Raw genomic sequence first — 72,089 nt, 5'->3', positions numbered from 1 at the left:
GTCAGTGTAGCTTGTTTCCAGGAATTTGTCCATTTCATCTAAGTTGTCTAGTTTGTTGGAATATAGCTGTTCATAGTATTCTCTTATGATTTCTTTTATTTCTTCAGGGTCTGTGGTAACATTCCCCTTCTCATTTCTGATTTTGTTTATTTGCATCTTCTCTCTTTTTTTCTTTGTCAGTCTTGCTAGTGGCCTATCAGTTTTATTGCTTTTCTCAAAGAACGAACTTTTGGTTTTATTGATTTTTTCTATTGTTCTTTTGTTCTCTCATTAACTCTGTCTTAATCTTTGTTATTTCTCTTCTATTTGCTTTGGGGTTAGTTTGCTGTTCTTTCTCAAGTTCCTCCAGGTGAGCAGGTAAGGCCTCGATTTTTGCTCTTTCTTGTTTATTAATGTAGGCATTTAGGGCAATACTTTTCCCTTCCAGCATATCCTTTCCCCCATCCCATAAATTCTGATATGTTGTATTCTCATTTTCATTTGTCTCCAGATAGCTACTGGTTTCTCTAGCAATTTCTTCTTTGACCCACTGGTTATTTAAGAGTATGTTATTTCATCTCCATATATTTGTGAATGTTCTTGTTCTTTGGTGGTTATTGAGATCCAGCTTCATCCATTGTGACCAGAGAAAGTGCTTTAAATAATTTCAGTATTTTAAAATTTATAAAGACCTGTTTTATGCTCTAACATATGATCTATCCTGGAGAATGTTTCATGAGCACTAGAGAAGAATGTATATCTTTGTGTTTTGGGGTGCAGTGACCTATGTATGGCTATTAGGTCTAATTCATATATCAAGTTGGTAAACTTCTCTATTTCCTTGTTAATCCTCTGTCTGGTTGTTCTATCTATAGAGGAAAGTGGTGTATAGAAGTCCCCTGCTATTACTGTTGAAACATACATTGCTCCTTTCAGTTTTTCCAATGGCTAACTCGTACTTTGGAGCTTCTTGGTTGGGAGCATAACAATTTATGATTGCTATTTCTTCTTGGTGAACTATCCCTTTAATTAATATATAGTGTCCTTCTTTGTCTCTTATGATGTCTTTACATTTAATGACTATTTTTTCTGATATTAGTATAGCTACTCCTGCTTTCTTTTGGTTACAAGTTGCATAGAACATCATTTTCCATCCTTTCACTTTCAATCTATTTGTATCCTTGTATCTAAATGAGTCTCTTGTAAGCAGCATATAGCTGGACTATATTTCTTAACCCATTCTGCCAATCTGTATGTTTTAATTGGCAAATTTAGTCCAATAACATTTGTGGTAGTTAGATTCACTTGTCAACTTGGCCAGGTGAAGGCACCTAGTTCTCTTGCTGTGGACTTGAGCCAATGGTATGTGAACCTCATCTGTTGCTAATTACATCTGCAGTCGGCTAGGAGGCGGGCCTGCTGCAATGAATGACATTTGACTTAATTGGCTGGTGCTTAAATGAGAGAGCACAACATAGCACAGCCTAAGCAGCCTGGCATTCCTCATCTCAGCACTCGCAGCTCAGCCCAGGCCTTTGGAGATGCAGAAAGAAGTCATCCTGGGGAAAGTTATTGGAACCCAGGGGCCCGTAGAGAAGGCCAGCAGAGACCACTCTGTGCCTTCCCACATAAGAAAGAGCCTCAGTGGAAAGTTAGCTGCCTTTCCTCTGAAGAACTAACAAAATAAATCCCCTTTTATTAAAAGCCAATCCATCTCTGGTGTGTTGCATTCTGGCAGCTAGCAAACTAGAACAACATTCAAAGTTATTACTGAAAAGGGATTTTTCTTGAATCTACCATCTTAACTTTTTGATGTCATTTCTCAGATTTATATATTCTTTTCATTCTTTAAGTTACACTTACTGGTACTCTTCAACTGTGGGCCCTCTTCCAGACCTCACTCTCCTGCCTTTTTCTTTTTTTTCAACTGACAGAACTTCCATTAGTGTTTCTTGTAGGGCCAGTCTCTTGTTGACATGTTCTTTCAGGATTTGTCTGAAAATTTTAATCTCTCCCTCAGTTTTGAAGGACAGTTTGGCTGGGTAGAGAATTCTTGGCTTAAAGTCTTTCTCTTTCAGGATCTTAAATATACCACTGCCTTCTTGCCTCCATGGTGCCAGTTTAGTAGCCTGAATTCAGTCTCATGTGGTTTCCCGTGTATGTAGTAGACTGTTTTATTCTTGCACTTTCAGAATTTTGTGCTTCTCTTCAACATTTGACAGACTGATTAGTGTATGTCTTGGGGAAGGCCTATTTGGATTTATTCTGTTTGGAGTTTGTTGAGCTTCTTTGACTTATATATTTTTATTTTTCCATGTCAGTATACCATTATTGCAGCACCACTTGATGAATTTTTATTTGGTTGAGTTTTTTAAGTTTTGTTTGTTTTTTTTTTGGGGGGGGGGGGATGCATGGGCCAGGAATCAAACCTGGGTTTCACACATGGCAGGTGAGAATTCTACCACTGAACTACTCTTGCACCCCCTTGACTTGTATATTTATGTCCTTTATAAGGGTTGGAAAGTTTTCCCCCATTATATCCTCAACTACCCTTCCTAGCCCCTTACTTGTCTCTTCTCTTTCTGGGACACCAATGATTCTTATATTTGTGTGCTTTGTTTTGTCCATCATTTCCCTGAAATCCAATTCAAATTTTTTCATCTTTTTTTGCCATTTACTGTTTTGATATCTTGTCCTCTAGGTCACTTATTCTTTCTTCTGCCTCTTCAAATCTGCTGTTGTGTGTCTCTAGTATGTTTTTTATCTGGCCAATAGAATCTTTAATCTCTGTAATATCTACTTTTCTATTTATTTTTTCAAATTCCTCTTTATGCTCTTCTATTATCTTCTCAATCTCCTTTATATCATTAGCCATCCCATTTCTTTAGTAGAGTTATATGAACATCTTTGATTAGTTTTCCAACATCTGTGTGTCTTCTGGTGTTTTAATGTGGCCATCAGGCTGGGCTACATCTGTCTGCATTGTGATATGCTCAGTGATCTTTTGTTTTCGACACATGTAAATATCTTGATTTACTTTGAAAGTTGATTTCCTTCAGTGGTCTAAAGGCTTGTCTTTGCAGAATGGATGTGTATGCAGGGAACGAGGTGGGATGCAACAGTGTGGTGATGTGTTGCAGCACTGATATAGGCACAGGCTGGAGATGCTGCACTGGCGCCTGTGAATGTGAACACCCAGTGGCCAGGGAGGATGTAACTGTGTGGATACACACATCTGGGGGGCATAACCCTTGTGTGCACTGGTCTAGGGTGTGGGGCCCTTTGTGCACATTCATAGAACTATGGCAGCAGGTCAGTGTTATGCCTGCATGGGCTGGGGACGGATGTGAAACAGCTGTGCAGGTCAGCACTTTCCCAGAGCTGGGGGGTGTGGCTGGGAGCTGTGTGCATGTGCAGATCTGGGAGTACTGTAAACTGATATACCCATGCACAGAGCTCAGTGAAGGAGTGGGGGGAGGGGCTGTGTGACTGTATGGGTTAAGGGTGGGTGTAGCCTGGGTATGGAGGTAAGTGCCTGAAGCCTTTATGCACTGGCAACTGCTTGCAGGGGGCAGAAACTGGGAGGTAGGGCTTGCTTGTGCAGGAGATGTGGGCTCGGCTGAGGCAGGTGTGCATGTACTTGGGGAGGGTTTGTGAGGCAGGTAGGTGTGCAAGGGTTTGGAGCGGTGGGGGTGCTTGAAACATGGGGAGTGGGGGCAGGTGATAGGGTTCAGGTGTGTGGGGTATGGGGTGAGTCACTGATCACAGGGCTGCACTGGTGAGGATAGTGCATTTAAGGAATGTGGCTTGGTTTACTTTCTAGTCCCTGTCTCCCCATCCATGCACTCCTGAGGCCTCCAGACTTCCACATTAGGCTGTTTGCACCAGCTGGATGGTCTCTGCTCTCTGCTTCTCAGCTACTCAGCTTTTGCAACCAAGGCCAACCTATGTGGTGCAGAAGACTCTCCCAGGTCACTTATACACTGGAACCGCCATCTCAGTTGCCCTCCTGTCTCTTCTCTAGCTGTTCCTTGGACCCAAGTTGAAGTTGATCTATTCTAGTCCTTCATCTTCCCAGAACCTATAACGTCAATTATTATCCTAGATGTTAAAGGTCTTTTAAAATAATCATTGTAAATTATTTTATATTATTGTTATTTTAATTTTCTTTCACAATCCATTCCTGCCTATACAATGATGCTACTATTGATTCCACCATTTGTATAATACATAATCATTTTAATTATTTAAGATGACTTTTAGTCCAAAATGTCATCTGGCTAGCAAATCCTGAGGTGCCTCTGAAATCCCCATTAACTGGTTTGAAAATAAAAAATAAATTAAAACTGAAAACTCTTAAGGGAAGTCTGAAAACCAACATAATGCCTGAATCTGAGTAACATTTTCAATAACTTCAGGAAGATAGTACTTCATTCAGAATTGCACTTGGTAATGAACACATATGTTGTCACCTTAAAATAACAAGACTTCTTTCCTGAAGGAAGAAAAGATGCTTCTGCATCTTTCTGCCTCTATTTGATATCTGGTTCAGACACTTGGAATCTGTATCAAAGAGATAACTGGGCAGTCAGCCATCAACTTCACATGTATTGATTCCTGTGGTCGCTAGAGATTTGACCTCTCACTAACAAGTAATTCTCTTTCTATATCATTTTACTGATTGCATTCTTAGGAAATAACTGCCCAGGATGGAAAAGAAAGGACCAAAAGGGGAAAGTGGACCGAAGTGGTTCATACACACTGATATGTGTAGTTGTAAAAAGTATCTTTGGTTGGTTCAAAATTAGGAACAGGTCATCTTACCCACTTGATTATTAAAACCTTCCTCTGCTGAAGTCACCCTCTGGAGAGCATTCACATGGGACACAATTATCTTCATATTTTTTGACCACTTAGAAAGGTCTATCCACATACCTCTTCCCCAGAACCCTTTGTCACCAATTTTTCAACTCTTCCAAGTCCCTGACCATCCAACCAAACCATTAGCAACAATCTATGAGTTATTATACAAATGTACTTCTGGCTGGTTCTCCTTCCAAGCAAAATGAACAATCAGGTGCACAGCTCAAAGTTCCACCCACCAGGAGGATATTCCCTCACCACTGTTCTTTAAGAACATTCCAGAAAGGGGCTCTAGTGCTGCATAAGTCCACTTTTGGGTGCTCCCTGCATATCGCCCTGCATATCATGCAGAACCATCTGTATACCAGGCCCAAGTTTTCTTTTCTTCAGTCAATTGACTATAAGGAACTCTCCAAGAGGCCACAGCTCATAGGAAGGTTTTCCTATAGCTCTGGGAAAGAGAAGGTATTGTGGTAGGAGTGGGGGCCATGGGCATTTGGGCCACTTCCTCATGTAGCTTACTTGTGACTTCAGGCCCTGCTCAAGCCTTATCTCTTATCTACCATTTTCATTTTATGATTGAATGTTGCTATGTATGGCCAATTTTATGGCTTGGTGGGTCAAACAACACCCAGCTCATGGTAGGCAGCTCTAGTCTCATGGTAATCTGGTGGCCAATGGTTAAGTGTTCAGTCACTACAAAGGCCCAGTAAGCAGGCTAAAAACTGCTTCTCAAAAGGAGAGTAGTTATCTGCAGAGGATGGTAAGGCTTTGCTCCAAAATCCTAATGGCGTGCCTTGTGATTCTTCTATAGGGACCTGCCAAAGGTTCCAGAAAGCATATCTCTATTGAATCAGGGTGGATCTTAATCCCTATTACTGGAGGCCTTATAAAGAAAGGAAATTCAGATGCATTTGTCAAGACCAGAAACTAGGAGAAGCCAGCCAGAAGATATGGAAATCAAAAATCAAAAAAAGCCACATGAGTAGAGAATGAAGTAGACAGCCATATGTTGAAGGACTGTTATCACCAGAATGCCACTGACTCCAGCAGAAACACAGCCTTGCTAAGATCTTGATTTGGGGATTTCTGGCCTCTAAAGCCATGAGCTAATAAATTCTTCTTGCTATAGCCAATATATATTTATGTAATATCACCACTATACATTATTGCTACCAACCTTCCTCCTCTCAATTGATTGCAACCTAGTATACATTAGAAAATTGTTCAGTTATGGAACAGTATGTTCTTATTTATGTCTCCAGTCCTCATAAATACAACAGAATATTATGAAGTATTCCCCAAAAGAAAAAAAAATTCTACCAATTTCTGAAATTGATATAATATCTATTTGAGTATTTTTTTGGTAGGTTAAGAAATATAAAATAATTAAGATAAGAATAGTGAGTATAACTCCATCTATATCTTAAATCCAAAACAGTAAATTCAGGAATTTAGAGATTATACACATTTTGAATCATTTTGAATATACTTATTTAAAAGTAAATTCTAAGAAACAAGAGGTCAGATGACTTTTCTGCTACAATTGCCTCTTCCTTAATGCCTCTGCCTTTTTCTTTGTATCACTTGCTTGCATTAAGTTGCTAAATTATAATTCTGACTAAACTGTATTTGACATTTTAAAATTTTTACTTCATTTAAAATAATAATTTAAAAGCTATAATCTAACATTGCTTAATTGTTTTCAAAGAGCATTGATGAGAAATATCTAATTCGATCCTTATGATGAAATATGTAGGACATGATTTTATTGATGGGGAAATAGTGTTCTGCGTTTGGAAGTGATATTTCAGGTCATACAGTTTTTGTTCTTGCTTTTCCATAAAAAGGCAGAGAGAGATTTCTGTGACTCAGAACCATTGTCTACCTACAAGTTTGCCTAGCTTCCCCAGGTTCCTGAGAGAAACAAGCAGAAGAGAGACTCAGGAAACAGGATGAATTATTTCTAATAGTCTTTCTGCAACTCATAACCTGGATAAACTGGGCTGAACCATGCAGGACAATAATTGATCCTAAGATTTAAGATTTATCTTGGGAAAAAAAAAGTCTAAACCACAGGTCTTTTTCTATAGCATAGAGTGTAAGGGTAAGTGTTCTGAAGTCAGATGACCTGCAATTAAGATCTAACCTCAGGCATCTCCTCATTTCCTAATTCTATACTCTTGGGACTGTTACTTCTCTAAATATCTATTTTCTGCACTGGAGGGTTTGATGTGAGGGTTAAAGGAAATAGGACTCGGGAAGTGTCTTCCATAGTGTATGGCACAGAATAAGCACTGAATAATAGTAATTATTATAGCCATTTTCATTTTTATGAGCTCTTGAGATTTTAGTATATGGGTGGTGGAAAAAGGTACAGAAAGAAGTCAGAGAAAGAACACCAAGGTCATAATATTCAAGCACAGATGAAAGAACACAGCAGCCTCTAGCAATTTCTAGGACAGGTCAACTGTTAAACAGGAAAGAGCCCCCAGTAGTCCTGCCATACAGTAGTATTTGGTGGAGTTGAGGGACCAGGACAGGAGAAACTTTGACCTCACATACTAGAGAAGACTTGTTCAAATATGGTCCCTGAGCCTATCTCAGAATCACCTGTGATGCTTGTTAAAACATACAGAAAGCATAATATTCTCAAGCTTATAAATTCAAGAATATATATATCTATAATATTCTGATTCCAATTTTAGGAAAACTGGTGATACACATACACACATACATTGTCAATGCCACTTCCATTTAATCCTTTAAATTGATACATAATGGCTGTCAGCCTTTTAAGTTGCAAGTCTAAATTACACCCTGCACCCAGCTCCACTTCTTTTCAGATTGATTCCATGCTCCAATAATAAAGTGCCTTGGGAAAGACCTGCCTGTCATAGTCCTTAGTCCTGCTCATATTTTTTTTCCACCATTCATTTCCCTATCTGTTCTTTTGCATGTAGGATTTCAAATATCCATCTTCTTGTTCAGTAATCCTTTATTTTGCCACCTCAAATCTGCTCTTTTATTTCTCCATTTTGTTTTTCAACTCCTCTATTTTTCCTTTCATTCCCATAAATTCTGGCATTTGTTTTTTCAAACTTTAAAGTTCTTCTGTATCAACACCTTGTGTCTTCTTTATATACCTCATCTCCTTTGCAACATTTAACTTTACCTCATTAATTTGATTTAGAAAATGTGTTTGAACAACTTTAATAAGTTGTTTCTGCCCCTGTTATCAATTGAAGTGTTAGTTTGTTCCTGTGACAGGGCTGTATCTTCATACTTCCTATTATGAGTTGTGATTCTGTGATGATGTCTAGTCATCGGATTTCCTTGCTTATTTATTCTGGAAGTCACTTTCATTCTTTTGCTGGAGGTGTCTTGTTGGTTAGATTTGCTCTCTGTGCTCAGTCTTTTGCCAACCACTTGTCAGATTGGTTCTGGCTTCCAAGGCTCTCCTGAAAACCAGGCACCCATGGTGGCCTGCCAAAGGGATGGGAGGTAGACCCTGGGCATAACATTCATGTTTCTTTACATGGGTAAAACAGGCCAGCTGGTTCCAAGTTGTGTTGTCTTTTTCATGGGACAGCAAGACCTGGGTTTGTTTTAGCACACTGTTTAACAGTTCTGCTGTCTGTATTTCTCGGCCAAAATAGGAGTAGGTTCCCATGTAGTGTATCTAGATGAACTCACTGTCCCTCTGACAGGGCCGTGAGAGTCTCTGAAAAGGGTTTCAGTTCCCTTACACTTTCCAGTCTGCCCTGGCAATACTGCTATTCAGAATCTGTCCTCAAAAGTTGTCTGCCTCAGATGCTCAACTGCATCTGAATAGGCAGGGCTGAAACTACAGGGTACCTGTGCCCTCACTTTGACAGCCAATACGTAGCTCAATGTGTGGCTGTTTCCCACTTTATCTGTGGCAGAGACCTCCTTCAGCTGTCCCTGTTTTCACCATCACTGAGGCAAGAATCAGGCTGCCCACTGCTGTTTTTCTGAGGGAAGGGCTACCAGACCCAGGGTTGGAAATAGAGTCTCTGTCCATTTGCCATTATCAGCTCAAACTTGGAGCTCTTAGAATCTATTCCCCCAAGAGTCTCCCTCAAAGACCTGTGACATGCAGCTCCATGGAGGTGTTTTGACTCCTCCTTCACTACATGTAACCCATTCTCCTGATTTCCCAGCTTGGGGAGACATGGGATCTGAGTCCTCCTCAGAAATGGTGACTTATCTCTGCTTCTTTCTTGCTCACCCTTCACACCTGTGCTATCCCAAGGTCCCAGAGCTGTCTACAGTGGCTCAGAGAGGGGATTATACAGAGAAAGAATGTATGAGAAAGCCATGGGTGTAGACACAATGTCTAGTAGAAAGTCAGGGATACAAGATATGTGTTGGGACTCGGTGGGCCAGAAGCCCCAACCCTGGCCAGGCTTGCCTGGGCTTATTGACCCCTCTTCCTCTTCTGAAGCTTCTATTTTCTGTCTCCTGTAGCCCCCTATGTAAGCACCCTGGACCGGCCAGAGACCATGGAGACACCTGTCATCCCTGGGTCTTTCCACCTACCAGTGATGAAAAACTGCTTAAGGGTTACTTCATGGAGGCTATTCCATCTGCAACCCCCTTCAGCAGCTCAGTTTCTGGCCTCCAGGTTATCTCCACATCCTCAGCTATTAACATCAAGGCTGTAAGCTCTCTCCATGTCTCTGCAGGCTCACTATTTCCTCCAGTGACTGAACCACCTGCCCCTCTCAGGGAGGCCCCTGGAACAAGGCCTCATGCCATTACCTGTTTCTAGGTGGTGCCTGGGGAAGCCCATCATCCCCTACTTGGCACCATCTTGGTTACTTCCTGTCCTCCCTTATTCCCTCCCTTTCTCTCCTTCCCCTCTTACTCTTTTCTACCAGTCCTTGCACCTTCACCTCTGACCTTATCACTGACTCCATGGGAGACCCCACCTTGGCTCCCAATCTCCCATCCCCAAATTCCCTACAAGCCCTGAGAGCCTCCTCACCTCTGCCTCCTGGCTTCCCCCCTTGCCCTGCACCTCTTTTCCCATTTTCCTGTCATTCCAGTTCCCCCTGCCACCAGCTGGCTGTTCCATCACTGTTGCAGGTGGCTTCCGGCTCATTCCCCCTGCTTCCCTCCATTTCCCCCTTTCTCAATCCTCATCCCTGGCATGCTCATTACCACCTGAGCACATGTTGGCCCTGCCCCTGCCCCTGCCCACCCCCTCACTTTCCTTGCCTTCACCCTCCCCTCTGCCCGCCTTTCTGCCCTCAGAACACTCAAGAGGGGTTCTTCCACCCCAACTACTGGCCCTTTCCTCCCTTCCCTCAGAGTTCCCTCCAGTCCTGGTACCCCTCCCGCTGCATGACCTTCTCAAAACTACCTCCTGGCCTGACCCCATCATCGGGCAGACCAAAACCACCCCACCCAGCAGGGATGAAAAGGATACCTGCAGGGGTGTACAGGGCCATCACCCTCTACCTCCACCCACCCCTGCACTGCCAGTGGCACTCTACCCCACTGAGGGGGACTACCATCCACCCCTCCAGGCTGGCAGTGACCCACCTTATGATGGGTCATCCAAGGGTCCATGAGGACCTAAGAGTCCCAGCTCCTGGCCTGCCCAGGTAAAGTATGCCTGGAGTCAGGTAGGTGGCTTCTGGGGCCTTTCATTGCCATGTCCACAGGGATACCCATGGGGACCTGGCAGCTGCTCAGCCAGTGGGAATCTAGGGAGGACAGAAGCAGCAGCCTCGGGCAGCAGGAGCTCCCTAAGTTCCTCCTTGTAAGGAAGCACCACAGTAAGACCACATTGCCTACACTTCTGAAAGAGGAGGGCACTCCTAATTCCACCTTAGAACATGTCCACAGGAGAAGGGCTGAGGGACTCCCCAGACAGACCTAGGGAAGTGGACCTCTGTACTTGCCAGAGATTTTCCTGACACCCTTTGTTCCTCCATCCCCCAGGCATTGAAAGAAGAGAAACTCCAGTGAAGCGGGACCTCTGACCATGGAGGCACAAAAATCCCAGCATGGGGCACAAAGGCTCCCTGATACCAGCACAAGGGAGCCCAGACCCTGAAGGAAATGAATCACCATGCCCTGGGCTCCCTGGTTTGTGTCTCCTCCATGTGATGTTTATTCAGCATCACAGGGTGGGCCCAGTGGAGACATGGGTTTCGAGAAAGTGCAAAAACCAACCTGGAGACGGGTGTTTTTCTGGAAATACACAATGTGTATGTTATTTGCCTGTGGCACTCCACCCCACCCCACCCCACCCCCCGCAGTGAGCTGTATTCAAGAGCCTCACCCTCACTTAACTTTTCAAAGCTCTGCTGCTGAGGTGCCAGTTCTGACTAAAAGGTCCTTCCCTCCAATGGGAGGATAATTTGTTATTTATCAAACTAATACACCAAATACCAAACAATGAAACAAAAAAAAAGAACCAACACCCATTCTTCACATTTTTATGTCACCCAAGAATTACCCACAATTTATAATTCTTAAATGTTACTTTGTGCGTGATAATGAGTCAAGCCTCAGGCATTCCTTGACATCTTGTCCAATGTATTCCATACTTAGCACCAATTTCTCAAAATATTGACATGTTACTAATATTTTTATATCATTATCTATTAATCCTTTGTCTTTGTGCTCAGTTTCTTTTTCAAGTAGATTCTTCAAGTGTTCAATTTTATGATCCTCACCATAGCTACTGCTTAGCTGACTACTGAATGCTTTATAAATGAGCACAAAGTATCCTGAATTTTCCTGCTACTTGGCTCAATGGTAATGATGAGAAATTTCCCCCCATTCAAATCTTTGATTTCATAAATGTCTGTGTCTCTCTCTCTCACTCTCTCTCTGGTGGATTTTAATAATTTTGGCCTTAGTAAATTAAAATAAATCAGTCCACAATCATAAATATATTCATGGAAATCAAATTCATTGAAGTCCTTTTTACATCTTAGAGGTCCACAGTACACTTACCATTATCTAATTAACTGTATGGCTTACTATAGCTGAAACCAATGCTTTATGGCAAAAACAATGGCATTTTCTGCTTTCATTGAATAATAGGGAGAAAACATTAATAGAGTAAATGAATGTGGAACTCTGAAGAAATTTTGGTGGGAAAGGTGAGAAGATATACGGCCATTACCCTCAGGACTGTGAATATTGAGATATCACATGCATTATTACATTTGTTAATTTGAAAAGGGAAATTTTGCAGATAACCTACCAATGGTCATGTGACACTCAGAAGGTTAGATTATGTTAGGGGAATCTAATTAGGGAACCATTAAAAAGCAAAGAATCAGCTCCAACTAGTGGCAGAAGAGCATGTCAGATTGTAAGGGTGAGGATTCCATATGACATTGCCAGTCTGATACAGGGATCTGGGTGAGGAAGAATACAGGCCAGCTCTGGAATCTAGGAGGTGGGACCACCTGTGGAGCCAAGTTCTGGATTCTACAGTAGGTATTTGGAGGTAGACTGAAAATCTTCAAAATCTCAAGATGTTCATTATATACTTAGACTTCTCTAATAGTCCTGCTATTAGAAATTCTCTGAAGATGACCACTTTTAATCATGAGCAGAGATCTTTACCACTCCTCAATACATTTATTTATTCAAGTAGTCATATGCAGTCTTCTGCCCATGCCCTGTTTGGAGGTATATGTTCAGGATATCAAGGACTTGGGGCATAGGGGACAGATGGGGTCATCCTTAGCTCTTACGGCCTGCCTGCTTTGATTTCTCAAGGTAATAAGGAAATGGAAGAAGGGCGATGGTGTCGTGGCTTCCCCAGCCTCTTCTGGGTTTCTGCATCACACATGATCAGATTTAGTGAAGTAGTTTTATTCATAGCTTATATTTAAAAGACATATGACCAAAAACTTAAGACATTCAGAGGCTTCTTACAGTAAGAAAGGTTCAGTGTAAAGCAGACATTACCTGCTCCTTCTCATCCTTTAACTTTATGAAAGTCTGTGTAAGGGGAACAGAAAGAAGCGAGGGTATTGGGATTACAGAAGAAAAACACCCACTCAGCTTCCAGAATGGGTTGAGATTCAAGCAGCTTCATATTTCACAAAGTTTTGAAAAGCAATTTGGGGGTGATGGGACATGCATTCAAAGTCATTGATAAAACTGATTCCATTAAAGAGGAATAGTTGCTAGCTGCCCCAAGAGCCCCTTCCTATCCTGTGGGAGGTTGGGAGACCTGCACTGCTGCCCATCTCACAGCAAAGTCTCAGTGGAATTCTACAGTCCTGTAGCAGGCTCTTTCCTCCTTCTCACAGGCTTGAGAATCACAGGAAACAAAAGACTTTCATCTATGTCCCGTGTAGGCACAGAGCAGGCAAGGAGTTTCCTCTTCTCCTTCCTACCTTCAAAGAGATTTGACTCTTGTTCAATGCCTGTGTTATGTTCCTGAACTGCTTTCTCTTGTCCATCCTCGGAGAGTCCAGAGAGCTTGGTGCGAGTGATACAGGTATATGACTAGGTATAGTTAACTTGGTTATCTGGCTGTTGAACTCTGATAAGGCTGGATTTGTGATGTGTGTGGAGTGGGAGAGTATTGAGTAAAGCAGTATTCCCAAATCCTCTTCCTCTTCCTAACTACAGCCCAAAGAAAAGGAACAGTAGAAAAAAGGTATTGGCTAAATGCAAACGGAAGGTGCACATGATATTCTAGTTTCAAAAAAGGTATCTCAACCTATCCACAAGAGTTCAGTCTACTTTCCAGATCCAAAGGGGAACCTACTTCCAAATGTGGGACATACTATCAGACGTCTGAATGGGGCCATATCTCCCTGCCTGTCCCCATTCAGGAGTGTTCAAGAAAAGTCATAAGTTTCCAGTGCCACTGGGACATAGGGCTGGGTGAATATTGCACGAGTGTGTCCTTGGAAGGTTTGGATGGTTTGGGTGTAGAAATAGAATAGGTGCTACATATGTGTCTACAATGTCTGCAGTTTAACTCTGAGTCTATCAATGAGGTCTCCCCACTGAGTGGTACCTGAGGAAGGAAGTCACCGCTCCATCTCAAGTCTTCAGAGTGGCTGGGGTGATGATCTTACCGGTGGTCAGGAAGTTCAGACAGCCATCACTGGGGACATATTTCCTGTGGGACCAGAAAGAACACCTTATAAGAAAAGAAGCAGAAAATTAAGACAACGTTTAGTGTACACTACATAGTGATCAATGAGAAGGAAATCAGTACTCTAATAAAGACTGATCTCTCTCTGTCTTCAGGAAAAACATTTAAAGAGATCATGTTAAAATACTTCCCAAATAAGATGAAAGACACTGCCTTACAGATATAAACAAGATATAAAGAAATGACAGGCTGTTGGTTTACAAAGAATACAGACTCATTACACACCTAGCGATATGAATAATTGGCTGCATTATCAACAAAACCGATGGAAGATAAAAGACAACAGAATGTCTTTAAAAAGCTGAATTTAAATAAAAAGAATGAATTAAATAAAACTGTTATAAAAATTATTTACTGAGCTAGTCTTCTCAGCTTGCCCATTAGCCGACACCTTGACACCTTTCCCACCTTCCCAGTTCCCTCCGTTTCCTTTTCTCCTTCCTTCCCTTCCCCATCGGTGAATGGCAGTGGCGGCTCCTGGGCCCGAACTCTGAAGAGGCCTTGGCTGATGATAAGGGTGATGGCAATGCCTTGGAGCTCGCAGGGCGAGGCGACGGTCCGGGCGGTGGAGACGGAGAACTCCCAGTTGTGCCTGGCAGCCCGCGTGGTGGTGGGGAACCCGCAGACCCGGCGCTCCCGAGGAGGCCCAGCCGCGGACCGCTGGGTTCGGAGGGTTCGGCGCGGCCCGGCGCCCACGCCAAGGGTAAGAAGTTCTTTGTTGGGGGCCTTAAGGGAGACGTGGCCGAGAGAGACCTGATGGAGCCCTGGAAAAGGCTGAGATCACTGCCGACATGCCGGCAGTCTGGCAAGAAACATGGCTTCTGCTTCCCGGATCTTCAGAATTGTGACGCCGCCGCCAAGGCCGCGGTGCTTAAGTTCCACCCGGTCCAGGGCCATCGCGTGGAGGTAAAGAAGGCCGTCCCCAAGGAGGATGTCCACTCCGGTGGGGACGGAGGCGGCTCCAGATCCTTCCAGGGCGGCCGGGGTCGAGGCCGGGGTCCAGATCAGACGGTCTAAGGGCGACCGCGGCGGTTACGACGGTTACTGGGGTTACGGCGGCGGTTACAACAGTGATGGGGGTTACGGCGGCGGCGGTTACGACGGTTACTGGGGTTACGGCGACGGTTACAACAGTGACGGGGGTTAAGGCGGCGGTTACAACCGTTTCGGAGGTTACCGCGGTGATTACAACAGCAACGGGGGTTACGACGGCAGCGAAAGCGGTTTGTCCTACTGTGGAAATGAGTACAGCAAAACTGTGGAAAAGGTGAATATGGCTTTTTAAAATCTTAACTTTTAAATGTCTGTTCATCCATCTCTTATACTAAGCACTTTGCTTATCACCTTGACATGGTTGCTTCCTCCTTTCTATGAGAATTTACTTCAAAGTATGTGCTATGTAGTTCTAAAGAGTTTGTGTTAAGCATGTATTTTCATTCATATAAACTGTTTAAAATTTTTCAAATGGCCTACTTTCAGCCCTCTTATTGGTTTGTCTGTAATGAAAAATTTGTTAAATTTTTTTGTATGTTTAGGACAATTGCAGTAGATTTGGATGTTTTACTATTGAAATTTGTGCGGACTTGGAAGTTACACATTTACTTGTAGTTGAGGTAGGCTTCACAGACGTATATCACAATTGTCCTTTCTGCATGAGACTTGGGTATTTAAACTGCTATGCATAGCTTGGGCAGTAGTTCTAAATTGCTGTGATAACTAATGGGCCAGCTACGTGTACTGGTATCTTACATGCAAGTTGTAAAGCAAAATATCTGTATTCTGCTTGGTTAACAAATGTATATTTGTAGCCCTTTAATGCAATAGAGTTGACGTGGTTTATAAAAACAAAACAAAACAAAACGATAATAGGAGAAAATACAGAATAGCAACGTTTATGGATATTTCAAATAAAGAATTAAATTCTTTAAAAATATTTACTGAGCAAAATAATTCTTTAAAATAAAGATGAAATAAAGGCACTTTCAGACAGGAGGTGTCAAGACTATTCATCAGCAGCAAACTTGTATTAATGCTAAAGGATGTTCTTCAAGATGGAGGAAGATGACAACAGAAACTTGGTTCTTCACATATGATAATGGCAGATATGTGGGTGATAGCAAATGCATTTTCAAAACTTTACTCTTAATTCCTTTAATGAACAGCTGATTGCTTAAAATACCGAGTAAAAACAAGAAATTTGTAAAATGGGGTTTACATCATAGAAGGTAAAAATTTTTTAAAAAGAGTAATAACAATGGGGATACATAGAAGTATGATATTGAAAGTATTTTACATTCAAGAAGTGGAAATTTTGTACCACTTCTAACATAGAATTTGCAGGTTAATGATGCATTTTGTTAACCAAAGTGCAATCACTAACAAAAAAATAAAATGTAGAGCTATAAAATCAATAGAGGAAATAAAAAGAAATAACTAAAAGCTATTCTACAAATAACATCCACAGTCAGGAAAATAGTAGCAAAGGAATGAACAGAAGGAAAAATATAAAATAGTGAAATATAGATTTAAGCATAGCTATATACATAATATTATATAATGATATATAATAAATGCATTATATAAAAATACATTATATAAAAAATGTAGTCAGAGGATATAAAAGCAAGATGATCTTAGGATACAATAAGTTATTATATATAAAGACATACATGATATGAAAGTAAAGTGATAAAAATTGTTTCATGCAAAACATAACTATAAGATAGTCGGAAATGATATATAAAACAGATGGATGGATTTCTGATTCTCCCTTGATGTGAAAGTTGCTCTTTCTGCTGTTGCCAGTATATTTCTTTATTATTCAAGTTCAATAATAAAGTCACTTCTTACTAAAAGGCAAATATACCATGACAATTTCCCATATACTGAACCATTTTTCCTGTAGGTTTGGCTTTCATCCCAATCGTAAATAAATCATATGTTTTTAATGGTTTATTGATTTGATTGTGAGATCTGCTGCCTTGATACAATCTCATATTCTCATGTTGGATAATTTCTACCTCTCCTAAGGCTATCTTCCTTCATATCCAGTTTGTCACATTTCACCATAATTAGGTCAGTGCCTGCTACCGTCAGCAACCACTTTGATTTCTGGTGAACCTGTGGACTCTTTTTGCTTCTCTTGTTCTTGGGTCCATCTGAGACCCTGTGGTTTCCTTCTTTTTCTTTTCCCATGGACATTGGGATTATTGGTAATATTTCCTATTTCTTGCATTTTATAAATACTTCATAAGACCTTATCTGTTTTGCTGGAAAATGTGGTATATTTTTAGCTTTTTTTTTTCCTTAGTTGATTCCCTTTATGAGAGAATTCTTTATGAGAGAATTCTTAAACTCTGCCACTAGTGCAGCCAGTTTCTTGAAATTCATCCTTCATCTTTGAAAAATAGTTGTGCATTAAAACTGAAAAATTATTTATTATTCATTTTTTTGAAGAAATCACACAGTCTTTGGTTTTAATTCTTGTAGCTGTTTGTCTTCTCTTTTCCCTTCTGGTCCTTTGATTCCACTATCAATGTGAAAATACATTTTTTCCACTATGTAAATGTGACAATATAATGTGATATTCCATTATGTAATGTGACAAGAAAAACATTTTTTTAATTTGCTGTGCTTCTTAAAGTGAAGGATTTTTAAAAACACTTTAAGCAAGTGTTCTAGTTTGCTAGCTGCTGCAATGCAACACACCAGAGACAGATTGGCTTTTAATAAAAGGGGATTTATTTTGTTGGTTCTTCAGAGGAAAGGCAGCTAACTTTCCACTGAGGTTCTTTCTTACATGGAAGGCACAGGATGGTCTCTGCTGGTCTTCTCTCCAGGCCCCTGGGTTCCAACAACTTTCCCTGGGGTGACTTCTTTCTGCATCTCCAAGGGCCTGGGCTGAGCTGCGAGTGCTGAGATGAGAAATGCTGAGCTGCTTAGCAGTGCTATGTTGCAATCTCTCATTTAAGCACCAGCCAATTAAGTCAACCATCACTCATTGCAGCAGACACGCCTCCTAGCTGACTGCAGATGTAATTGGCAACAGATGAGGTTCACATACCGTTGGCTTATGTCCGCAGCAACAAGACTAGGTATGCTCACCTGGCCAAGTTGACAACTGAATCTAACTAACACAGCAAGCTTATTTTGGGGGCTGCTGCTCATACATTTAGTATCTCCACTCTGTACATATCTTCTGCTGCTTGCTAAAGATTCTTTTTGCCCTTGCTCATGGTAAATGGTTTTCCCATCTTTTTTTCTAAGTAAAAACATAAGCTACATATCTGAATTTTAACTTTAATTTAACCTAGATTATCATTCTGAGAGTAGGAAAGAATTCAGATGCCTGAACTACACATGAGAGAAAGGTTACAGATACAAATTATTAGGGAAACATTTGATATTATTCATTAAGTTCCTACCAGGTTCTAACACAAGCGACTTTAGTTTTTAAAGGTTTTTTAATGTTATTTTATAGATATTTATTCTGACACTATACATCTATCCAAAGTATACAATTAGTGGTTCAGATCATTTTTAGAGCATTTGCTATCCAGACAATGAATGAAAAGGAAAAAGAAACCCCCAATTGTCTCACACACCTTTCCACACCCCCTTATTGACCCCTAGTAATGCATTCCACCCACTGTAAAGACTTACAATAGAGGTAGGTCAACTAAGATAGTGTAGTAGTACCAAAATATATAGACCAGTAGAACAGACAGAACCTCCAGAAGTAGACCAATACAAACACGGTCAATTTTCTTCTTTGCTATTTTGTTATATGTTAATTATCAAAAATCATGGATATTGGATTACAGTTCAACAACTTCATGAACTTCCCTCTGGCTATTCTAAAACACTAGACACTAAAAGAAATATCTATATAATGAATCGGTAGTCATGGTTATTTGTTAAATCCTAACTTCTTAATTATATAATTCCTCTCATTTGATGTTTCAGTCTTTACAGATATCTGGGCAATGACCATTTTAACTTTCTTGTGCTGGGAAAGGGGTGTTGACTCCCCATGATGAGCCTGTCCCAGGCATTGGGGGATCAACAATGCCTTCTTGACCAAAACCAGGAAGTTGAAATGAAACAAAATATAATAGCAGTGGCTAAGAGATTTCAAATGGCATCAAGAGGTAATTTTGGAGGTTACTCCAATTAGGAGGTATACAGATGTTGGCTGGTTGTTGTTAGATACATTGTATACATTAATGAGTGAAAGGGATGGGCTTAAGGCTTCAAATGAGAAGCACATGCACAGTCTGATAGATATGTTTCTATGAGTGTCCTGACGGAAAATCTTATTTCCTGTAGCCATAGACTTGAGATCTCCAAAAATCAGACTCAGAAACTTACTGTTAGAGTAGCAACTTTACAACATAAACTGAAATCTCGATCTTGCATGGGGTCCACCATTAAAGTGAGGGCATTGATTGGAAAGGAATGGAACCCTAAAAAATGGGATGGTGACATGTGGATTGATAATGATGTTGGTGGCAAGTTTGTAACCTTAGGTCATGCTGAGTCTTCTCTAGATAACCCTGTAATAGTCTGCCCTGAGGACATAGCTGCCCCACCTCCATCATGCCCTGAGGAGTTGGTCACCCAACCTCCACCTGAAGAGATTAGCCCTAGAGTGATTAATCTTGTTTCACCAGATGAAACTGCAAATGAATGTCCTGAAGCAAATGGCTTGGAAGATACTTCTAATTCCTTTCATGATCCACCCCCACCACCCCTCAGTTCTTCCAGACATATAACTAAAGTCCCAACAGGCCCCAAAAGGTGAGGTACAACATCACCCATGAGGAAGTATGTTATACTCCAAAAGAACTGTGTGAGTTTTCCAATTTATATAGTCAGAAATCAGGGGAATATGTGTGGCAATGAGGGTGTGGGATAATGGTGGGAGGAATATAAAGTTGGATCAGGCTGAATTTATTGATATATGGGCCCACTAGGCAGAGATTCTGCATTCAGTGTTATAGCTCGAGGGGTTAGAGAAGGCATTGACAGTTTGTTTGGATGGTTGGTTGAAACATGGATCAAAAGGTGGGCAACATTATCTGAGTTTGAAATGCCAGACTTCCCTGGTATAATGTAGATCAGGGGATCCAGAGGCTTAGAGATTGGAATGTTAGAGTGGATTTATCATGCAAAGCCTTCTCTCACACCCCAGGAATGTCCGGGGTGGATTGATAGAATGGTAGGGTGGCCTTTTGAAAACTAAATTATGATGCCAACTAGGTGGCAATACCTTGAAAGGCTGGGGTAGTGTTCTCCAGGAAGCTGTGTATGCTTTAAATCAACATCCACTGTATGGTGCTGTTTCTCCCATTGCCAAGATCCATGGGTCCAGGAACCAAGGGGTGGTAATGGGAGTGGCGCCACTCACTTTTACCCCTAGTGATCCACTAGGAAAATTTTTGCTTCCTGTCTCAGTGAGCTTGAGCTCTGCTGGTTTACAAGTTTTAGTTCCAAAAGGGAGAGTACTTCCACCAGGAGAAACAACAATGATTCCATTGAATTGGAATCTAAGACTGCCACCTGATCACTTTGGGCTACTCATGCCCCTGGATCAACAAGCCAAGAAGGGGATTACATTACTGGCTGGGGCGACTGATCCTGACTATCAGGGGGAAATAGGACTGCAGCTACACAATGGAGGTAAAGAAGAGTTTTCCTGGAATATAAGAGATCCCCTAGGATGTCTTTTATTACTACCATGCCCTGTGATTAAAACCAGTGGAAAACTGCAACAGCCCAATCCAGGTGGGACTACAAATGGCTCTGAAACTTCAGGAATGAAGGTTTGGGTCACCCCACCAGGCAAAGAACCATGGCCAGCTGAAGTGCTTGCTGAGAGAAAAGGGAACATGGAATGGGTGGTGGAAGAAGGTAGTGATCAATGCAAATTATGGCCACATGATCAGTTACAAAAATGAGGACTGTAATGCTGCTTTGTTCATGTTACAGTATCTAAGTTGTAAGATATCAAGTTTAAGAATGAAATATTACCCAAGGGCTTGTACCTTATTCTGGGGTAATTTACTGTGTTTCTGGTTATATGCAGGACAATTGAGTACTGTTAGGTGAGGAAAAAAAAGTGTTTTATTATTTTCTATTTAGAAATTAAGTATGATTTAAGGTGATGTGTATAACTACCAAGTTGGCAAGGGGTGGACTGTCATGGTCAGGTTCATGTGTCGACATGGCCAAGTGGTGGTAGCTGTTTGTCTGGTTGGGCAAGTGCTGGCCTGTCTGTTGCTATGAGGACATTTCATAGAATTAAATCATGATCACATCAGCTGCATCCGCAGCTGATTCCAATTGTAATCAGCCAAGGAGAGTGTCTTTTGCAATGACTGATGCTTATTCTAATCACTGGAAGCCTTTTAAGGAGGATTCAGAAGAGACAGGTTCTCTTCCTACTGCGGCCCATGAGCTGCTGCTATGGAGTTCATCCAGATGCTCCATTGGAGTTGTCAGCTTCACCGCCTGCCCTATGGATATTGGACTCTACGTTACCACAGTTACGTGAGACACTTTTATAAATTTTATATCTACAGATATTTCCTGCTCATCCTGTTTCTTTAGAGAACCCTAGCTAACACAGTAAGCTTCAGCCAGATTTTGCAAATTGCCGTAGTAGGCCATACTTCAACTAATAGTAATCACGTAAAGATTACTTAAGAGATTTCTAAAGAATACCCTGGGCTCTAGCTATGACTTCATAAAGTTGTACTTATTAATTTTATTTTTTTCAGAAATTAAGCCTCCATATGGCTCCTGTGCCAGATAAGCCCCAAAACCCAGAGGCACCAGTCTCTCCAAGAACATCAACCAGTTTCATTCTTCTACCTCATAATGTCAACACCCCTTTTAAACATGGAGAATATAGTATGGTCATTGCCTAGACATCCGTGAAGGTTGAGAGAATGATTAAATGATAGGGAGGAGCTGTAACTGAGAAGTTAGGATTTAACAAATAATTTTGGCTAATAACTCATCATATAGGTATTTCATAGCCAAAAGGAAGTAATGAAATTGCTCAACTATAACCTGGGAGCCTTGATCTTTGATAATGATTGTATAACTAAATAGTCTTCATCTTGCGACAGTATGATTATAAAAATCTTGTGACTGGCATCTTTATCCAGTGTATGCGTAGAAGACTAGTAAAGACATACATAAAAAATATTTAAACAGGAAATATGGAGAAAATCACCTTTATGAACTATGTTCAATAGTTAATATTACTATTATAATAAAATTTCATCAATTGTGACAAATGTAATTACTGTTAAAAATAGAATTTTAAAATAAAGAGCTATTATCAACCCAACAAATTTTCCTTTGCCTGTGATAGTGGTGCAAAGGTATATGGGAACTCTGAATTTATGAATAGTTCTGTAAACCCAAAACTTGTCTCATAAAATTTTAAAATATAACCTACCCACCAAGCACACGTGCACACAGACTAGGTTTTGTTATTAAAGATTTTGAAGCTGTGGCACTCTCTGTCCCTAGAATAGTGTGACTTTCAAGTATTAAGGATGAATGAGCAGTTTTTTTTCCTTTCTTTGGGAGGTTTTTACTTTTCCTTTTGGATAAAGTATATTTGTGTTTATTCATTTAATTAACTGAAACATAAAAATAAATAATATATTCTTCATATTTTCTTCCATCATTTTAATGCTTCTCTGGTAGAGATAAAATAAATGGTCTCTGGAATCAGCTGTAGGGATTTATGTAAATTACTTAAAATTTATGAGCCCTTTTTCTTATTTTTTTTTTTTTTTTTTTAAAGGAAAGACAGAGAGAAGGAAGGAAGGATAGAAGGAAGGAAGGAAGGAAGAAAGGGAAACATTTTTAAACATTTTCTTGTTTTATTGTATTCTGTTTCTCCGTTTTTCTTATTTTTAATCAGAGAATTATTTGTTTACCCAATGATGTTGCCATGATGATTGCCTAAATAAGACTGGGAATATAGAGTATGCATGTTTCAGGCAAAGTACTTCACAGTGTAACCACCTAAGGGAAATACATGATGATAAAGATATATGATAGATGATAGGTGAGATATGATAGGTAGTTAAGATAGGTAAAAAAAAAAAATCATTAAAATAGGACATCTTCCAAATTTCCAATAATGCCATTTATATAGTAGCAGTGAATAGGGTTTCATGAGACTCTGTTGAAACTATAGGGCTTCACTAAATATGGGCTTTTAGTTTTGTACCTTAGAAGAAAAGGACTGTTGGGCATGGGATGAGGGATAAATAAGGACAGGCATAAAACAACCTACACAAACCAATTTTACAGAGTTCACTCAGTGTTATAATTAGGATTGTGACTCTCAAATTCAAGTCCTACCACCCAGTACCTGAAAATGTGACTTTATTTGCATGTATAATCATTGTTGATGTAATACGTTAAGATAAGGTCATATTGGAATAAGCTGAATCCTTAATCCAATATGACTAGTGTATTATAAGATAGACAGAAGACAAACAGGGATGGAGACACACAGAGGGAAGATGGGCATGTGAAGACAAGCAGAGACTGGACTTATGCAGTCATCAGCCAAGGAATACAAGGATACCAGTAACCACCCAGAAGCCTGGAAGAGGCAAGGAAGGATCTTCTCTCAAAGCCCTAAAAGAGACTATGGTGCTGCCACCACCTTAATTTCTTACTTATAACCCCCAAAACTGTGAGATAATAAACATCTGTTGCTTTAATTCACTAGTGCATGGTAATTTGTGAGAGCGGCCCTAGGAAAAGCATAAGTTAAGAAACATGCTTTCAGTTTCTGCATTGTAACAAAGCTTTAAGAAACTACAACTTTGCAAGTTTTTGGTATACTATCATAAACAATAATTATAATTATCTTCATATACATCAGTAAAATCCTAATATTCAAACAGATTGGATATACTAGTAGACAATCTCTCTGCAACCTCTTACCCAGGCATTCAAAAAAATTGCAAAACCTCATTTTTTATTGTAGAATATGTAGTTTTATAATAAAATACAAGATTTATACTAAAGCATTGTTTTAGGGCATTAAAAATTTCATATTTTTAGTATTTCTCAGTTTTAAGTTATATTATAGTAATCTTAAATAGATAAAGCCAACCTAATGATAAACTAGTTGAGGTCCTCAATTTTTCAAAGTTGGAAGTATGCTGAGGACAGAAAGCCTAAGAACCATTTTCTATTCAATATTGTGCTGGGAGCCATAAACAGTACACTAAGGCAGGAAACAAACAAACATAAAAGAGACAGAATGAATGGAAAGAGACTGAATTATTTTCAGGTAACATGATTGCATCAGGGATCCTCACGTGAGCACTGCATTCACTCCGGAAAAATTTTGCTGCCGTGTACAGTGTAAGATCTTTAGTAATATCTTCATGCCCTGTCCATCAGATGCTAGGAAAATTCTTTTAGTGGTGACAACCAAAAATGTCGCCAAACATTGCCAAACATCTCCCAGATTATCACAATAACCTCCAAACGAGGGTCTCTGCTCTGTAGAGAAAATAATCTGCAGTCTAACGTAAAACCACTTGAAAAACAGGTATATTTAGCTTGTTACAGGATCCAAGTTCAGTATACAAAAGTCAATTACATTTCCATATATTAACAATAAGCTTTTGAAAGATAAAATTTACAAAATGCATTTATGTTTGCAAAAAAACTTAAAATACTAGGACCAAGTGTAGCAAATACATTTAATACCTGTACAATAAAAATTATTAAATATTGCTGATGAAATTAAAGAAGATCTAAATAAATGGAGACATACTATGTTTTGAATCAAATCAATCATTGTTTTCAAAATGCTCAACCACCTCAAAAGAATTTATGTTCTTAACCAAAAACTTGATCAGAATCTCAGCAAGCATTTTTGTAGACATGGGTAAGATGATTCCAAAGTGTATATAGAAGTTAAAATTGCCTAATATACCCAACACATTTTTTAAAAAATAAATAATTTGGAGAAGTTAACACAATCTCTTTTCTATATTTAATTTAAAGTTTTAGTAATTAACATAACGCCATAATATAAATTTAGTCATTTAAACCAATGGAATAGAATAGAGTCTATAAATAAGCCCAAACATAACGATTTCATTTTTAATAAATTTTCTAGGGAGAAAGGGATCAACTTTTCAACAAGTAGTTAGGTAATAATGACTCTCTCTGTATATATATTTGTTGATATGTATTTATATGAAACCAGAAATGTCTTATCTCACACAATACACTCAAAAGTTAAAACTATAAAACTTCTAAAATAAAATTAAGAAAAACTTTGGCTACTTTAGGAAAGGTAACTCTTTTTAAAATGAAAGACTTTAGTAGACATAAAAGAAAATAATTCTATTTCTTCAAAATAAAAAATCTGCATTTCAAAAGGGCCATTATTAAAAACTTGAACTATAGGCTAGAAGAATATATGTGGGATCCATATAACTGAAAAAAGGATAATATCCAGAGTCCATGAAGAATTTTGACAATACAATTTAAAAAAAAATACAATCTATTTTTAAAAAGAGAGATAAAGTCTTCAATGAAGACCTCATATGGCCAAATATAGGAATGGCTAATGAGAGCATGAAGAGGTACTCAACGTCATTAAGTTCCCAGAAAAATAGAAGTAAAATCATGAGGTAGTGTTTTACACTCACCAGAATGGCTAACATGGAAAATAACATAAAACAAAACTGAAGTGGCAGGTGATGGAATGCCAACCATTTAAATTTCTATGATGCTAATGAAAACATACACTGATAAAAACCCCTTTGGAAAAGAGCTTGACAATTATATACAAACATATACTTACTATATAATTTAGGAATTCCATTCCTAAGTATTTTTCCAAGAAGAAATAAAAATGTATGTCATGTAAAATTCCAGTGCATCTTTGTTGCATGAAAGGCAACGTGATATTTGTGGCCATTTAATTTAGGAGCTCAGATTTGTAGACAACACAGACTTCAGTGATATAAAAATAGAATCTATTAGGGATATAATCAGAAGATTGCTAGAAATGAGACATAGTTATATCACCAGGTGGGATGGCACCAACACCCAAAGAGGAACGCTGGGGGATCCAGGAGACAGCATCTTGGGGGTTACTGGAAAAGTCCTGAGCAGAACATCCTCCTCTTCTTTCGGATAAGATTCTCTCTCTCTCTAACTATTACATGCAGCTTTTATGGTTTTTTTCACACCCAGTGGCTGAGTTCAAATTAGCTTATGTGACCAGGCCCAGATGTCCTCTGGTTAGGGACTGAGAGGAGCTTCCTGGGACCTAGAAAGCTTTATCAAAGTACATCTCCATCTGGGAGAATAGCCAGTCCTCCCAGCTGGAGTGCACATTCCAATAATATATCACCAAGATCATGCAATGCCAACACCAGTTGAGCAAAACAGACTCTACAAACTTAGTTTCCCTTTCAATCTTAGCATCTTAGTCTCACATACTAGAATAAACCAAATGTCCATCATTAGGTGAATGAATAAATTTTGTATTTTTACATAATGGAAGAGTACTGAGCATTAAAAACTGATAAAATACTTACATGCAACATGAATGCTTTTCAAAAACATATGAGTGAACAATGACAGACACAAAATGGTATGTATTGTATGATTCAATTTACATGGCATTTTAGATCAGACTAAATTAATCTCTGTTATAAACCAGGTCTTTCTTTTCCCAGAGCCATGGAGTGAGCATTGATTGCAGAGGGGCATGCAGGATGTTTCTGGAGTGATGGAGCTGCTCTATATCTTCATTAGGGAAGTGGTTAAAATGATTATATATATGTGTGTGATGTATATTATATATACAGTGTACTTAAATGTGTACATTTAATGGTTTATAAGTTTTACCTCAATAAAGATACTTTTATGAATTTGGCATGTTCACTTTAATTCAACACTTGAAATTGGACTGTGGTTACTGAAACAATTTGCACCTATAATATTTCTTCCACATATAAAAACACTGTCTTAATAGAAGACTATAGACCATCTCAAAATCTTATTAGGTATCATGTAATAATCAGAAACCACTTTAAATGTCCATCTAAAGTTTCAGTCCCTGCAATGCATTTCAGTAACAATTGTGTAGATAATACAAAACTTGTTTTCTAGTTTAAAACATTTTTTATTCTGAAAATAATTGCAGAAAACAAACAAAATAAACTTTTTGTTTAGAAATGTGGTATATACTGAGTGATTTTTATTTCTCCTTTGTGACATTCTCCGTTAGGGGATATTAGATTTCATTGTCAGACATTCAGAAAGCTAAAGTAATAGCAACTTTTAAGTATTAAACAACTTGACTTTTATTCCAATTGACAAAGACATCAAGGAGTTTAAACATTTTTCTTAGCACTGCATTATCTTGGATAAATCTATGAAAGGCTTGGAATGTGGCAATACTTCCAAGCTATTCAAAGCTCAAATTGGCATTAGAGAAAACGTAACTGGAAACCTGTGGAAGGATCTGTTCTCCACAGTAACCAGATTTGTTGCATTATATCTACTCCAAAATTGTTTCTAAACTCCTCATTTGTAATCTACTCACTGGGTAATGTGGGTTCCATGGAAGAGTGAAAAAGCTTGTCACGTCACTCTCTTCTTGATACTCTACAAGGGTCAAAGAAAAGATATAGTAGCATCTCTTTCAAATCATTGCCAGAGAATTCCGCATGGAAGTTCTTTGAGTCAACAAAATATACTTCAGCACAGCTGTCCTTCAAATTAAATGTTACTATATGTTAATAATCTGTACTATATAATGAGTTAATTCATACTTAACTTTTTATTGCATCTATCTGATTAAGCATATAATTATTTTTATTTTACATATTTTGTCCTATTTGATGTTCAAATTCTTGTTTCCAATAACAGCAATTTAAACTGAAATTTAAATAAATATTCCTATGCTCTATAAAATGCCACCATCCTAATCAGATATTTAAATCTGTCCCTACTGATATGAAGAAATAACTGAATATGTAAGTGAAGGTGAAAGGACAGGTCTTCCTTAAAAATCAGTTGCAATTAACAAAGGTAAAAGCAATGAGTTAAGTAGAAAGTCATCCTTAATAAACTGCAGTCAAGATCTACTGATGAAAAAACAGAGTAATTACAAAGTCTCAAAGTATCTCCACCAAGATATGTCTTCATTCCAAATGGAGAAGGGATTCACCAGGAATAAATATACATTTCTGAATTCTTCAAAAGGAATATCTAAATGAAATGCTGAAATTATGGCCAAGGTATAAGCTTATTTATATGAGGTTTGATGAATTCTTCCCTTTGTTATTTTTAGCAAGGATGTACAGGATTCCAAAGGAATTTAAATAGATGAGTGTTGAATTGTGTCGCATTGTCTAAAACAAGGGGTGTGTCTGAGGTATGTCAGATAAAAATTTAGTTCTCCTGCCTTAGTTTGCAAATCCCTAGTAAAGGAAAATAATTAAGTCAGGAAGACCAGATGTCACTTTGACTTAAAAGTTAAAAAGATGTTACTTCAGGGCAGGCCACACCATGATAGCTCAGCAGGCAGAGTTCTTGCCTGCCATACCAGAGAACTGGGTTCATTTCCTGGTGTCTGCCCATCTAAAAAAAAAAAAAAGATGTTACTTCAAAAATACTTATTGAAGGCAGGATGCAACTTCAAATATTAGAAAGTATATCTTTAGATTAATATGTTAAAAAATAAAAACATATAATATGCTAAATAAAGTCTGTATTATGGTAAAGTCTACAGCAATTTAAATCCATTTCTTATTTCCTGATATGAAGAATGATTGCACAAAATTCTTGAAATACAAGAATGCAAAATCACATTTATATATAGATATATATAATCACAAAGTTTAAATACTTAAAGAATATTGGTAATAGCAACTTTCAGGTCCACTTGGTAGTACTTCCATTTGAAAAATGTGTTATTTGTAAGGCAGCTTTAATTTTCTCAGTTACCCTTGTGTAATTAATCTAGAATTTTATAATTGATAAAGGAGTAAAAATGAGTATGTTGTTTATAAATTGATGTTTAGTAACTATTGAGAATTTGAAATACTAGAATACATTATGAGCCTAATCCTAGATAGTCTTATGAAAATATATCTTTTTAGCCCTCTCTTGAACATATATTCACATTGCTTTTCAAGATATTTTAAGTTATATTTTTTCCTTTTTGTCAGAACTACTTTTTCATTAAGGACTACTTTTTTTTAAGGTAAAATTCAGAAGGGACTAGATGTTTTTGATAATGCTTTTTATTATTGGGTGGCTAACCTGCTGTAATCTTCCAAGTAATACCCTTTTTATTTTTAAGTCACTTCTGAAGTCTCATGGTCTTTGAACTTTAGGGACGACTTTGCATATGAGAGTTCATACAAATTTAAACTTAAGTGAATCTATGGCATGTTGCCCCATGAGAATATGGAGGAGGGAATACCTTTTCTATAGAAATGGTTACAGTTCTGCACTGAAAAGCTAGAGATGAAACAGTTTTGTTCTTTTTTATTAAATCAGTAAAACTGGCACCCACTTAGCTGAGTTTCCTTATTGAACCCCAGAAGATGAACTGAGATGATAGTGTTCATTTAGACTTAAGGAATTATCTAAATCATGATTTGTATAGTTTTGTAATCTACATGCAATAATAATGAAATCAGAAAGCTTTTACAGCTTTACCATGTGTATGTACACAGGCTACCCACTACCCTTCCGACATACACATCCCTTAGTATTGAACTTTGTCAACAGGCATTAAATGTTACAACAATATTTTGCTACACCAATTATTAAAATGTTTACAGTGCAATATGAAAAATCAGACAAAATGCTTTATTTTTCTGAAGCAAACCAAAGACAAATTCCTCATTGTTCTTGCTGTATGCTATAGCAGCATTTGAGGGAGAACAGAATTTTTACACATTTGTGACAGATGATAAACAAACCTGATTGGAAATCCTTTCTTTTTTTCTTTTAAACTGAAACAATGCACCTAGTTTTGGGTTCCTATTTTTCAGCATAACTGAAATTTAAATTGCTTTGCACCACCTGATAGGAGTGCATTTCTATAAGCATAGTTATTTTGAAATAAACTTTAAAAATCTGAAAAATGGAGAGCAGTTCCAAGATGGTGACTTAGTGAGGTGTAGAGTTTAGTTCATCCTCCAGAGCAGCTAGTAAATAGCCAGGAACAGTACAGAACAACTGGGGCCACATCAGTGACCAGACTCACAGCATACAACAGTCTGGACAAGCTGGACCAGCTGCGATCTCACCCAGAACCATGAGTCCCCCAAGCCCTAGAAGCTGGTGCCCCTCCCCCACAGGCTAGTTCCCAGAGGGGAAAGAAAAGAGATTTTACTAACAGCAAGGGGCTGAGTTCAACCAAGTTTCAATTGTTAAATTAACAAATTCTGACTATAAAAATAGGCCCCCAGCTCAGCTAAACCTTGAATAAAAGCTAAATTTACTAATTTTTGCCCTGGAGCAGAGGGAGCAGGGATGATTGGGGAAAAACATACAGATGATTTTCAGATTGGATTGCACAAGATACTTGAAAATGTCTGGAACCTAAAAAAAAAGGAGGGGGCACATAGGACCTGGAAATACATAGAGCAACATACCAACTTAAGTTCTTGATAAACAAACCCAAGGGATGGGGGGTTCCTGATCTGAAAATGATTTTTTTGCTTGTTTCTACTGCTTAGCTGCTCTTTAGATACAACTGCAAGGCTTCTCAGGCTCTAAGTGACAGAGGCAAGTGTGGAATTAAGCTTGTCTGAGAGACAAAGAGGCTGGTCAGGTGAAAAGAGGTAATTCCCTGGAGGCAGTGCCTTCCCCAGGAGAGGGGTGGGGCCCAGCTCAGGTGGAATCCCTCCTTCAAGGAATTCAGACCCCAGGGACTGGAAAACTGAAGCAATTAAAGCTGTCTCAACCACACCTGGCAGAGTCAGCTAAAGTTAAAGGTACAGTATCACTTAATGCTGGTGGGACCTGCAGGCTGACAAGTGCCGCATTCTGGGCAGGATGGGAAAAACAGAGTCTAGAGGCTTCATAGGAATGTCTGCCAACTTACTGGGTCTCACCCTAAGGGAAAACTAATGCAGATGACACTTTCTTCTTTAGAAAGGCCAGTCTGGTCTGAAAAAATCTAACTAGGATCTATGATACCTAAGTAGATACTCCTAAGGAAAAAAAAAGGCACCATACAGGCAAGGCAAGAAGCAAGAAAACAAGAACTGAAAAATTCAGATCCATTAAACAAAACGTATGCTAGAGGTCTAGAGTAAGCTGAACTGAATGTCGAAGAACAGAGAACAAAGCCATCCAGCAAGTAAATCCTAGATTAAAGAGTGAAAACAATCTCCAGAATAAACTAATTAAGGAAATTAAATGCCTAGATGCCAGCAAAAAATAACAAATCATACTAGGAAAATTGAAGATATGGCCCACTCAAAGGAACAAACCAACAATTCAAATAAGATACAGGAGTTGAAACGATTAATTCAGGATGTTAAAACAGCCATGGGAAGTCTCATCAAAAATCAAATCAATGAATTGAGGGAGGATATAAAGAATGCAGTGGGCAAAGAAGAAGAAATTGAAAGACTTAAAAAACAAATCACAGAACATAGGAATGAAAGGCAGAGTAGACGAGATAAAAAAAAATGGAATCCTACAATGTTAGATTTCAAGAGGCAGAAGATAAGATTAGTGAACTTGAGGATGGGACATCTGAAATCTGACAAGCAAAAGAAAATCAAGGGGAAAGAATGGAAACATATGAGCAGGGACTCAGGGAATTGAATGGCAACAAAAAACACATGAATGTGGTGAATGTCCTAGAAGGAGAAGAGAAGGGAAAAGGAGGAGAAAGACTAATGGAAGAAATTATTACTGAAAATTTCCTGACTGTTATGAAAGACTTAAAATTATAGACCCAAGAAGTGAAGTGTACCCAAACAGAATAGATCCAAATAGACATACTCAAACACACTTATTAATCAGAATGTCAGATGTCAAAGAGAAACAGAGAATTTTGAAAGCAGTAAGAGAAAGCATTCCACCACATGCAAGAGAAGCCCAGTAAGACTGCATAGATTTCTCAGCAGAAACCATGGAGGTAAGAAGATAGTGGTATGATATATTTAAGACTCTAAAAGAGAAAAACTGCTGAGTAAGAATTCTATATCCAGTAAAATTGTACTTCAAAAATGAGGGGGAAATTAAAGCAGTTTCAGGCAAAAAAAAAAAAAAATCATGAAGAGAATTTGTGACCAGGAGACCAGTTCTGCAAGAAATACTAAAGGGAGCAGTTGAGAGAGATAGGAAAAGACAGGAGACAGATGTATGGAGAAGAGTGTAGAAATGAAGACTATCAGTAAAGGTAAAAAAAAAAGGAAAAATTAGCTATGACCATATGCTGGGTCACAAAGCAAGTCTTAACAGATTTAAAAAGATTGAAATCATACACAACACTTTCTCGGATCATAAAGGAATGAAGTTGGAAATCAATAATAGGCGGAGTGCCAGAAAATTCACAAATACGTGGGGGCTCAACAACACACTCTTAAACAACGAGTGGGTCAAAGAAGAAATTGAAAGAGAAATTAGTAAATACCTCGAGGCGAATGAAAATGAAAACACAACATATCAAAACTTATGGGATGCAGCAAAGGCAGTGCTAAGAGGGAAATTTATTGCCCTAAATGCCTATATCAGAAAAGAAGAACAGGCAAAAATGCAGGAATTAACTGTTCACTTGGAAGAACTGGAGAAAGAACAGCAAACTAATCCCAAAGCAAGCAAAAGGAAAGAAATAACAAAGATTAGAGCAGAAATAAATGAAATTGAAAACATGAAAACAATAGAGAAAATCAGTAAGACAAGAAGTTGGTTCTATGAGAAAATCAATAAGATTGATGGGCCCTTATCAAGACTGACAAAAAGAAGAAGAGAGAGGATGCAAATAAATAAGATCAGCAATGGAAGAGGAGACATAACTACTGACCTCACAGAAATAAAGGAGGTAATAACAGGATACTATGAACAACTTTACGCTAATAAATACAACAATTTAGATGAAATGGGCGGGTTTCTGGAAAGACACGAACAACCAACTTTGACTCAAGAAGAAATAGATGACCTCAACAAACCAATCACAAGTAAAGAAATTGAATTAGTCATTCAAAAGCTTCCTAAAAAGAAAAGTCCAGGACCAGATGGCTTCACATGTGAATTCAATCAAACATTCCAGAAAGAATTAGTACCAACTCTCCTCAAACTCTTCAAAATAATCGAAGTGGAGGGAAAACTACCTAATTCATTCTATGAAGCCAACATCACCCTCATACCAAAACCAGGAAAGATATTACAAAAAAAAAAACTATAGACCAATCTCTCTAATGAATATAGATGCAAAAATCCTCAACAAAATTCTAGCAAATCGTATCCAACAAGACATTAAAAGAATTATACATCATGACCAAGTAGGATTCATCCCAGGTATGCAAGGATGGTTCAACATAAGAAAATCAATTAATATAATACACCATATCAACAAATCAAAGCAGAAAAATCACATGATCATCTCAATTGATGCAGAGAAGGCATTTGACAAGATTCAACATCCTTTCCTGTTGAAAACACTTCAAAAGATAGGAATACAAGGGAACTTCCTTAAAATGATAGAGGGAATATATGAAAAACCCACAGCTAATATCATCCTCAATGGGGAAAAATTAAAAACTTTCCCCCTAAGATCAGGAACAAGACAAGGATGTCCACTATCACCACTATTATTCAACATTGTGCTGGAGGTTCTAGCCAGAGCAATTAGACAAGAAAAAGAAATACAAGGCATCAAAATTGGAAAGGAAGAAGTAAAACTATCACTGTTTGCAGACAATATGATACTATACATCAAAAACCCGGAAAAATCCACAACAAAACTACTAGAGCTAATAAATGAGTACAGCAAAGTAGCAGGTTACAAGATCAACATTCAAAAATCTGTAGCGTTTCTATACACTAGCAATGAACAAGCGGAGGGGGAAATCAAGAAACGAATCCCATTTACAATTGCAACTAAAAGAATAAAATACCTAGGAATAAATTTAACTAAAGAGACAAAAAACCTATATAAAGAAAACTACAAAAAACTGTTAAAAGAAATCACAGAAGACCTAAATAGATGGAAGGGCATACTGTGTTCATGGATTGGAAGACTAAATATAGTTAAGATGTCAATCCTACCTAAATTGATTTACAGATTCAATGCAATACCAATCAAAATCCCAACAACTTATTTTTCAGAAATAGAAAAACCAATAAGCAAATTTATCTGGAAGGGCAGGATGCCCCAAATTGCTAAAAACATCTTGAGGAAAAAAAACGAAGCTGGAGGTCTCACGCTGCCTGACTTTAAGGCATACTATGAAGCCACAGTGGTCAATACAGCATGGTATTGGCATAAAGATAGATATATCGACCAATGGAATTGAATAGAGTGCTCAGATATAGACCCTCTCATCTATGGACATTTGATCTTTGATAAGGCAGTCAAGCCAACTTGCCTGGGACAGAACAGTCTCTTCAATAAATGGTGCCTAGAGAACTGAATATCCATATGCAAAAGAATGAAAGAAGACCCATATCTCACACCCTATACAAAAGTTAACTCAAAATGGATCAAACATCTAAACATTAGGTCTAAGACCATAAAACAGTTAGAGGAAAATGTTGGGAGATATCTTATGAAACTTACAATTGGAGGCGGTTTTATGGACCTTAAACCTAAAGCAAGAACACTGAAGAAGGAAATAAATAAATGGGAACTCCTCAAAATTAAACACTTTTGTGCATCAAAGAACTTCATCAAGAAAGTAGAAAGATAGCCTACACAATGGGAGACAATATTTGGAAATGACATATCAGATAAAGGTCTAGTATCCAGAATTTATAAAGAGATTGTTCAACTCAACAACAACAAAAAGACAGCCAACCCAATTACAAAATGGGAAAAAGACTTGAACAGACACCTATCAGAAGAGGAAATACAAATGGCCAAAAGGCACATGAAGAGATGCTCAATGTTCCTGGCCATTAGAGAAATGCAAATCAAAACCACAATGAGATATCATCTCACACCCACCAGAATGGCCATTATCAACAAAACAGAAAATGACAAGTGCTGGAGAGGATGCAGAGAAAGAGGCACACTTATCCACTGTTGGTGGGAATGTCAAATGGTGCAACCACTGTGGAAGGCAGTTTGGCGGTTCCTCAAAAAGCTGAATATAGAATTGCCATACGACCCAGCAATACCATTGCTGGGAATCTACTCAAAGGACTTAAGGGCAAAGACACAAACGGACATTTGCACACCAATGTTTATAGCAGCGTTATTTACAATTGCAAAGAGATGGAAACAGCCAAAATGTCCATCAACAGACGAGTGGCTAAACAAATTGTGGTATATGCATACAATGGAATATTATGCAGCTTTAAGACAGGATAAACTTATGAAGCATGTAATAACATGGATGGACCTAGAGAACATTATGCTGAGTGAGACTAGCCAAAAACTAAAGGACAAATACTGTATGGTCCCACTGATGTGAACGGACATTTGAGAATAAACTTGGAATATGTTATTGGTAACAGAGTCCAGCAGGAGTTAGAAACAGGGTAAGATAATGGGTAATTGGAGCTGAAGGGATACAGACTGTGCAACAGGACTAGATACAAAAACTCAAAAATGGACAGCACAATACTACCTAATTGTAAAGTAATCATGTTAAAACACTGAATGAAGCTGCATCTGAGATATAGGTTTTTTTTTTTTTTTACTATTATTACTTTTATTTTTTTCTCTATATTAACATTCTATATCTTTTTCTGTTGTGTTGCTAGTTCTTCTAAACCGATGCAAATGTACTAAGAAACGATGATCATGCATCTATGTGATGATGTTAAGAATTACTGATTGCATGTGTAGAATGGTATGATTTCTAAAAAAAAAAAAAAAAAAAGGGCTCCAGTAAGCAAACTACCTTGAATGGTTGGAAACACATTTCCAGGAAAACTATGTAATCAAAGTTTCCACCCACAATTGGATAGGTCATACCTCCATGGAAATAGTCAAAAAGATTCTACCCAGCAATATTGAGTGATCAAAGGACATGGCTTTTTTGGGGCACATAATAGCTTCAAATCAGCATAATTTTCATTTGTTTTCCCTGCCTTATTGCTCCAGTTAGAACTTCAAGCATATTGTTGTTTAACAATAGTGACTGGCCATCCTTACCTTGTTCCCATCTTAGAGAGAAAGCTCTCAGTCTTTCCCCATTGAGTATGATGTGGCTTTTTCATATATTTCCTTTATCATTATCATAATTAGGAAGTTTCTTCTATTCCTATCCTTTGAAACATTTTCATCAAGGAAGGATGCTGAACTTTTCAAAAGCATTTTTCTGTTTCAATTGAGATGATCATATGATTTATCAATGTAGCATATTAATTATTTCATTGTGTTGAACCACCTTTGTATCCCTGGAATAAAACCCACTTGGTCATGATATATTACTCTTTTATTGTGCTGAAGGAATTCATTAGCAATATTTTGTCCAGGATTTTTGTGTCCATATTCATTAAAGTAACTGGTCTGTAATTTTCTTTTCTTGTAGTATCTTTGACTGGCTTTGGTATAAGGATGATGGAGGCTTCGTAGAATGAATTAGCTTTCTCTCATTTTCAATATTGTAAAGAGTTTTCATAGGATTCCAGAAATTCTTTCTTGAATGATTGGTAGAATCCAAATGTGAATCTATATGGTCCTGGACTTTTCTTTTGGGGACGTTTTTGATGACTAATTCAACCTCTTTACCTGTGATTGGTTTGTTGAAGATTCCTATTTCTCCTTGATTCAACATTGGTTGTTCATGCGTCTATGGAAAGTTTTCCATTTCACCTAAGTTGTCTAATTTTTAGCATATCATTATTCATAGTATCCTCTCATTATCAAGTTTGTTTCTATGTGATTAGTAGTTATGTCATATCTGACATTTCTAATTTTATTTCTCCAACCATTTTTTCTTTTGAATTTTATCTGTCAAATCCTATTTTGTTCTCTCTTTTTACTCTATTGGTTTCCCTTACTGCTTATCTTCATTACTACACTCGTCTCCAATCTTCTTCCTCCTTTTTTTTTTCTTTAATATCTCTAATAGAGGAGATCTGTTGTTCACAAATTTTCTCAGTGTCTGTTTATGGGTATATGGGTATATATTTTTAACTAGCCCTTGGTTGTTTCTTTCTTTTTTTTTTTTTTTTTTTTCATGGGCAGGCACCAGGAAATAAACCCAGTCTCTGGCATGGCAGGCAAGAACTCTGCCACTGCACCACCATTGCCCACTGTCTCCCTCAGTTTTTAAGGACATGTGTTCTGGATATAAAATTCTTGGTTGGAAGTTTTTATTTTTCAGTACCTTAAATATACCATGCTACTGCCTTTTTCACCTCCATGGCTTCCATTGAGAGATGTGCATTTAGTCTTTCTGAGCTTCCATATATGTGATGAAGCAGTTTTCTCTTGCTGCTTCAGAATTGTCTTATCATCTTTGACATTTGGCAATGTGATTAGTTAACTGTTTTGGAGTAGGTCTATTTGAATTTATTCTGTTTTGGTTATCTGTGTTTCTTGGACCTATAGTTGCATGTCTTCCATAATACTTGGGACATTTTCAGTTCTTATTTCCTCCATTATTCTTTCTGCTCCTTTTCCCTTCTTTCCTTATGGGACACACATAACTGTGTATTCCTCTTTTTCATGATGTCATTCAGTTCCCTGAGACCCTACTGATATTTTCCTCTATTCTTTTCCCTATCTGTTCTTCTGTATGTAGGTGTTTAGAGATCCTGTCTTCTAGTTCACCAATCTTTTATTCTTCCACTTCAAATCTGCTCTTTTATGACTCCATTTTGTTTTTCAAGTCTTCTGTGGTTCATTTCATCCTTATTCTGCCATTTGTTTTTTCAAGATTTTATGTTCTTCTCTATCTATATACTCTGTGTTCTTTATATCCCTTATTTCCTTTGCAAGATTTTATTTTACCTCATCAATTTGATTTAGAAGATGTGTTTGAACATCTTTAATAAGTTGTTTCAGCTCCTATGTCAGTTGAGGTTTGAGTTTGTTCCTGTGGCAGAGCCATATCTTCACACTTCCTGTTATGAGTCCTAATTCTGTACTGGTGTCTAGTCATCAGATTTCCTAGCTTAGTTTATTCTGGAGGTCATTTTCATTCTTTTGCCAGAGTTTTCTTCTTGGATAGATTTGCTCTCTGTTCAGTCTTATGCCAGCCATTTGTCAGATCTGTTCTGGCCCCCAGGCTCCCCAGAAACCAGGCACTAATTGCATTCTGCCAAAGGAATGGGAGGTAGACCCTGGGAACAACATCTATGCTTTTTACATGTAAAACAAGTCTTCTGGCTCCAAGTGGTGCTCTGTTTTTCATGATACAGCAAGACCTGTGTTTGTTTTAGGGCACTGCTTTAACAGTTATGCTACTTGTATTTCTCTGCCAAAACAGGGGCAGGATATTATGTAGCATGTCCAAATGAGCTCCCTTTGCTTCTGACAGGGACTTGAGAGACTCTGAAAAACCCTTCAATTCCCTTGCACTTTCCAATCTGCCTTGGATATTGCTATCCAGAAACAATCCTCAGAAGCTGTTTGCCTCAGATTCTCTATGGCAACAGACAGATCTTAACAGAAAGGGCTGAAACTACAGACACCTGTGCCCTCACTTTGCCAGCCAAAATCTACCTCAATGTGTGGCTGTATTCCCCACTTTGTTTGTAGCAGAAAACTCCTCCAGCTGTCCCTGTTTTCACCATCAATGAGGCAAGGATCAGTCTGCCCACTGCTGTTTCCTTCAGGGGTGAGGGAAGGGATATCAGACCCAGGATTGGAAACACAGTCTCTTTCCACATTTTCTCAGCTGCATTTTTCCTCACTAACCTTGTCCTTGAAATGTCCTCCCCTCCACACAGCTTTCCAAATTGTGGGGTCTGTCTTACTGCTGTGAGTGAATTTATAATATGTGTCCCCAGTGGAAGGGAACCTAGCTGCAGTTTCTGTGCCTATCCCACACTCTGAGTCCTAGTAAGGGGAAGGGGAGAGGCCAAGCTGGTCTTAGATGGAAGTTTCTACTTGATATTTTACTTTCTTCAATTGAGCATTTGTAGGGACCTCTCCAGACTGTACCTTCCTCCAGAGTTCTGAACAACTCAGAATTGTCCTTTTATTTCTTTAAATCTCCAGAGGGATATGTCAGTTTGAAAATACTGCATACCCCAGAAAAGCCATGTTTTGATACTGAATCTTGTGGAGGCAACCATTTCTTTTAATCATAATTCAATTCTATAGGACAGAATCTTCTGATTAGACAATCTCCACAAAAATGTGACATACCCAATTGTGGGTGTGACACTTTGATTAGATGGAAATGTCACTCAACCCTGTCAAGGTGGGCCTTCATTAGTGTACTGGGTTCCTTTAAAAGAGGAAACATTTTGGAGAGAGTCCGAACCTACCAAAACAAGTCAGCAGAAACTTTAGAGCAGAGCTGAAACAGATGCCAGTATGTGTAAGAACAGAGTCACAGATATTTAGAGATTCTTGGAGCCCAGCAGACATTGCTGTGAGATGTTAAGCAGGCCAGAACCTCAAGAGAGCAAAGGGAAGCCAAGAGATTAAAGCCAGCCCTGGAGAAGCAAATTGAGGAACCCCCACAGGAACAGAGGCTGAAATTAATGGAGCCCAGGTGCAGGGGACTGGCATAAGCAAGCTACTTGACTATCCAGCTCACAGCAGTATTCCAGGCCCATTGAATTTCCTTGAATTAGGGTGTCCTTCCCTGGATACATCAGTAAGGATACTTTTGCATAGGCTTAGAACTGTAAACTTGTATCTTATTAAATTCCCTTTTTAAAAGTCATTCCAGTTCTGGTATATCATACTCCAGCAACTTAGAAATTAGCACAGATTTCAGTACTGGAGAAGTGGGCTGCTGCAATTTACAAATACCAAACTGTAGGAACAACTTTTTAAAAGATTAAGGGTCCTCTCAGAAGACTTCCCAGATTCACACTCCTGTGGGTGAAAGAAAAAGATTAAGGGGAAGATTCTGGAAGAATTGTAATATTCTTGATAATGAAGGCCTAGAAAGCTTTGAAGAAACTGTTGGTGGGAATATGGATTCTAACGATACTCCTTGTTAGGAATTTAGACAGAAATGATGAGCATGTCATTGAAAATTGAAAGGAAGGCATTCTTTGCAGATGGAAGGCAGAATTTGAGAGCGATGAACTAGGATGTTTAGGAGAAGAAAATTTCAAACTACATGTGGAAAATGGAGTCTGACTGTTCCTTGAGGCTTATGGTAAAGTGCAAGAGGAAAGAGATGAGTTGAGAACTGAACTCATGCATACAAAGAAACAGAAATTGGTGTTCCAGAACAGAAAGTAATACCCTAGTGAATATGGCCCCATGTGAAGATTTATCCAAGCATGGAAGTTGTCAGCCACTACAGTACAAGCAACGATTAGAGATGGATTTCTCCTGAAAAGATTTATGTTAAATTCTATTGCCTGATGAGTGCACTCCCAGTATTCTGCCCAAGAGTATTGTGGGGACTTTATAAATAGAACCACTGCGAGTCTGGACAAAAAGGGACATATAAGGCACAAATTAATGGAAAAATGATATTTTATTGGGCTGAATTACAAATTTTAAAATAAAATTCACATCAAACACTTATGGGAGTTACTAGTTATTTTAAATTTGATTATAATGTTATTGAGAGTAAGCTATTTAGATATCAAGTACTTCTCTAAAACTGATTAAAATAAAACAATGAAACCTACAGTCTCTTGGCCCCAAGTCTGTGTTCACAAAGACACTCTCTAAACTTTAAACTTTTGCATTTATTATTGACCTCTATTATTAAAAATACTATTTGCATTGTTATTTCATGAGTTATTAATTTTAGACATTAATTTTATCCTTTAGTGTGGTCAGTAAGCATTTGGTTTTCACAAACAAAACCATTATAATTAAATAAACACTTTAAATAATTAGATCACAATTTTGGTTAAATCTATATTCTATACTTATACTATTACGTTTATAATTATTGTTCTGATGCCCCACATTTGTGTAAGAGTGTTTGTTGTTCTGATACTTTAAATATTTCCTTTTAATCTGACTGCATTCTGAAATATGTTAAAGCATATGGATTTAATTAAACATGTCTGATAAGGGTTTGATATCTAGTATATATCAAGAAATCCTACCACTCAGCAATAAAAGAACAAACAACCCATTATAAAATGGGCAAAAGATATGAATGGGCATTTCACTAAATGGGAAATAAAAACAGCTAAAAAACACATGAAAAGATGTTCATCTTCATTAGATTTTAGGGAAATGAAAATCAAAAGCACAATGAGATATCTCACACATATGAGAATGTCCACCATTAACCAAATGGGCAACTACATATTCTAGAAAGGATGGAGAAATAGAACCACTTAGATGGTAGGGTAAAATGGTACAGCTGCTGTGGAAGACAGTGTGGCAGGTCCTTAGAAAGTAAATATTGAGTTGCCCTATGGCCCAGCAATTCTACTACTCAGCATACATCCAGAAGATCTGAAAGCAAGTGACACAAAAACAGACTCTGGCAGACTAATGATCATAGTGACGTTATTCAGAATTGCTAAAGAGGAATCAACACACATTCCCACCACAAATGAATGGATTAACAAAATGTGACATATATGTATATTATATATATATATAAATGATGGAATATTATGCAATAATAAGAAGAAATGAGATCCTGAAGCTTGTGATAACATGGATGAATCTTGAGGACATAATGCTGTGGGAAAAAAGTGAGACACAAAAGGATAGATATTGTTTGATTCCACTAATATGAACTGACTAGAATATATGAACTCAGAGTATTAAAATATAAAATATAAGATACTTGGGGACAGAAGCTAGAGAAGGAGAAGTGGAAACCTAACACATTCAGAAAGTATAAGGTTGAACTTGAAATGTTTTGAAATAGATATGGGGTGAGAGTAGCTAGAAATGTGCTGTATTCAAAGTGAATTTAATTCAAAGGGTTTGTTTAAATTATGTATGTCACTGATTAACACTACAAATTTAAATAAGCTCTTGTTTGAACTAGTACATATGTACCACGCTGGTACATAAAAGTAATAATAGAATGGTATGTGGGGGAAACACCCATTGCAAGCTCACATTAATACCTTAAAATTTGTTCATCAACAGTAACTGCTGTATCACACCAATACTAGTGGTCATTAATCGGGGGAGATAAGGAATATGGGACATTTTCTTTTTTAGGGGTCCATCTGATAATTTCCTTTTCAGGGCAATGAAAATGTTGTAAAACAGAGTATGATGATGATTGCTCAAAACTAAGATACTATGAAATACTGGTTACGTACTTTGGATAGAATATATGATACGTGAAGATATCTCAAGAAAAACATAAAAAAATCAACTGATAAAAAACACTATAGGGTTTCTGAAGAGATTTTTTGAGAAACAGAGAACCCTCCTGATATTAAGGGGAATACAAAGAAGGATATGTCTTGAAGTTTAAGCTCCCTAGCTAAAAGAGATGATGGTGAAGGGATTGACACTGGAGAAAGCAGACAGTAAAAGGATCTGTTCTGGTAAATTCTCACCATAAAGTAAGTATCTGACCAAAAATGTCACTACATAGTAATATCAAACCAAACTTTCAATAGCAACCTAGAGAGAAACACTGGTAGAAACTGATATATTTCAAATAAAAAATTATCCGAGGACACTCGAGTGGGGAGAAGAGGAGTTTCCAGGTATAAGTTAAAAGTTAAAATTCTTGGGAAAAATTCACATACTTGAGGACTGTGGAATTGGTGAAAGAGTAAAAAGACTACCAAATATTTCTGTAATAAGTGAAATGGAAAATTACACTAAAATTATACCTATGAAGAAAATAAAGGATTGATGTGGAAAGTAGGAAGCCAATGACAAATATAGAGAGATTTAGAGGCTGGGAGGAGGGGTGTCAGTGGGGATTGGCCCCTTGGCTGCAGTGTGCTTTCTGGGTTCCTAGTTGCCAGAGGCAGCTCTTCTCTGTGGTTAGTGAAACTTTTTTTTATATACTTGGATCAGCCCCAGTGACCCTTATCCTACTCTTGTCTTTAGTGGGACTTTTTATCCTGTGGCACCACTGCAGGCAGCGGAAGGTCATGTTCCAGAGAGTCGAAAAACATCCAGATTCCAGTGAGGTAGGGGACCCTGGGGCCAGTCTGCAGCAGAGATTCACTGTTTTCCCCCATCCCACATCCACTTTCCATGATGTTGTCCCAACCCATGATGTTGGCCCAGAGGGACAGCTTGTATAAATCTCTCAGATGAAGATACTATCATCTTGGGAACAGGTAGGGTAGAGGGGTATTGAAGTGGGGCTATTGATTCAATCCAAACTTCAAGGCCTTCCAGGTGGGTGGGGCAGAATGTTGGAGGATAAATTCCCAAAAACATTTCTCTGTGACTATGGAATGTGATATTAGGAAATTCAGGCTATCCAGAGAGAGCTGCTCCACACTTGTTCACTGTCCAGATCCCATCTCAGGTACCTCTGGGCCAAACCTGTTCTATGTGTTCAGCTGAGATGGAGAGCAATGCCAGGTCTCTGAAAGGCTCTGAGGAGATACTCTCGTGCAAGCCCTGAGGTCAGGAGCAACACGCTGTACAGAGCACCCGTGCTCCTGGAAAATTGAGATTATGTGCCCTGTTCAAAAGAAGACTCCTGACCAAAAAAAAGGGCTCCTGACAAAATTAATGATATCAGTCAGGAAAAAATTGTTATTTAAAGATGAAATAATAATAATAGGAATTACTCATTTAAAAATGATTAACAGTCAATATACGAAGGATACATTATCCAGAGGTTTTCTTGAAAGGAGAGATTGATAACATATTCCTTATTTCTTGGTTTTTCAGCATTGGAGCAGAGACCAGAACTTGAGAGAGAGGGTGGATTGACAGGTAAGGCTCTGCTTCAGCACACCTGCTCCAAGGGTGCACCATGTCTCATAATCTCTGACAGTCTACCCCAGCTGCACAGTCTGAGGTTGTTGGAATAAGTCCCTCTCAGAGAGCAAAGGCCCTGGAGGACAGGGTCATAGGAAAGATACCCAAACCTTGGGGCATGCTCACATCCTGGTCCACCCTTGCTTAGAAGGAAAGAAGGAAGGTGATGGGGATGGGGCATACATGAGATGCAGTGAAGCAAATCCAGGTTGGTTTAGGAGGCAGGAATTGTAGTGCCTGCTATGAACAAAGATTTAACTGCACTAAACCTGAAATTCCTCTTGCAAAATAACTTTTTTTGTTGTTTAATTCAAATATTTGTGGGAATCACATAATATAATTAATATGAAAGTACCTGATAAGTGATAAAACATTACACATGTGTGAACCCCCCCCCCCATGGTTTCCATTCACCATTTTCCATTGTGACCTCAAGCTTGGAGCTCTTAGAATCTATTCCTCCAAGAGTCTCTCCTGAAGGCTGTGGCATGCAGCTCCATGGAAAGTGCTTTGACTCCTCCTTCACCACATGTAACCCAGTCTCCTGATTTCCCAACTTGGAGAGCTTGCCAGGGAGGATCTTTGAGGACATGGGACCTGAGTTCTACTTGGATAAGGTGATTTATCCCTTCTTCTTTCCTGCTCACCCTTCTGACTTGTGCTATCCGAGAGCTGTCTAGAGTGATAACAGAGGGGTGGCTATGGGGAAAGAATGTATGAGAAAGCCATAGGTGCATGTAGAATGTCTACTAGAAAGTCAGAAATGCAAGAAATGTGTTGGGACTTAGTGGGCCAGAAGCTCCAACCCTGGCCAGGCTTGCTGGGGCTTTCTGTCCCCCTTCTTCCGCTTCTGAAGCTTCTACTTTCTGTCTCCTGCAGCCCCCTGTGCAAGCACCCTGGACCAGCCACAGACCACAGAGACACCTGTCATCACTGGGTCTTTCCATCTACCAGAGATGACCATCTGCTGAAGAACTCTTGTGGAGAACTCTTTTCCTACTGCAACTCCTTCAGCAGCTCGGTTTCTGGCCTTTAGGTCATCTCCACACTCCCAGTTGTTAACCACAAGAGCTGTGATCTCTCTCTGGGTCTCTACCAGCTCACTGTCTCCTCCAGGGGCTGAACCATGTGCCCCTGTGGGGGAGGTCCCTGGAACATGGCTGCATGCCATGATCTTTTTTCAGGTGATGCCTGGAGAAGCCCATCATCCCCAAATCAGCACCATCTGGCTTGTCTCCTGTCCTCCCTCATTTCCTCCCTTTCTTTCCTTCCCCTCTTACCCCTCCCTACCAAGCCTCTTACCTTCATCCCTGACTTATCACTGACTCCATGGTTCCCCCCCAACTTTGGCTCCCACTTTTCCATCCCCATTTCCCCAACAAGCCCTGAGAGCCTCCTCACCTTTTCCTCCTGGCTTCGCCTTGCACAGCATGTCTTTTCCCATTTTCCTGTCATTCCAGTTCCCCCTGCCACCGGCTGTTTCATCATTGCTGCAGGTGGCTTCCAGCTCATTCCTCCTGCCTCCCTCCATTTTCCCCTTTCTCAGTCCTCATCCCTGGCATGCTCATTACGACCCGAGCACTTGTTGACCCTGCCCCTGCCCACCCCTTCACTTTCCTTGCCTTCACTCTCCCCCTGTCCACCTCTCTGCCCCCAGAACACTCAAGAGGGATTCCTCCATCCCAACCTCTGGCCCTTTCCTCCCTTCCCTCAGAGTTCCCTCCTGTCCTGGTACCCCCCCGCCCCATATGACCTTCTCAAAACTACCTCCTGTTCTGACCCCACCATTGGGCAGGCCAAAACCACCCCACCCAGCAGGGATGAAAAGGATACCTGCAGGGGTGCACAGGGCCATCACCCTCCACCTCCACCCACCCCTGCACTGCCAGTGGCACTCCACACCACTGGGAGGGTGACTACCATCCACCCCTCCAGACTGGCAGTGACCCACATTATGATGGGTCATCCAAAGGTCCACAAGGACCTAAGAGTCCCAGCTCCAGGCCTGCCCAGGTAAAGTATGCCTGGAGTCAGGTAGGTGGCTTCTGGGGCCTCTCATTGCCATGTCCACAGGGGGACCCATGGGGACCTGGCAGCTGCTCAGCCAGTGAGAGTCTAGGGAGGCCAGCAGCAGCAGCCTCTGGCAGCAGGAGCTCCCTAAGCTCCTCCTTGTAAGGAAGCACCACAGTAAGACCACATTGCCTACACTTCTGAAAGAGGAGGGCACTCCTAATTCCACCTTAGAACATGTCCACAGGAAAAGGGCTGAGGGACTCCCCAGACAGACCTAGGGAAGTGGACCTCTGCACTTGCCAGAGATTTTCCTGACACCCTTTGTTCCACCATCCCCTCAGTCTCAAAGAGGGACTCCAGAGGAGAGGAGACCCTGTGGGCATGGAAACCCCAGCAAGGGGCACAAAGGCCCCCGATGACACCACAAGGAGGTCCAGCCCCTGGAATGTGCTCACATGCCAACTCAAGCAATCTCGGTGCCCTAGGCTGCCTTGTCTGTGTCACTAGGATATGGGACTTTTGTTCTGCATCATGGGGTAGGCCCAGCAGAGATCTGGGCTATAAGAAAGTTGAAAGAATGCCCCAGAGACAAGTGCATTTCTCAGAAAATGTACAGCACATGTATTATTTGCAGCCCCCCAACCCCTGAGAGCTGCATTCCAGACCATCACCATCACACTGCAAGTCTTTCAGGTTTTCAAAGCTGTGCTGCTGGGCTGCCAATCTGAACTAAGAGCTCCTCCCCTCCAATGAAGTATAATAAAATATTAATAAAATATGTTCTCTGAAGCTACTGTCTTTCGTGATAATTTATTATCAAATAATACACCAAAACACCAAACAATGAAAGAAAAAAAAAACAAAAACAGGGAACCAACACTCATTCTTCCCATTTTTGTTATGTCCCCTGAGAATTACCCTCAATTTATAATTCTTAAATGTTACTTTGTGAGTGATAATGAGTCAAGCCTCAGACATTCCCTGAAATCTTGTCCAATGTGCTCCATATGTAACAGCAATTTCTCAAAGTATTGACAGGTTACTAACATTTTTATGTCTATAAACCCTTGGTCTCTGTGTTCATTTTTTTTTTCAAGTAGATTCTTCAAATGTTCTGACATTGTTTTGCTTTGATTAAGAATGTGAAGGCTGGTGGACATTTTTTCCTGAGTTGTTTCCAGAGTCATTCTTCATGTACTCTGAAGTTACTAGGTTTTCATAGAATAATATTATCCTAATTGTAGCAAACACAGATTAGTGGAGAAATAATCAAAAATTAACACCAAACAAAAATGTCTTTAAATTCTTTTCTAAACCTGGTAGACCTTTTGGTACTATGATCCTTACCATAGTTACTTGTTTAGTTGATCAGTGAATGCTTTATAAACATGCGCAAAGTATCCTGCATTTTCCTGCTACTTGGCACAGTGGTAATGACTTGAGAAATTTCTCTCCATTCAAATCTTTGATTTGGTAAATGTCTGTGTTTCTCTCTCTCTCTCTATACTGGGCTTTAGTACTTTTGGCCTTAGTAAATGAAAATAAATCATCAATGTATTTATGGAAATCAAATTCATTGAAGTCCTCTTCATATTTTAGAGATCCACAGTACATTTACCATTATCTACTTAGCTCTCTGGCTTATTATAGCCAAAACTAATGTTTTATGGTTGAAACAATGACATTTATTGCTTTCATTGAATAATCGGGAGAAAACAGTAATAGAGGAAATGGGTATGGCACTCTGTAGAAATATTGTTGGGAGAAGGTGAAAAGATGTACTGCCATCATCCCCAGGACCATGAATATTGAGATATCACACACATTATTAAATTGTTAATTTGATAAAGGAAATTTTGCAGATGTAATTAAGGTTATTAACCAGTGGTCATGTGCCACTCAGAAGGGAGGTTATGGCAGGGGGAATCTAATTAGAGAACCACTAAAAAGCAGAGAATCAGCTCCAACTGGTAGCAGAAGAGCATGTCAGATTGTAAGGGTGAGGATTCCACATGCCATTGCTACTGTGGGGATACAGAGGTCTGGGTGGGGAGGAATTCAGGCCAGCTCTGGGAGTTAGGAGGTGGGAACACCTGTGGAGCCAAGCTCTGGATTCTGTGGTGTGAATGAGCTTGGGTCAGATTGAAAATCTTGAAAACCTCAAGATGTTTGTCATGCACTGAGATGTTCTCTAATAGCCCCGTGTATTAGTTAGGGTTCGCTAGAGAAACAGAATCAACAGGAAATACTTGTAAATACAAAATTTATAAAAGTGTCTCATGTAACTGTGGGAAAGTAGAGTCCACAATCCATAGGACAGGCTGTAAAGTTAACAATTCCGATGGAGGGTCTGGACGAACTCCACAGGAGAGACTCACCGGCCGCAGCAGGAAGAGAATCTGTCTCTTCTGAATCCTCTTTAAAAGGCTTCCAGTGATTAGATTAAGCATTTACTCATTCCAGAAGACATGCCCCTTGCTGATTACAAATGGAATCGGCTGTGGATACAGCCAACATGCTCATGATTTAATTCTATGAAATGTCCTCAAGCACTTGCCCAACCAGACAAACAGGTACCACCCACCTGGCCAAGTTGACACAAGATACTGACCATGACACCCTGATATTAGAAAGTCTCTGAAGATGGTCTTTTAATCATGAGCAGAGATCTTTACATTCCCTAATACATTTATTTATTCAAGTAGTCATATGCTCTTTTTTGCCCATGCCCTGTTTGGAGGTGTATGTTTAGGATATCACGAGACTTGGGGTATAGGGGATAGAAGGGGACATCCTTAACTTTTCCTGCCTGCCTGCTTTGACTTCTCAATTTTAAGAAGAAGAAGGAAGGAGGGGGATGGTGGCATGGCTCCCCCAGCCATTTCTGGGTTTCTGCATCACACCTGATCAGATCTATTGAAGTAGTTTTATTCCTGGCTAATATTTAAAAGAAATATGACAATAAATAAATAAATCCCAGGCATTCAGAGGCTTCTCACAGTAAGAAAGGGTCAGTGTAAAACACACATTATCCTGCTCCCTCTCATCCTTTAACTTTAGATAGGACTGTGTAGGGGGAACTGGCAGGTGTGATGGGAACTGGAATTATAGTAGAAATACATCCCACTCAAATTCCAGAATGGATTACATTCAAGTAGCTTCATATTTCACAAAGTTTGAAGAGGAATTTGTGGTAACAACATTTATTCAAAGTCACTGATAAAATTGATTCCATATAGGAGGAAGAGTTGCTAGCTGCCCCAAGAGCCCTTTCCCATCTTGTGGGAGGCTGGGAGTCGTGCACTGCTGCCCACCTCACAGCACAGCCTCAGTGAAATTCTAAAAACCTGCAGCAGGCCCCTTTCTCCATCTTACAGACTCAAAAATCACAGGAAAAAAAAGACTTTCATCTATGTCATGTGTAGGTACAGAATAGGCAGGGAGTTTCCTCTTCTCCCTCCTGGCTCAAAAGAGATTTGACTCTTGTTCAATGCCTGTGTTATGTTCTTGATCTGCTCTCTTATCAGTCTTCCCAGAGGCCAGATAACTTGGTACAAATGACGTAGGTATGTGACTATGTATAGTTACCTTGGTTATCTGGCTGTTTCACTCTGATAAGGCTGGATTTGAGATGTGTGCGAAGTGAGAGAGTATTGAGTAAAGCAGTATTCCTGAATACTCTTCCTCTTACTAACAAGAGTCCAAGGAGAAGGAACAGCAGAAAAAACATATTAGCTAAATGCAAAGGGAATGTGCACATGATATTTTAGCTTCAAAGAAGGTATTTCAACCTATCCACAAGAATTCAGTTTACTTTCCAGATCTACACCAGGAACTTTCTTCCAAACTTGGAACATACTATCATATGTCTGGATGGAGCCACATCTCCCTGACTACCTCCATTCAGGAGGGTTCAGAAACAGGAACAAGTTTCCAGCACCTTCGGGACAAATTGCTGGGTGAATATTGTATGAGTGTGTTCTTGGAGAGTTTGGCTTTTTGCATGCTGGGTTGGGTGCTTTGGGTGTGGAAATAGGATATGTGCTACATATGTGTCTACAACGTCTTTAGTTTAGCTCTGAACCCATCAGTGAGGTCTCCCCACTGAGTGGTACCTGAGGAAGGAAGTCACTGCTCCATCTGGAGTCTTCAGAGTGGCTGGGGTGATGATCTTGCTGGTGGCCAAAAAGTTCAGACAGCCATCACTGGGGACATATTTCCTGTGGGATGAGAAAGAACACTCTATAAGAAATGAAGCTGAAAATGAAAACAAGGTTAAGTGAACACTAAATGGAAGAGAGAAAATGAGGAAGAGCTTTTAAAAGTCTGAATTTAAAAAAATGAATTAAATAAAACTCATAAAAATTATTTGCTGAGCAAAATAATTCTATAAAATAAAGATGAAGTAAAGGTACATTCAGATAGGCAGGAGTTGAGACTAGTCATCTGTGGCCAACTTGTATTTAAAATAATGTTAAAGGATGTCCTTCAAGATGGAGGGAAATGACAACAGATAGATTGGTTCTTTCCAAAGATATGATAATGGCAGATATGTGGGTGATAGCAAATGTGTTTACAAATTTCTTCTCTTAATCCCTTTAATGAACACCTGATTGCTTTAAATACCAAGCAAAAATAAGAAATTTGTAAAATGGGGTTACATCATAGAAAGAAGTTGAAATTCAAGAAAAAGAGGAGTAACAATGAGGATACATAGAAGTATGCTGTTGAAAGTATTTTACATTCAAGATGTGGGTAATGGTATAAAATTAATTTCTATACATATTTTAACATAGAATTGATAGGCTAATGATGCATTTTGTTAACCAAAGGGCAGTCACTAACAAATAGTAATAATAAAATGTAGAGCTATAAAATCAATAGAGGAACTAAGAAAAAAGCTATTCTACAAATAACAGCCACAGGCAGGAAAATAGTAACAAAGGAATGAACAGAAGGAAAAATGTAAAAGATATAGCAAAATATAGATTTAAATATAACTATATAAATAAAATAATATAGACAGTAATGTATAATAAATGTACAAATACATTATGTAAAAATGCACTAGGGTGGTGCAACAGTGGCTCAGTGGCAGAATTCTCACCTGCCATGCTAGAGACCCAGGTTCAATTCCTGGAGCCGGCTCATGACAAAAAAAAAAAAAAGGCCTAAAACAGTTCTATCAAAAGTTATAGGTGTTCTTATGATATAAAAACAAGACAGTCTTAGGATATAACAAGATACTATACATAAAGATGTACATGATATGAAAATAAAGCAATAAAAATGGTTTCATGCAAATCATAAGCATAAGACAGTTGGAATGATCTATAAAATAGATAAAATAAACTTTAAGGAAAGAAAATGTTTAACCACATATAAAGAGGTGAAGCTCACCACAATAAAAGTCAAATTTTTCAAGGAACATTGAAACAAAAAAGTTGCATGCACTCTATCACAGGACATCAGATACATTAAATTAAAATAGAGCAATCTAACAGAAGAAGCAGACAAACCAACAGTCATACTGAAATATTTTAACTCTACTACCCAGGAATTCATACAAATTTAAACAGAAATCAATGATGATATAGAAGATACTGAGATATCCATCAAACAACTTCACTGGAGTGATATTTACATGATACAAATACCAACAAATTCAGAATACAGATTCTTTTCAAGGTCCAAGCAACATTCACCAAGATTAACTATATGCTAAATCATAAAACAAGTATCTCTGTGTTTGTAAAATTTGAACTCATGCAGTTTGTAATCTCTGATTGAAAAGGACTTAACTTAGATATCAATAATATTAAGATATTTGAAAATTCCCCTACATTTAGAAATTGGAAATACACACACACAACATACTCACACACATATACCCAACTGACAAGGCAGAATGAAAAGAGAAGTTAGAAAACATTTTGAACTACATTATAATGAAAAATCCCTGTTTCAAAGTTGGCAGGATATAGCTATTGCAGTACTTGCTGGAAAAATCTTAGTTTATTTAGCCTAGATTTCAAAACAGATAGTTTTGATAACAATGATTTATGTTCCCACTTTAAGGATCTAGAATAAAATGAACAAATTATGTGAAATAAGTAGAATGAGGAAAGGCAATATATAAGAAAGTAAGTCAGTGAAAGAGTAAATAACAACCAAACATTTTAGAAGTCAGGACTTGGTATTTTGAAAATGTTACTAACTGGATAGGACCCCACCAAGACTAATCAAGAGAAAGAGAAAATATAAATATTAGCAATGATAGGAATGAACCGGAAGGTACTAAAACAGATGTTCAAATAGTAAGTGCATATATTATGCACATATATTATAACTTCACGCCAATTTCGTATGACTGTATTTGAAAACATAAACAAAAAGAACCAATTAGTTAAAACACAATGGAATGAAATTAAGTTAAGAAAAAACAGACTATTAGTGTATATGCCTGTGTGTGTGAAATTATTTTCATTTTCAAAGATCTTCCTGCAAAAATAGTAAATGCCCCCAAAATTGCACTGGTAAATATAAAACATTCAAGAAAAAAATCCAATTAAAAATGCTCAGGAAATAGAAAAAGGATCACCACTCCTAACTCATCTTATGAGTCCAGCATTAACCTGATGCCAAAACCTTGAGGGAGAATACAAGAAAAAAAAATTACAAACTAGTATCATATTCAGCAAAATATTAACACAACGCTTCCAACAACATATAGCTATAAAAATAGTGTTATCATGAGGCTTCTATGCCAAAAATGGAATGTTGATTCAACACTCAAAAATCAGTGAAATTCACACCCTCCATATCATATCATATTTTCTCCACAAGTGAAGAAAAAATACAAAATTAAAACACATTCATGATCAAGTTTTTCAGTGAGCTAGGTATAGTAAGAAACTTCCACAATTTCATTAAGAAGTGTTAATGAAAACTACAGATAATAAACATTCTTAATAGGAAAAATTTTTGAAGACTTTCCCCTTAACTTTAGGAAAAGGGCAAGAAATCTGCCTTTATTCCTTTATTCAAGAAATACTCCAACTATGATCATCAGATTGCCAAGATTCCCAGGGAACTTTTGAGGGAGACTCTGAAGTTAAACTATTTTAAGCAATAAAATTAAGGTGTTATTCATCTTTTCCTCTCTGCTGACATTTAGTGGTGGCAGAAACACAATTGGAGGTAAACCTGTTTAAGTCCTAGCCAAACCAAAGCAGTGGCACTTAAAATGTAGGAGTCAATGCATTCTTCACTGTCATACACTTGAATGAATTTATCTTAAATTGTTTTTTGCATATCTGTTTGGGAGTGCATGGTCTGGGTTAAATTTGTTTTTAAAGAGGTTAATTCTCTAGAATGACTTTGATGAAGTAGGGGAAAACTGATTATTTTATTAAGCTTTGTGCTGTAAGTAGGCAAATTTTTAAATGTTCTGTCTGGCAAAATGGAAAGTAAATGAAACATAAAGACCTTCTACTGCACATGAAATAATAATGGCTATCTAAATGAAAAGCATATATATGGTTGTTTAAGTTGAAAGCTAAATTAACTACTCTGCCAGCATGATAAAACATTTCTACTTGAAAGACCTATTTGCAGGAAAGCATAGATATTTAGATGAAGGTAATTAAAATAGTTTCACCTCAGAGTTTCCTTCAAAAGTTCTCTGGGAGTCTTGGCAATCTGTCGATTATAGTTGGAACACTACTTGAATAAAGAAATAAGAGCAAATTTCTTGTCCTGTTTCTTAAATTAAGGGGAAAGTCAAAATTTTCCTATTATGAATATTTATTATCTGTGTTTTCATTAACACTTTTTTTATCACCTGAAAATGAATGACTCAGGTCTGTCCCTCAAGAAAAGCAACTGATAGAATTAGTTGTCAATGATGAAATTTGAACTTTCAAGTGAAAGCAATTTTTAAATATGTGCATATGTCAATGTGAACTTCAACATGACACAATACTTAAATAATGTTCTGATGATATGCATAGTAATTTTAACAAATATTATTTCTTTGATATTTTATATTGAACTGTGTCAATATATGGAAGAATTACATGGTTTGGATTCTCTCTCAAGTTCTACTCCTATATCACCCTTTATTTCAAAATGTGTCCTTATTTGGACTTATAATCATTGCAGATGTCATAAATTAAGATAAGGTCATACTGGAGTAGATTGAATCATTAATCCAATATGACTAGTCTCTTAGAAGAAAGAGAGAAAACATATTGATGAAGACACACAGGGGGAGGATGAACATGTGAAGATAGAGGCAGAGATTGGGGTTGTGCTGCCACAAGCCAAGGAATGCAAAGATGCCAGTAACCACCCAGAAGCCTGGAAGAGGCAAGAAAGAGTCTTCTCCTAGAGCTGTAAAAGAGAGCATCGCACTGCCAACACCTTGACTTCAGACTTACATAGCCCCCACAACTGTGAGAGAATAAATTTCTCTTGATTTCATTCTCCTAGTGTGTGGTAGTTTGTGGCAGCAGCACTAGGAAACAATTATACTCAATAAACCAGTAGTTTTCCAAATGAAGAAGCCAAGATATTACAAATTCATGCATGGGTAAAAGATTCATTAAAGATGCATACTAGATCAATGAATTTTAACATAAACTCAAAACAAGCTAGGAGAATTTGTAATATAGTTCCAAATTCTATATTACAACTAAGCTTAAGAAACTACAATTTTGCAAGTTTTGGTAGATCATCAAAAAAACAATAATTACAATTATCTATAAATTTTATTAAAATATTCCTTCTTTTCCATACTCTATATGTGAGTCTGGATTTTCTCCATATATAGCAAAGAAAATAAAAATACTACAACAGATTGAATGAGGTAGCAGACAATCTCTCTGTATTCTATTAAACCAGATATCTATATAGTTTGTAAAACATCACTAATTTTTGTTATGAAAAACACAGTTTCATATAATAAAATAGACATTGGTAAAATATAACAGGCACAGGCATTTTAGTTCATTAATAGATACATATTTTAAATATTTCCCATTTTTAATTTATATTACAGTAACCATCAATAGATAAAGGCAACATAAAGGAAAGCAATTTGAGGGTCTCAATAATTGTTCAAGCTTTGAAAATATGCTGAGGACACAATGCTTAAGAACCATTTTTTTAAAAATAATTTTATTGATAAAACAAAAGAACATGCAAACACTAACATTCTTAATATATGACTATTCCATTCTTGGTGTATAATCAATGACTCACAATATCATCACATAGTTGCATATTCATCACCATGATCATTTCTTAGAACATTTGCATAACTCTAGAAAAAGAAAAGAAAAAAGAAAAAAACTCATACATGCTGTACTCCTTACACCTCCCTCTCATTGACCACTAGTATTTCCATCTACCTATTTTAATCTTTGTTTCCTTATTTATTTTCTATACCCCTTACAACTCCCTTTCATTGATCACTAGTATTTCAATCTCCTTAATTTATTTTAACATTTGGTCCCTTATTATTTATTTTTAATCCATATTTTTTACTCATCTGTCCATACTGTAGATAAAAGTAGCATCAGACACAAAGTCTTTATAATTACACAGTCACTTTGTGAAAGCTATATTATTATACAATCATCTTCAAGAAACATGGCTAGTGGAACACAGGTTAACAGTTTCAGGCACTTCCCTCTAGCCTCTCTAATACACCTTAACCTAAAAAGGGCATATCTATATAATGCACAAGAAAAATCTCCAGGATAACCTCTTGACTATTTGGAATCTATCAGCCACTGACAATTTATTTTGTCTCATTTCTCTCTTCCCACTTTTGGTCAAGGAAGTTTTCTCAATTCCTTGATTCCTAGTCCCAGCTCATTCTAGGATTTCTGTCCCATTGTTCCAGGGAGGTTTACACCCCTAGGAGTCAAGTCCTACATAGAGAGGGGAAGGGCAGTGAGTTTGCTTCCCATGTTGGCTGAGAGAGAGATAGGTCACATCTGAGTAACAAAAAAGGTTCTTTGGGGTGACTCTTAGGCCTAATATTAAGTAGGCTTTCCCTTTCTATTGTGGGGATAAGTTTCATATGAACAAAATCCAAGATTGAGGGCTCAGTCTATTGATTTGGTTGTCCCCACTGCTTATGAGAATATTAGGAATTCTCCAAATGGGGAAACTGAATTTTCACCTTTCTCCTCACTCCCTCAAGGGGACATTGCAAATACATCTTTATTCACTGTTCAAATCACTATGGGATTCATCGGGGCATCACACTGCACAAACCTACAAAATATCTTGCCCTATTCAAGGTTCCATGTAATTATGGTGCTCAATTAACCTGTCCATATAAGTTATATTAGGAAATGTACTAGTTAAAATATAAATTTTATACCAAATAAACATTTTTTTTATTTAGTCTCACACAGAAGTTGAAGTTTTAAAATATGACTGAACATCTATTTTCAATACCCTGCAATATTGATGTTCCTTTGTTCTTCTTCACATAAAAACATTTTTTAATTTGTACATTTAGTCACTATCATTGTACAGTCTAGCATTCCTAGATTATACCATCTCAGTCTTTATTGTCTATCTTTCCTTCTGGTTTCATTTGTCCCCCCAGACCTCTTCCCTCTATCATTCTCACATTGAGCTCCATTCAGTGTACTTATATTATTGTGCTACAATCAGGTAATATTGTGCTACACACTTCTGAATTTTTAAAATCAGGCCTGTTGCACAGTCTGTATCCCTGCAGCTCCAATTAGCCAATCTCTACCCTATTTCTATCTCCTGATGACCTCTGTACTTAACTGAAATTCTTCAAGTTCATTCATTAATGTTAGTTCATATCAGTGAGACCATAAGTACTTGTTCTTTTGCTTCTGGCTAATCTCATTCAGCATAATGTCCTCAAGGTCTATCCACATTGTTACATGCTTCGTGACTTTATTTTCTCTTTCAGCTGCATAATATTCCATCATATGTATATGCCACAGCTTGTTTAGCCACTCTTCTGGTGATGAACATTTGGGCTGTTTCCATCTTTTGTCAACTGTAAATAATGCTGCTATAAATGTTGGTGTGCAAATGTCCATTTTTGTCCTTGCCCTCATATCCTCTAAATAGATACTTAGCAATGGTATTGCCAGATAATATGGCAATCCTATACTTAGCTTCCTGAGGAATCGCCAAATTGCTTTCCACAGAGGTTGTGCCATTTTACATTCCTACCAACAGTAGATAAGGGTGCTTCTTTCTTCACATCCTTTCCAGGACTTGTTGTTTTCTGTTTCATTGATAATAGCCATTTTGGTGGGTGTGACATGATATCTGTTTGTGGTTTTGATTTGCATTTCTCTAATAGCCATGGAAGTTAAGCATCTTTTCATTTGCTTTTAGCCATCTGCATTTCCTCTTCTGAGAAGTATCTGTTCATGTCTTTTGCCCATTTTGTAATTGGGTTGTTTGTCTTTCTGCTGTTGAGTTGAACAATCTCTTTATATATTTTGGGTAGTAGACCATATCTGATATGTCATTTCCAAATATTGTCTCCCATTGTACAGTTTCTTTGCTAGTGATTAATTCATTGAGGTCAACTTATTTCTCCTTGAGTTAATGTTGGTTGTTCATGCCTTTCTAGGAACTTGTTCATTTCATCTATGTTGTCAAGTTTATTAGCATAGTATCCTCTCATTATCTCCTTTATTTCTGCAGGGTCAGTGTTTATGTCTCCTACTCCATTTCTGATTTTATTTATTTGCATCCACTCTCTTCTTTCTGTCAACCTTGCTAAGAGTCCATCAATTTTATTGATTTTCTCATAGAACCAACTTCTGGTTTTGTTGATTTTCTCAATTGTTTTCATGTTCTCGATTTCATTTATTTCTCTTTAGTCTTTGTTATTTCTTTTCTCTTGCTTGCTTGGGGTTCGTTACCTGTTCCTTCTCTAGTTTCTCCAAGTGAACACTTAATTCCTCGATTTTTACTCTTTCTTCTTTTTTGATATAGGCATTTAGGTCAACAAATTTCCCTCTTAGCACTGCCTTTGCTACATCCCATCAATTTTGATATGTTATCTTTTCATTTTCATTTGCCTTGAGATAATTACTGGTTTCTCTCATAACTTCTTCCTTGATCCACTGGTTGTTTAAGGGTATGTTGTTGAGCCTCCAGATATTTGTGAATTTTCTGGCCCTCTCCCTGTTATTGATTTCTAACTTCATTTCTTTATGATCTGAGAAAGTATTTTTCATGATTTCAGTCTTTTTAAATTTATTGAGACTTGCTTTGTGACCCAGCATGTGATCTATATTTGAGAATGATTCATGAGCACTTGAGAAAAAGCTGAATCCTGTTGTTGTGGGGTGTAATGTTCTATAAATGTCTTTTAAGTCTAGTTTGCTTTTTGTATTTTTCAAATTCTCTGTTTTTTTTTTTTTTTGATCCTCTACCTAGATGTTCTGTCTATTGATGAGAACAGGGAATTAAAGTCTCCAACTATTATGGTAGATGTGTCTATTTCTCTTTACAGTGTTTTCAGTGTTTGCCTCATGTATTTTGGAGCACTCTGGCTTGGTTCATAAATGTTTATGATTGTATGTCTTCTTGTTGAATTTTCCCTTTTATCAGTAAATAGTGTCCTTTTTGTCTCTTTTAATTGTTTTACATTTGAAGTCCAATTTGTTGGATCATTAGTATAGCTACTCTTGCTATTTTCTGATTGTTGTTTGTAGGAAATGTCTTTTCTCAATCTTTCACTTTCAACCTATGCTTGTCCTTGGGTCTAAAACGCATCTCCTGTAAACAGCATATAGATGTATCCTGTTTTTTAATCCATTCTATTGGTCTATGTCTTTTGATTAGGGAGTTTAATCTAGTTACATTTAGTGTTATTACTCCAAGCACAGTACTTTCTTCTACTGTTTTGCCTTCTGGATTTTATATGTCATATCAAATATTTCTTCTTTTTACCTTTACTGATAGTCTTCATTTATACCCTCTTCTCCACATTTCTCTCTCCTGTCTTTTCCTATCTGTCTCTCGTGCCCCCCTTAGTATTTCTTGCAGAGTCAGTCTCTTGGTCACAAATTTCCACAAAATTTTGCCTGAAAATGTTATAATTTCCCACTCATTTTTGAAAGGCAATTTTGCTGGATATAAAATTCTTGGTTGACACTTTTTCTCTTTTATAATCTTAAACATATCATACCACTTTCTTCTTGCCTCTATGGTTTCTGCTGAGAAATCTACACATAGTCTTTTTTGGCTTCCCTTGTGTGTGATGGACTGCTTTTCTCTTGCTGCTTTCAAAACTCTTTCTTTCTCTTTGATATCTGACATTCTGATTAGTAAATATCTTGGAGTATGTCTATTCAGATCTATCTGTTTGGGGTATGCTGCACTTCTTGGATCTGTAATTTAAGTCTTTCATAAGAGTTAGGAAATTTTCACTGATAATTTCCTCCATTAGTCTTTCTCCTCCTTTTCCCTTCTCTTCTCCTTCTGGGATATACACAACACATATATTCATGCACTTTATGTTTGCTTCAATTCCTTGAGTCCCTGCTCTTATTTTTCCATTCTTTTCCCTGTGTTTCTTTTTTTTTTTTTTACTAGTCAGATTTCAGATATCCCATCCTCCAGTTCACTAATCCTATCTTCTGCCTCTTGAAATCTAGCATTGTAGTTTTCCATTGTTTTTTCATCTCTTCTACTGTACCTTTCATTCCCATAAGTTCTGTGAATTTTTTTCATTCAGACTTTCAGTTTTCTCTTTTTGAATGCCCATTGACCTCTTGGTATTCTCAATTCATTGATATGATTTTTTTTAGTGTGTTTTTATTTTTTTATTTTTATTTTTTTTGCATGGGCAGGCACTGGGAATTGAACCTGGGTCTTTGGCATGCAGGTGAGAAATCTGCACCATCGCAACACCCCATTGATTTGATTTTTGATGTGATTTCTATGTCTGTTTGAACATTCTGAATTAATTGTTTCAACTCCTGTATCTCATTTGAATTGCTGGTTTGTTCCTTTGACTGGGCTATATCTTTAACTTTCCTAGTATGACTCATTATTTTTTGTTTGCATCTAGGCATTTAATTTCTTTAATTAGCTTATTCTGGAGATTGTTTTCACTCTTTTACTAGGATTTTCTTGCTGGATGGCTTTGTTCTCTATTGTTCTTTGACATTCAGCTAAGCTTATTCTAGACCTCTAGCATAGGTTTTGCTTAACAGATCAGAATTTTTAAGTTGTTTTCTTTATTCTTGTCCTGCCTATATGGTGCCTTTTTCCCCCTTAGGATGATCTATTTAGATATTATAGACTCCAGTCAGATTTTTCCAGACCAGATTGGCCTCCTTTCAGGAGAAGAGAGTCCCCTGCATCAGTTTTTCCTGAGGGTGAGGCCCGGCAGGTTGGCAGATTTTCCTATGAAGCCTGTAGACTCTGTGTTTTTCCTATCCTGTCCAGTATGTGGCACTTGTCTGCCTGTGGGTCCCACCAGCATAAAGTGACTCTTACTCCTGGGTGTGTGGTTGAGACAGAGGAGAGTTATAAACTGACTTTAATCATTTCAGTTTTCCAGTCCATGGCATCTGAATTTCTTGAGGGAGGGATTCCATCTGAACTTGTCCACCTCTCTCCTGGGGAAGGCACAGCCTCCAGGGAATTATTTCCTTGCACCTGACCAGCCTCTTGGTCTCTCATACAAGCTTAATTCTGCTCTTGCCTGGGGCAGTTGAAGCCTGAAAAGCCTTGAAGTTGTGAAAAAGAAAAAAGAAAAAAATCATTTTCAGAGTAGACCTGCCTGTTCTGTTCCTCAGGTTTGTCAGTCAAGGGCTGAAGTTGCTACATTGCTCTATGTATCTCCAGGTCTTATGCCCCCCTATTTTTTTTTTTTAGGGTCCAAACCTTTCAAGTATTTTGTGCTGTCCAATCCAAAAAACCTCTTTTTTTCTGTCAGCCCTGTCCCCTCTGTGTCAGGGCAAAAACTAGTAACTTTAGCTTTTATTAGAGGTTTACCTGAGCTGGGGGCCTATTTTTGTAGCATGAAATGAGGGACAAGGCTGAAGGCCTCCAGGAATATTACATGAACTTAGAACAAGTGGAGACCAAGGGTCCATAGTTTCGGGAGGCAAGTGGTTTATTAGTTTGTGTGCATGGGGCTCAGCTGTGTCACCTAGAAAGTCTGAGTCCTGAACAAAAGGCAATCTTGTCTTTTATAGACTGTATTGCATGCTAGAGATAAGGTAAGCTTAATATGGTGACTGGTGATGTTAAAAGAAAAACAATTGGTTAGTTTAAGGTGCAAAGCTGGGTTACAAAAGCAGATGAGCTGTTAAGGGAGACAAATTTCCCATCCCAGGAATTTGTCTTATCTTGCAGTTTCACCCATTCCTGGAGGCTAGGGGAGGGGGTCCCTATTCCAGGAATGCGTCTTATCTCACCTGCCTATAGTTTCACCCATTTCTGGAGGCTATGGGAGGGGTTCGGGGGGTTTCCACAGAAGAGGCAGCCAAACCAGAAGAAGAAGGGGGTAGAGAGACCTGCCTGCTGCAAATACTGCTTGCTAAATTTTTAGTAATCAGAATTTGTTAATTAATTCCACATTGGGCTTGGTTGTGCTCAGCCCCTTGCTGTTAGTAAAGTCTCTTTCCTTTCCTCTCTGGGAACCAGTCTGTGGGGGAGGGGCAACAACTTCCATGGCTTGCGGGACTCACAGTTCTGGGTGGGAATGCAGCTGGTCCAGCTTGTCCAGATAGGTGTAAACTGTGTATCTGGTCACTGACGTGGCCCCAGCAGTTGTTTTGTGATGTTCCTGGCTATTTACTAGCTGCTCTGGAAGACTAACTAAATTCTACACCTCACTAAGCCACCATCTTGGGCTCTCTCTTAAGAACCACTTTCTATTCAATATTGTACTGGGAGCCCTAAATAGCATACCCTAAGGAATAAATAAACAAAGGAACAAACAAAAAAGGGACAGAGACTGGAAAGAAAGGGGCAAAATGAACTGTTTGCAGGCAACATGATGATTTGCACCAGGGTCACCAAGGTTTTTCACTTAAGCAGTCCATGCTGTCCAAAAACAAACATTCCTATGGGGAGACGCCCTGTGCATTATCAAATGTTTAGGAGTATTTTTAATTTTTTTTTTACTTCCTGTCCATTAGATGCTAGTAATACTTTCAGTGGTGACAACCAAAAATGTCTCTAAACATTGACAAATATTCCTGATAGTCAAAATAAGCCCCAGTTGAGAGCCACTGGTCTGTATGGAAAATCATCAGCAGTTTAACATGAAACCACTGGAGAAAATATGTGTATTTGACTTGGCTGAAGGATAGAAGTTCAATACTCAGAAAACAATTATATTTCTACATATTATCAAAAAGCTTTTGAAAGATGAAATGTTAAAAATGCATCTATATTTGAGTAAATCACAAGATATTGGTACCAAATAAAAAAGTATTTAATACCTGTACAATAAAAATTACTAAACATTAGTTATGTTTAAGTAAATTAAATAAAATCTAAATAGATGAAGGAATACTATGTTGATGAATGAAATAAATCAATGTTTGCAAAACATTCTTTTACCTCAAAAAGTTACTCAAATGGATTTATATACTTAAGCACAACCTCAATCAAAAGTCCAGCAAACATTTTTTGTGGAAAGTGTCAAGATTTTTCCAAAATGCATATAGAAATTAAAATGACTTAATATGCACAACACCATTTTTAAAATAAATAAATTGAAGAACTTAAGAAAAATCTCTTTTCAAGCTTTAATTTAAACTTTTAGTAAGCAATATAATGTAAAAACCTAAGTTCAATAATTGAAAGAAATGGAGTAAAATAAAGTCTAGATATAGGCCCAAAATATGCAAATAATGGATATGCAATAAACACTCTAAGGAGAAAGGGATCAACTGTTCAAAAAATGTCGTTATGGAATAACTTCATATATATATATATATATATATACATATAGATATACATATATACACACACATATATATGAAATTTCATTCTTTTCTCACAGAATACACATGAATTATATATGTAAATATAAAAGTGAAAATTACATCACTGATAAGAAAATTAAGATAAACTTTCAGCAAATGTGGGTTAGGTTACTAATTAAAAAGGACAAAGTTTCATAAATATAAAAGAAAAAAATAAAATATTTCTTCAACAATAAAACCTGTTTTTCAAAAGTGTCATAATTGAAAAGGTTGAGCTATAGACAAGAATATGTTTGCAATCCATATAATTGATAAAAGACACATATCCAGAATCCATGAAGAACTTTGAAAACTTGATAAAAAAAAGAATATACTCCATTTTATAACATTGTAAATAACAATAAAGAGAGACAAAGATGTCAATAACCCTTCATATGACCAAATATACAAATGGCTAATAAGAACATGCAAAGATGGTCAACATCAGTAGATTGCCAGGGAAATACAAAGAAAAATCACGATGGGTTAGTGCTTCACAGTCATGAGAATGGCCAACATGGTAAATATAAACAAAACTGAAAAGGCAGGATGATGGAATGCTAAGAATTGGAATTTCTGTTTTACTAATGGAAGTGTAAACTGATCAAAACCACTTTGGAAAACAGTTTGGCAACTTAAATACGAATATATACTTACCACATGACTTGACAATTCCACTACTAGGTATTTTGTTCCCAACAGAACTGAACTTATATGACGTATAAAACATTTGTGATTCTCAGCATCTTAGATCGTACATACTGGAAAAACCCAAACATCCATTATTAAATGAATGTAATGACAGATTTTGTACTTTCACAGACTAGAATATTACTGAGCAATAAAAACAAAAGAACTACTTACATGCAACTTCTTACTAGTTACATGGATGCTTCACAAAAACAATATCATGAGTGGAAAATGAGAGACACAAAAAGTATGTAGGGTATGATTCCATTGATTTGATGTTTTAGATTAGACTAAATTGACTTATAAGAAACCAAATCTTCTTCCCAGAGCCAAGGACTTGAGATTGATCGCAACAGGGTATGAGGGATATTTCTGGAGTGATGGGGATGCTTTATATCTTGATTGGGATGGTGCTTATATTGATAATATATATAAGATACATGTGTAAATATACTGTATATGACATATATCATATTTGTCAATATTCATTGAACAGTACACTTAAAATGTGCATTTAATGCTTTATAGGTTTTATCTCAATAAGGTTACATCTTAAATTTGGCATAGTCACCTTAATGCATCTCTTTCAGCTGGACCTTTGGTGGTGAAATAATTCTCACTTATCAGATTTATTCCATATATAAATACACATTCTGAATAGAATAGAATAGAGTAAAATAGAATAGAACAGAAAAGAAGAGACACCACAAAATCTAGCTGATTCGGTATCATGCAATAATAGCCAAGAGCCACTTTATCTGTCCATTTAACATTTCAATGCCTACAATGGATTTCAGTCATGGTTTTATTTATTCTGAAAATACTTGTAGAAAATAAATAAATGAGACCTCCTGTGTAGAAACTGGGTGTATTGCTAATGGTTATTATGTGTCCTTCATTACATTCTCCATTAGAAAATATTAGTTTCATCGGGAAACATTCAGAAAACTAAAGTAATATCATCTTTCACTTGACTATTACATTCCAACTAACAAAGGCATCAAAGAGGTTAGCTATTTTAATACTCCATTTTTTTTGAATAAATCTATGAAAGGCTCAGAATGTAGCAATGTTTCCAAACTGCTCAAAGCTCAAATGGGCATTAGAGGAAACATTAGAGAGACATCAGTATTAACTAGGAGCCTATGGAAAGATTTGTTATCCACAACTAGATTTTCTTACATTATATGTTCTCCAACATTGTTTCTAAACTCCCTGTTGGTAATCTACTCACTGAATAAGGTGGATTCTAAAGAAGAGTCGAAAAGCTTATACAGCACTCTCTTCTTAATACTCTACAAGATTCAGAGAAAAGAGATACAGTCTCCTTAACATCTATTTATCATTGCCAGACAGCTCAGCATGGAACTTCTTTGATTTAGGAAATACATAGCAAAGCCACTTTGTAATGAAATTACATTGTGTTAATAATCTACACTATATAATGAATTATTTCATGCTTAACTTTTTATTCCTATCTAATTAAGCAAATAATTATTTTCATTTCACGTTTTGGTTCTTCAAATATTTTGTCCTATTTTGATTTTCAATTCCTTGTTTCCAATGACAGAAATTAAATTAAACTTAAATCTAAGCCAATTTTCCTATGCTCTGCAAAATTCCATCTTCCCAAATCAGATATTTAATGGTCCTTACTGATCTAAATGCATAATTGAATGTGTAAATAGGTTAAGGAGAATGGACAGGTCTTCTTGAAAAGTAGTTGAACTTAATACATGTGGAAGGAATGAGTCAAGTAGGGAGTCATCATTAGACACCACAGCAATAATCACTGCAGTCAAGATCTATTGATAAATAGAGTATTTAGAAAGTCTCAAAGACTCTCCAACAAGATATGTCTTTATTCCAAGTTGAAAAGCAACAATTTTATAGTCAAGAAACCTGCCAGACACCACCATAAGCAAGAGATCAAGGTGTACATCAGCAGCAAGACATATAGGCATTGTGGACTCCCTGTCATGGGACCCTAAGAGGGGCACATAGTTATCAGACAAACCGAAACTGATGGTCATTGGAGAAAATAACTAACCAGAAATCTTCAGATATGTAAAGGTCAACAAGAAATGAAGAAATACCTTTGACTGTTCACCGTACAGAGGAGACTAGGGAACCTGACTAAATGCTTTGTGGCATCCTGAATTGGATCCTAGAATGGAAAAAAAAAAAAAAAAACCACAGAAAAAACACATTTTACTAAAATAAAAACTGGCAATAGCATATAAAGTTATTAGGATGGTAAAATCTTAATTTCTTAATCTTGATAATTTTACTAAGTTTAGAGAAGATGTTAGTTATTAGGAAAAGCTGAGTGAAGGATATATGAGCATATTCATTGTTGTTTACATGACCTGTTTTATGTCTTAAAGCTATTTAGAATAAAATGTGAGCAACAAATCTGTTGACCACTAGATAATTTGTTTTCTACTGAACTAACAGAAAAAATTAAACTATTAGCAGTATAGTGGCAATGAGTTATTAAATTATCAGTCTGTAATATGAAAATTAGAAATATATTTAATTTACTTAGTACTTGGATCAGAATCAAGTACATTAACAAGAAAGGCTCCCCCTTGGTCTCAGTGACACACATATCTTTTGATCCAACCTGATCACATCCACTCACCAAACTCTGCATCATGTTATAAATATTCTATTTACGTGGAATGAAATTATTAGCAAGGTACTTTGATATTTATTGATTTGAACATGAGACATCATGGTAATATTGATATACATCATAGTCATTAAAATCAGTTCTACCTCTATCAGAGTGTTTTAATTGGGCATGATGAGTAAATTTATTGCCCAAGGAATACATTAATACACTAGAATAGAGTGGAGTGTGTTCCTTGGCAAGCAAAAAGGGGAAAGAATGGAAACAAACAGAAGGGAAGAGGGATAAAAGTTGAAGTCAAAGAAGGAATTAACATTAAATAGGGGCTTAATACGTGTGAGTCATTATGTTAACGACGTTGCATATATGAACTCATTTCATTCTCCCAAAAAGTATGAGGTTGGTTTTATCATTATCTCAATTCTGTACATGAGAAAACAGAGACAGAGAAGTTAAGTAGATAGATAGATCATGTGGCTATTATGTGTCTAAATCTGAACTCACTGATACTTAAGAAGCTTCAATCTTAGCCAATATTTTATAATTGAAAGCATCTAACTGAACAATTCACTGGACCATTTCTTCTCAATTAGAAAATGATAATTTTGGGAAAAATAAAGCTAAGATATGAGATAGGAGTTTTTTGAGATATAAAGTGTTATAAATTTCTGTTTTTGTTAGATAAAGTATAACTTTAAAAACATGAGTGGTTGATGATTCTGATATTTAAATATCTTTATATTTATATTATTTAACTAAGTTTTGACCTTTAATCCTTCTTATCCCTTGAATTATTTGAGTTTCTATATTTTCAATAATGTCTCCCAGACAAGTTGCATGTTTACAAGCCTTTTGAGGTTACTTCATGGTATGGAAAATGCCATTGTTAAAAATAAAAATTTAGAAAGTTCATCTTAAATACAATTAACTTTTCCTTGTACTGTTTGAAGATTAAAGAACATTTATTTCAGAACTTTCCCTAAATGATGATATTTGCCTAGAGAATAGAATAATTTCATTGTAATTATTAATAAATTCCTCAAATAACACTTTCACTTGATTAACCTAATTCTGTCCTTTGGTTTTGTTCAGGAATTATAATCATCTGAGAAAAAAATAGGTGATATGTAAGTCATCAGTTATATTTTACATGATGTTTATGTTCTAGTAAAACAGTACAACCTTCATTGAATGTTTTTCTAACTTTTAAAAACATATTATAAGATTATCTTGGTTTTCATCATCAATAATTCAATTATACTACCCCTGAATTAATTTTAAAACAATCCTTACCCAATATATTGCTACATTACAAATTGATTTCACATGGTTCCCTTTTAAATGAATATAAGCAAGGCCTGAGTCAACATGTTATAATTTATCAAGCATATGAGAAATTCTTTACATAATGATAAAGATGTTAGTAGAATCTACTGACAAAATGATCAATTTATTCATAGAGAATCACCAGGAATAAATATCCATTTCCGAATTCTTCAGAAAGATATCTAAATGAGATGCTGAAATTACGGCCAAGGTAGACAGTTTATTTATTTGATGTTTGATGAATTCTTCATTTGTTTGATATTTTAGTAAGGATGTAAAGGATTTCAAAGGAATTTAAATTGATGAGTGTACACTTAAAACAAGGAAATTTGTGCATATAGGACCCACATGCCACAAAGCAATGTAGGATCATGATTAAAAAAAACAGTATTAATCTAACCCAGATCCAGTTTGAATGATTTCAATGTGGGACTGAGTATTCACAACTTGAGATCATTATTACCTACTTTTAAATAAACTGTTGCATCTCGGAGGAGAGAGAAAGATCCACATATCCCAAAACCCAATTTCTCATTTATTTCTTGGTTAGAATTTATCAACCACAGACAGTTTTTAAGGAGGAATATAGGGGAAATTAAACACAGGCATTTTCTCCACTGAGTGAGACATGTGGACAAATGTAATTTTAATAGAATTTACCAGGAAGCTTTTGAGAGTCATCTCCCTCACAAGTATCACAAATGTTGGTGCTTATTTCCTGGGAACTCTTAAAATTGCTGTGGCTTCCCACCAAAACTGTCATAGCCAATTTTATAGTTTCTTGTGGTTTCTTTCACGTTTTGCTTTCCCCAGTTATTCTAACATTTTAAAGCCCTTAATTCCTGGATAAATATAATGACTCTTTCCAAGATTACTCTTGACTGGTACAGCTCACAAGAATGAGATGGCATAGATTATTTTGTTACTCCGAGGAAGCAAGTCAAAGAAGTAGCTCAAAGCAAATGTAGGAAACCAAAGAGTTGCTGTACCTGACCTAAAATAATTTTTTATTTCTTATAGCCACAAATTGTGGCTTTGGACATGATATATGATTTCTTACCTTGTGTTTGGCTGAATTGCATCGTAAATTTTATTTACAGTGTTACCAACAAATTTACTCTTTCAATTACTGGTGTTTATTAGGAAAGAAAAATGGAATAAGGATATTTGGGCAGATTGAGCCCAGAAAATAATCAAACATTCATTGCTTACCTTTGTCTTTGTATCTGAGAAATTTAGATTCACATTTCCTAAATAATTTGAAATAAATTCACTTGCCCCATCTCCTATAATTGCTTCTGTGTTTATAAATATTTTCAAGTAGTACAGACCCAAAGTGATGAATAGAAAATCTGACTCAGGCTTAGGTATGAATTTAGAGATTATCTCCAATTATATTGGCAGGAAGCTTTTTTAATCTGTTCATTTAGGTATCCCACTGTTTGGATTGTTGTTGAGGGGTCTAGAGCATGGTATGTGGTTGAGGCATGTCAAAAAAAGTAGTCTTCCTGCCCTGCTTTGCAAATCCCCAGGAAAGGAAAAAGATTCTCTCATTGAGTCATGAAAATCAGATGTCACTTTGACTTAAAAGTTAAAAAGATATTACTTCAAAAAGATGTATTAAATGTAGGATGCAACTGCATATATTAGAAAGGATATGTTTAGGTTAATACTTTAAAAAATAAATACATAACTTTGTGACTGTTTTTTTTTTTTTTAGGTAAAATTCACAAGAGGTTAAAAGTTTTTGATAAACTTTCTATAACTGGGTGACTATTCTGCTGTAGTTTTCCAAGAAAGGCCCTTTTTATTTTTGAGTCATTTTTTTAAATAAATATGGTCTTTGAACTTTTGGAAATATTTGCATATGAGTGTTGATACAACTTTAAACTTAAGTGGATCCATGGCATGCCAACCCATGAATGTTGATTCTGGGGGAAGGAACAGCTTTCCTGTACAAATGGTTTCAGTTCTAGACTGAAAAGCTGGGAATGAAACTTAATTTTGTTCTTTTTTGCATAATCAATAGAACTGGCAGACAGTATGTTAAGTTTCCTGGTTGAACCTCGGCAGATGAAATGAGCAGATAGTGTTAATTTAGAGTTCAAGGAATTATCTGCATCTTGGTTTTTATAGAGCTGTAATTTCCATACAATATTAACTGAATCAGACAGCTTTTACTGTTTTAGCATGTGCATGTAACTTACCCACTCTCTTGCCCCATACGCACCCATTAATTATTGAACTATGTAAGCTGCCATTGAAACAATACCACACTGCTTTGTTGCACCAGTCATTAAACCTTTGACAGTGTAATATATATCTTCTGAAGCAAACCAAAGGTAAATTTTTCATGATTCTTGCCATCTGCTATAGCAGCATTTGAGGGAGAAAAGAATCATTTATACATTGCTAATAGATGAAAAACAAACCTGACTGCACATCTTTCTTTTTTTTTTTTTTTTAAATCTTAAACCATGTACCAAGTTTTTGGTTCAAATTGTGTAGCATAAGTTAAAATTAAAGTGCTTGCTATTAACTGACGTAGGTGTATTTCTGCAAGCATAGCTATGCTAAAATAACATTTGGACAATACAAAAAAAATAGGATGAAAGATTTTGAAACAGAAACATCTCACAACAGGGAGAATTAGAAAAAGAAGAGCAAACTAAACCCAAAGTAAGCTGAAGGAAAAAAGTAACAGAATAGACAGAAATTAAACAGTAAACTAAAAAAAACAAATAAACAAAAGTAAATCTTGGTGTTTGGAAAGCTCAATAAAATTGAGAAATGTTTAGCTACACTGACAACAGAAAAAGAGATACACAGTAGCTAAAAAAAATCAGAAAAAAGGGGAGTCATTAGTAGCCACCCTACAGAAATAAAAGGGATCATAATAGGATATTATTTTATGCAAATGTATGCCAGGAAATTAGATAACATAGATGAAATGGAAAAATTTCTAGATAACTTTGAAACTGTCTCCACTGACTCAAGATGAAATAGAGTATCTGATTATACAGATAACTAGTAGAGGTTGAATCAGTAACCAAAAACCTCCTACAAAGAAACCCAGGACATGATAGCTTAACTATCAATGTTTACCCAACATTCCAAGGAGAATCAATACCAACCCTGCTCAAATTCATCCAAAAAGTATTTCAAAAACACGTTTTGGAAGGGCAGCATCAACCATAAACCAAAACCAGAAAAAGATACCACAATGAAAGAATATGACATATCAAAATGCCATATAAATAAAGAAACAAAAATCCTCAACGAAATACTAGCAAAATTAATTTTAAAAAAGCACATAAAAAGAATTAAATAACATTATCAAGGGGGATTTATCCAGGTATGCAAGAGTAATTCAACATAAAATCAATCAATGAATATGCCACACTAACATAACAAAAAGGAAAAATAGCTCATGATCACCACACTTGATACAGAAAAGGCATTTCATAATTATTCAAGAGATAACTAATAATAGAAGGAAGCTTCCTCGATAGATAAAGGTCACATATGGAAAGAAAACTATGAATATTATACTCAATTGTGAAAGACTGAAAGCTTTACCTCCAATATCTGTGAAATGACAAGGATGGCATCTTTCCCCACTGTAATTAAACAATGCCCTGAAAGTTTTAGCCACAACAATTAGGAAAGAACAAGAAATAAAATGGATCCAAATTGGAAAGGAAGAAGTAATTTTTTAAATATTTATACTTGATCATGTATATATAGAAAATTATGAAAAACCCACCACAAAGCTACTAGAACTAGTAAATGAATTCAACAAAGTTGCCAGGCATATACTCACTAACCAAATCCAGAAGTGCTTTTCTATATTGATAATGAACAATATGAAATGGAAATCAAGGAAAGATTTCCCTTTACAATATGAACTAAAAAAAAAATGTGAATAAATATAACAAAGGATATAAAGGTCTTATACATGGAAAACAACAAAACATTACCAAAAGAAATCAAAGAAGACCTAAAAAATAGCAGAATATTCCATGTTCATGGATTGGAAGACAAATTTTCATAAGATGACAATTCTACCTAAAGCAATTTACACACTCAGACCAATGTCAATAAATTTTAAAAGCCTTCTTTGCAGAAATGGAAAAG

The 72,089-nt window shown here is 37.3% G+C and overlaps 1 protein-coding gene and 1 long non-coding RNA gene across 2 annotated transcripts; one reads left to right on the top strand and one right to left on the bottom strand.

Annotated features, from left to right (window-relative positions):
- Nucleotides 1-12,690: 12,690 nt before the first annotated feature.
- Nucleotides 12,691-14,384, bottom strand: LOC143666995 (uncharacterized). The gene is made up of 4 exons (XR_013167805.1): nt 14,370-14,384; nt 14,240-14,259; nt 13,874-13,999; nt 12,691-13,473 (listed from the first exon to the last, which is right to left on the bottom strand). It is a non-coding gene; the product is annotated as an uncharacterized LOC143666995 (long non-coding RNA).
- A 179-nt stretch (nt 14,385-14,563) lies between these two features.
- Nucleotides 14,564-47,066, top strand: LOC143666990 (heterogeneous nuclear ribonucleoprotein A0-like). The gene is made up of 5 exons (XM_077140691.1): nt 14,564-15,281; nt 43,380-43,462; nt 44,181-44,225; nt 44,707-44,887; nt 45,150-47,066. The coding sequence occupies exon 1, from the start codon at nt 14,771-14,773 to the stop codon at nt 15,029-15,031; it is 261 nt and encodes an 86-aa protein (XP_076996806.1). The 5' UTR covers nt 14,564-14,770; the 3' UTR covers nt 15,032-15,281; nt 43,380-43,462; nt 44,181-44,225; nt 44,707-44,887; nt 45,150-47,066.
- The last annotated feature ends 25,023 nt before the right edge of the window (nt 47,067-72,089 follow it).

Source organism: Tamandua tetradactyla, chromosome 2, assembly GCF_023851605.1.
Source record: "Tamandua tetradactyla isolate mTamTet1 chromosome 2, mTamTet1.pri, whole genome shotgun sequence".
Taxonomy (NCBI): Eukaryota; Metazoa; Chordata; class Mammalia; order Pilosa; family Myrmecophagidae; genus Tamandua; species Tamandua tetradactyla.
Note: the sequence above shows the minus strand (reverse complement) of the source record. Positions and strands in the feature narration are given on the sequence as shown.

What these genes read in the sequence shown, in the direction of transcription:
- LOC143666990 (XM_077140691.1), top strand. Translation starts at nt 14,771, where the DNA reads ATGGAGCCCTGGAAAAGGCTGAGATCACTGCCGACATGCCGGCAGTCT.